The sequence below is a fragment of the Salmo salar genome, chromosome ssa15, assembly GCF_905237065.1.
Source record: "Salmo salar chromosome ssa15, Ssal_v3.1, whole genome shotgun sequence".
Classification (NCBI taxonomy): domain Eukaryota; kingdom Metazoa; phylum Chordata; class Actinopteri; order Salmoniformes; family Salmonidae; genus Salmo; species Salmo salar.
In genome coordinates, this window is record NC_059456.1 from 10106127 (window position 1) to 10178215 (window position 72089).

General features: G+C 45.2%; 1 protein-coding gene across 1 annotated transcript; it reads right to left on the reverse strand.

Moving 5' to 3' along the window:
* Positions 1 to 4574: 4574 nt before the first annotated feature.
* LOC106570952 (mitogen-activated protein kinase 1) lies at positions 4575 to 59164 on the reverse strand. The gene is made up of 7 exons (XM_045695452.1): positions 58848 to 59164; positions 36259 to 36441; positions 32006 to 32195; positions 26563 to 26679; positions 18803 to 18917; positions 7292 to 7533; positions 4575 to 4704 (listed from the first exon to the last, which is right to left on the reverse strand). Exons 1-7 carry the CDS (start codon positions 58982 to 58984, stop codon positions 4588 to 4590), a joined length of 1101 nt encoding a protein of 366 aa, XP_045551408.1. The 5' UTR covers positions 58985 to 59164; the 3' UTR covers positions 4575 to 4587.
* Between the last annotated feature and the right edge of the window lie 12925 nt (positions 59165 to 72089).

Sequence of the window (72089 nt, forward strand, 5' to 3'; positions counted from 1 at the left end):
CAGTGTGGAGGCTATATACAGGGGGTACCGGTACAGAGTCAATGTGGAGGCTATATACAGGAGGTACTGGTACAAAGTCAATGTGGAGGCTATATACAGGAGGTACCGGTACAAAGTCAATGTGGAGGCTATATACAGGGGGTACTGGTACAGAGTCAATGTGGAGGCTATATACAGGGTGTTACAGTACAGAGTCAATGTGGAGGCTATATACAGGGGGTACCGGTACCAAGTCAGTGTGGAGGCTATATACAGGGGGTACCGGTACAGAGTCAGTGTGGAGGCTATATACAGGGGGTACTGGTACAGAGTCAATGTGGAGGCTATATACAGGGGGTACCGGTACAGAGTCAATGTGGAGGCTATATACAGGGTGTTACGGTACAGAGTCAATGTGGAGGCTATATACAGGGTGTTACGGTACAGAGTCAATGTGGAGGCTATATACAGGTTATGACGGTACTGAGTCAATGTGGAGGCTACATACAGGGGGTACCGGTACAGAGTCAGTGTGCGGGGGTCCAGTTAGAGGTAATATGTACATGTAGGTATGGGTGAAGTGACTATGCATAGATAATAAACAGCGAGTAGCAGCAGTGTACAAAACAAATGGAGGGGTCCATGTAAATAGTCCAGGTGGCCATTTGATTAATTGTTCTGCAGTCTTATGTCTTGGCGGTAGAAGCTGTTTAGAAGCCTCTTGGACCTAGACTTGGCGCTCCAGCACCGCTTGCCATGCGGTAGCAGAGAGAACAGTCTATGACTGGAGTCTTTGACAATTATTTGGGCTTTCCTCTGACACCGCCTGGTATAGAGGTCCTGGATAACAGGTAACTCGGCCCCAGTGATGTACTGGGCCGTACGCACTACCCTCTGTAGTGCATTACGGTCGGATGCTGAGCAGTTTCCATACAAGGCGGTGATGCAACCAGTCAGGATGCTCTCGATGGTGCAGCTGTTGAACTTTGAGGATCTGGGGACCCATGTCAATTATTTTCTGATACTCTGGTGCAAAGGCACTCAACTCCATCACTACAAAACCCCTCAAAAGGCACCCTACTCCATCACTACAAAACCCCTCAAAAGGCACCCTACTCCATCACTACAAAACCCCTCAGACGCACTCTGCTACATCATTACAAAACCCCTCAAAAGTCACTTTGCTCCATCACTACAAAACCCCTCAAAAGGCACTCTGCTCCATCACTACAAAACCCCTCAGACGCACTCTGCTCCATCACTACAAAACCCCTCAGACGCACTCTACTCCATCACTACAAAACCCCTCAGACGCACTCTACTCCATCACTACAAAAGGCACTCTACTCCATCACTACAAAACCCCTCAAAAGGCACTCTACTCCATCACTACAAAACCCCTCAAAAGGCACTCTACTCCATCACTACAAAACCCCTCAAAAGGCACTCTACTCCATCACTACAAAACCCCTCAAAAGGCACTCTACTCCATCTCTACAAAACCCCTCAAAAGGCACTCTACTCCATCTCTACAAAACCCCTCAAAAGGCACTCTACTCCATCACTACAAAACCCCTCAAAAGGCACCCTACTCCATCACTACAAAACCCCTCAGACGCACTCTGCTCCATCATTACAAAAACCCTCAAGTCACTTTGCTCCATCACTACAAAACCCCTCAAAAGGCACTCTGCTCCATCACTACAAAACCCCTGAGACGCACTCTACTCCATCACTACAAAACCCCTCAAAAGGCACTCTGCTCCATCACTACAAAACCCCTCAAAAGGCACTCTGCTCCATCACTACAAAACCCCTCAAAAGGCACTCTGCTCCATCACTACAAAACCCCTCAAAAGGCACTCTGCTCCATCACTACAAAACCCCTCAAAAGGCACTCTGCTCCATCACTACAAAACCCCTCAAAAGGCACTCTACTCCATCTCTACAAAACCCCTCAAAAGGCACTCTACTCCATCACTACAAAACCCCTCAAAAGGCACCCTACTCCATCACTACAAAACCCCTCAGACGCACTCTGCTCCATCATTACAAAAACCCTCAAGTCACTTTGCTCCATCACTACAAAACCCCTCAAAAGGCACTCTGCTCCATCACTACAAAACCCCTGAGACGCACTCTACTCCATCACTACAAAACCCCTCAAAAGGCACTCTACTCCATCACTACAAAAGGCACTCTACTCCATCACTACAAAACCCCTCAAAAGGCACTCTACTCCATCACTACAAAACCCCTCAAAAGGCACTCTGCTCCATCACTACAAAACCCCTCAAAAGGCACTCTGCTCCATCACTACAAAACCCCTCAAAAGGCACTCTGCTCCATCACTACAAAACCCCTCAAAAGGCACTCTGCTCCATCACTACAAAACCCCTCAAAAGGCACTCTGCTCCATCACTACAAAACCCCTCAAAAGGCACTCTGCTCCATCACTACAAACCCCTCAAAAGGCACTCTACTCCCTCACTACAAAACCCCTCAAAAGGCACTCTACTCCCTCACTACAAAACCCCTCAAAAGGCACTCTACTCCATCACTACAAAACCCCTCAAAAGGCACTCTACTCCATCTCTACAAAACCCCTCAGACGCACTCTGCTCCATCATTACAAAACCCCTCAAAAGTCACTTTGCTCCATCACTACAAAACCCCTCAAAAGGCACTCTACTCCATCACTACAAAACCCCTCTACTCCATCACTACAAAACCCCTCTACTCCATCACTACAAAACCCCTCTACTCCATCACTACAAAACCCCTCTACTCCATCACTACAAAACCCCTCTACTCCATCACTACAAAACCCCTCTACTCCATCACTACAAAACCACTCAAAAGCAGTAGTTGAATTACACCTCCATCGTATTGATTCCAGTCCTCTCAGATCAGGTGCCTGAGAGACGGGGTCGATTAGGGGATTCCCCTTCTCTCATTACAGGTGATGTACTGCACTTGTCTGGAGGAAGTAGATTGGGCGCGCCTGTTTTTCTTCAAGCGGGATGACCGATTCTTGCCCGTGTGAGCAGAGTTCACACCGTTTCATCAGTCTGCGTCCAGCGGTACACGCTGAAAGATCTGCTCACAAAATGCCAGCCATGAGGGGTGGAGTTGACACTGTCGCATTTGCCCGTTTTTGTTGCTGTCTGCCATTAGTTAGACAAAATATTCTTGTTTTTTCCACCCCCTGATATTCTGTGTTTTAGTTACTAATGAGCCCCTATAGCACTCTATCAAACTCCCCTCATACCCAAATGGACCCCTGGACCCTATGCATTTGGGGCAATCTCAGATGATTTGACAGGTGCTATGAGAACTGTGAAAAAAAAAGTCTACATTCTTGTGTCATGTCTGATCTAGAGTACAGTCCAAGCTGTTGTTCCAGACGCTTCCAGAAGCTTCCAGACGCCCACGCAGACATGCCGTGTGATGTTTAACTGCAAAAGTGGATTGGGATTTGAATAAGCTGTTTGTACCTGTGTGTATGGGTTAGGACCTGCAGACTGTGTTGAAGCTGGTTGTACCTGTGTGTATGGGTTAGGACCTGCAGACTGTTTTGGTACGGGTTAGGGCCTGCAGACTGTGTTGCAGACTGTTTTGGTACGGGTTAGGGCCTGCAGACTGTGTTGAAGCTGGTTGTACGGGTTAGGACCTGCAGACTGTGTTGAAGCTGGTTGTACGGGTTAGGACCTGCAGACTGTGTTGAAGCTGGTTGTACGGGTTAGGACCTGCAGACTGTGTTGAAGCTGGTTGTACGGGTTAGGACCTGCAGACTGTGTTGAAGCTGTTTGTACGGGTTAGGACCTGCAGACTGTGTTGAAGCTGTTTGTACGGGTTAGGACCTGCAGACTGTGTTGAAGCTGTTTGTACGGGTTAGGACCTGCAGACTGTGTTGAAGCTGTTTGTACGGGTTAGGACCTGCAGACTGTGTTGAAGCTGTTTGTACGGGTTAGGACCTGCAGACTGTGTTGAAGCTGTTTGTACGGGTTAGGACCTGCAGACTGTGTTGAAGCTGTTTGTACGGGTTAGGACCTGCAGACTGTGTTGAAGCTGTTTGTACGGGTTAGGACCTGCAGACTGTGTTGAAGCTGTTTGTACGGGTTAGGACCTGCAGACTGTGTTGAAGCTGTTTGTACGGGTTAGGACCTGCAGACTGTGTTGAAGCTGTTTGTACGGGTTAGGACCTGCAGACTGTGTTGAAGCTGTTTGTACGGGTTAGGACCTGCAGACTGTGTTGAAGCTGTTTGTACGGGTTAGGACCTGCAGACTGTGTTGAAGCTGTTTGTACGGGTTAGGACCTGCAGACTGTGTTGAAGCTGTTTGTACGGGTTAGGACCTGCAGACTGTGTTGAAGCTGTTTGTACGGGTTAGGACCTGCAGACTGTGTTGAAGCTGTTTGTACGGGTTAGGACCTGCAGAATGTGTTGAAGCTGTTTGTACGGGTTAGGACCTGCAGACTGTGTTGAAGCTGTTTGTACCTGTGTGTACGGGTTAGGACCTGCAGACTGCGTTGAAGCTGTTTGTACCTGTGTGTATGGGTTAGGACCTGCAGACTGTGTTGAAGCTGTTTGTACCTGTGTGTATGGGTTAGGACCTGCAGATTGTGTTGAAGCGAGCCGTCTCTTCAAAGATCAGCTCCTTCAGGGTCTCTTTGGGAAGATCATCCAGCTCCATGTCAAACTTGAAGGGAGCCTCGGTTACAGGCTAACAGAGAGACAGACAGGAGGTTAGGGTTAGAGTCTCTGTTACAGGTTAGAGCAGGATATAGAGATAACTGAATTAATACAACAGAAGAGACTAGTTAGTTACATATCATCACTGGTCAGGGACATTTAGGACATACCTGAAATCTAATCCACTAACATTTTTCATCGACAACTGATTTCTGACAAATACCTCATCTGTAAGGTCGTAGACTGCTCCAGGTAAGTGTGAGTCAGGGTCAGGGTTCATTACCTCATCTGTAAGGTCGTAGACTGCTCCAGGTAAGGGTGTGTCAGGGTCAGGGTTCATTACCTCATCTGTAAGGTCGTAGACTTCTCCAGGTAAGGGTGAGTCAGGGTCAGGGTTCAATACCTCATCTCTAAGGTCGTAGACTCCTCCAGGTAAGGGTGAGTCAGGGTCAGGGTTCATTACCTCATCTGTAAGGTCGTAGACTGCTCCAGGTAAGGGTGAGTCAGGGTCAGGGTTCATTACCTCACCTGTAGGGCCGTAGTACTGCTCCAGGTAAGGGTGAGTCATGGTCAGGGTTCATTACCTCATCTGTAAGGTCGGAGTACTGCTCCAGGTAAGGGTGAGTCAGCAGGGGCGAAAATCTGATATCCACTTTGGAGGGGACAATTACATGAAATTTTCTCAAGAGCAATTCCTGAGGGGGACACCAAAAGTAGTGCTGTAACACATAGCCTACATTGTAATATGGTAAATGTATATTGAGGAACCAAAGAAATAAGGTGTTTGCCGTACTCCTAACTACCGGTACCCAAAACTACACAACTAATCACAACAGCAATACCATTGCCTTTAACAAATCTTAGTTCAGTCACCAGTTTAAGTTGAGAGTGGGGGTATCCATGGTATTTTCCAATTATGTTCCAATTTTACAAGTCAAAAAAATTGAGAACCTTTCCTAATGTTGTCAAACAAAGACTCAACAAACTTACCTGAGACTCCCTGTCTCTGCCAGTCTGTCCCTGCATATCTGTCCCCAACTCTGCTGTCTGTGTGCCATCTGTTGCCTGCTCTGCCTAATGACATCATTGTGAAACATTTCCATTAGAATTTCATTTCTTTCTTATGAACATTTTATCAACTAATATTTGAGATATTAGGCTACTAGGGTTCTTACTTTGCGTTTTGGTGTACTGAAAAATACTCTGATGTCCGTCTTTTATTTTTCTGCCATTTTTCTACCTGGCTGGCTACACACACACACAGTGTGTAGGTTATTTACAGTAGGAGATGGGCTTCTATCATCTTCAATCATTCTATATGGGCTTCGATCTAAAAGGTAGCTAGCAAATGTGAAACGGATTAAAATGAGAAGAGTTGACAGTTGTATGAGTTCACCATTTACACAACATATGCTGCAACCTTTTGTAATTTTAATAGTTTGTTTCATATTGGCTGGCTTCCAACAATAGCTGAATTTGCAAAGCTAGCGAGCACCAATTCAGTTTCAGTGGTGTTTGCTATAATCTTTGCTACCCGGGTTAAATAAAGGTGAAATAAAATAAATAAATAAACGTTCCCTTGCGACAATTTAGCTTTTGCAACGAGACCATTAAATATATTTAAGACAACGGTAGAAGAGAGTGTAGTTCTGTTCAGTTTGGACTTCAGTTTATCGCTAACCTTATCACAGGGACTTTGAAGCACTAACTTACATCATCTGCATGCTGATTCCATCTTTGACGACGCCACATAAATGGAATAGGTACTAGCTAGCTTAATAGTTCATATTTGCGCGCTAGCTCTGCATATTCAGCTAGTGTGTGTGTGCGCGATTGACTGGATGAACCTCACGGCAGTTACGTAGCAAGCTAAGGAACTGGCAGTGGATCAAACCATTGTGAGGCAAAGGGCGGGGGGGGGTCGCAATCTTTTGAAACTTAAAAACGCGCTATTAAGTGTCTATAATCAGCACAATTGCTTTCATTGCGTATTATTAATATTATTTAAATTACGTAGTTATGTTTCAGTGATATATCGGGGGGGACAAATCATATTTTTCCCAGGATGGGGGGGTCGTGTCCCCCCCGTCCCCCCGGGATTTCCGCCCCTGTGAGTCAGGGTCAGGGTTCATTACCTCATCTGTAAGGTCGTAGTACTGCTCCAGGTAAGGGTGAGTCAGGGTCAGGGTTCATTACCTCATCTGTAAGGTCGTAGACTTCTCCAGGTAAGGGTGAGTCAGGGTCAGGGTTCATTACCTCATCTGTAAGGTCGTAGCACTGCTCCAGGTAAGGGTGAGTCAGGGTCAGGGTTCATTACCTCATCTGTAAGGTCGTAGTACTGCTCCAGGTAAGGGTGAGTCAGGGTCAGGGTTCATTACCTCATCTGTAAGGTCGTAGACTACTCCAGGTAAGGGTGAGTCAGGGTCAGGGTTCATTACCTCATCTGTAAGGTCGTAGACTGCTCCAGGTAAGGTTGAGTCAGGGTCAGGGTTCATTACCTAATCTGTAAGGTCGTAGACTGCTCCAGGTAAGGGTGAGTCAGGGTCAGGGTTCATTACCTCATCTGTAAGGTCGTAGACTGCTCCAGGTAAGGGTGAGTCAGGGTCAGGGTTCATTACCTCATCTGTAGGATCGTAGTACTGCTCCAGGTAAGGGTGAGCCAGAGCCGCCTCCACCTCGATCCTCTTGTGGGGGTTAAAGGTCAACATCTTATCCAGCAGGTCCAGAGCTTTGGGGTCGGCTTTAGGGAAGAGGCTGTTCCAGGGGACCTTGCAGCGCAGCGGAAGAGACAGCAGGTAGTTCCTGGCCTTAATGTTGATGATACAGTTCAGATCCTCCTGGGAAGGAGACCCTAGGATACCTTGAGGGGAGGGAGACAGAAACGTTGTGATAACCAACCATCTCATCGCCATCACTGGTAAACCACAACAGAGGTGGAGAGAGATGGGGAAGATGAGAGAGGAGAAGTTTACATTTTAGTCCATCTTATCCAGAGTGACTTATCAAATCAAATTTATTTATATAGCCCTTCTTACATCAGCTGATATCTCAAAGTGCTGTACAGAAACCCAGCCTAAAACCCCAAACAGCAAGCAATGCAGGTGTAGAAGCACGGTGGCTAGGAAAAACTCCCTAGAAAGGCCAAAACCTAGGAAGAAACCTAGAGAGGAACCAGGCTATGAGGGGTGGCCAGTCCTCTTCTGGCTGTGCCGGGTGGAGATTATAACAGCACATGGCCTAGACTTACAGGAGCAGTTAGGGTTTAGTGCCTTGCTCGATGGCACATCGACTGATTTTCAACTAGTCCGCGCAGGGATTCAAACCAGCGACCTTTCGGTTACTGGCCACTAGGCTAACTGCACCCTGAGGGGAGAGGGGAGAGATGAGAGATGGGGGAGAGATGAGATATGGGGGAGAGATGAGATATGGGGGAGAGATGAGATATGGGGGAGAGATGAGATATGGGGGGTGGCAGGTAGCCTAGTGGTTAGAGTGTTGGACTAGTAACCGAAAGGTTGCTGGATCGAATCCCCGAGCTGACAAGGTAAAAATCTGTCGTTCTGGAGAGGTGGAGGGGGGACTGAGAAAAAGCTCTTTACGCTTATGATTGGCTCAGATTGTGATGTCAATTTCTGCCGTTTCTTAGGTGGATAACATCTGTGCCAGGCCACAATCAGCAGCCTGATCATCTCTATGTGAAGGAGATGTGTCGCACCAGATACCGACTGGTTCTCTCTGTATTTAAGGTCCCTGTGACCAACAGATGCACATCTGTATCCCCAGTCACCTGAAATAGATCAGGGCCTAATGGACTGAAATCAGTCCATTGAAATTAGAAGTTGTTGCATGTTGTGTTTATATTTCTGTCCAGTGTAGATGGTTCAGTGTAAATGGTTCAGTGTAGATGGTTCAGTGTACGCTTCTCTCTCAGATGACCAGGATTATCAAAAACTTCACATTCTTTGGGAACACAGCATCAACTTGGCAATCAACCACAATTTACAGAAAACCACAGTTGCGATTTTCCAGAAGAAGGCCAGGATTCAGAGCTAGAAACACCTCTTCAAATGAGTTAATACCATGATTCAACATGTCCAATAGTACAACTACCTGGGCCTAAACGTCAGCGCCAACTACCTGGGCCTAAACGTCAGCGCCAACTACCTGGGCCTAAACTTTCAGCGCCAACTACCTGGGCCTAAACGTCAGCGCCAACTACCTGGGCCTAAACGTCAGCGCCAACTACCTGGGCCTAAACGTCAGCACCAACTACCTGGGCCTAAACGTCAGCGCCAACTACCTGGGCCTAAACGTCAGTGCCTCTGGTGGATTTGGTGAATGCACTGCAAAGCATTTTACTCCATACAGATCCTAACCAAATACAGGCTCAATGACCACCAATTGGCTATTAAAAAAAGGGAGACAAAAAGACATGGCTACCCAAAGAGGAGCATCTATGTGATCACTGCACGATAGTGGAGGTAGAGACAGAGATGCACTTTTCCCTCTACTGTTGAGAAATGCTCACAAATAAGAGAATATTGTTTCAAGAAAATATCGCAATCAATTCCAAACTTCTCTGCATTTACTAGTGACAATAAACCTGGGAATTATTCTGGGTGAGGGAGAAACCACTAATATTACTGGATTATTCTGGGTGAGGGAGAAACCACTAATATTACTGAATTATTCTGTGTGAGGGACAAACCACTAATATTACTGGATTATTCGGGGTGAGGGAGAAACCACTAATATTACTGGATTATTCTGGGTGAGGGACAAACCACTAATATTACTGGATTATTCTGGGTGAGGGACAAACCACTAATATTACTGGATTATTCTGGGTGAGGGACAAACCACTAATATTACTGGATTATTCTGGGTGAGGGACAAACCACTAATATTACTGGATTATTCTGGGTGAGGGACAAACCACTAATATTACTGAATTATTCTGGGTGAGGGACAAACCACTAATATTACTGTATTATTCTGGGTGAGGGACAAACCACTAATATTACTGTATTATTCTGGGTGAGGGACAAACCACTAACATTACTGGATTATTCTGTGTGAGGGACAAACCACTAACATTACTGGATTACTCTGGGTGAATGAGAAACACTAATATTACTGGATTATTCTGGGTGAGTAAGAAACCACTAAGATTCCTGGATTATTCTGGGTGAGGGAGAAACCACTAATATTCCTGGATTATTCTGGGTGAGGGAGAAACCACTAATATTACTGAATTATTCTGGGTGAGGGACAAACCACTAATATTACTGAATTATTCTGGGTGAGGGACAAACCACTAATATTACTGGATTATTCTGGGTGAGGGACAAACCACTAATATTACTGGATTATTCTGGGTGAGGGAAAAACCACTAATATTACTGGATTATTCTGGGTGAGGGACAAACCACTAATATTACTGAATTATTCTGGGTGAGGGACAAACCACTAATATTACTGGATTATTCTGGGTGAGGGAGAAACCACTAATATTACTGGATTATTCTGGGTGAGGGAGTAACCACTAATATTACTGGGTTATTCTGGGTGAGGGACAAACCACTAATATTACTGGATTATTCTGGGTGAGGGACAAACCACTAATATTACTGAATTATTCTGTGTGAGGGACAAACCACTAATATTACTGGATTATTCTGGGTGAGGGACAAACGGCCATGGCTTGAAGGACATCCCATGATCATTAATTCCATGAAGTATTCCACAATACAACAGCAGTAGTGTTGTACCTGTATCCATGATTATATGAACTTGTATTATTACTACTGAAATGACCTGGATTTCATTATCCCCATTGAACTGGATTGACCTGGATTTCATTATCCCCATTGAACTGGATTGACTGAAATGACCTGGATTTCATTATCCCCATTGAACCGAATTGACTGAAATGCTTTCCCACTACACTGCTTTGGCAAGATCTACAAATTGTATTTCACGGTAATAAAGAAATCTGAATCTGACAGAGACGTTAAAGGGCTTGTCCTTCCAATTTCAGACAAAAAAAACGATTAATTTACATTTATTTCAACAGGGAAGTCATATTGAGACTAAAGTCTCTTTTACAAATGAGCCCTGCACAATACAAAAACACACACAGACACATATAGATAAACAAATACATACACATTAAGATACAAATATATACACATTAAGATACAAAACAGTAAATTCAAACATTCATTTTGACGACAACAAAGCCAAAAGACATGAATAATAACAATACAATTCATGTTTCCTTTTGGGTCTTCGGGACAAACGATTCAATCCCCTCTGCTCATACAGAGATATAGTCAGACTTAACCTTAAAACAGACACGACATGACCAACAGTATGTGGACACCTGCTCGTCCAACATCTCATTCCAAAATCATGGCCATTAATATGGAGTTGGTCCCCCCCCTTTGCTGCTATAACAGCCTCCACTCTTCTGGGAAGGCTTTCCACTAGATGTTGGAACATTGTTTCCATTCAGCTACAAGAGCATTAATGAGGTCGGGTAGTTAGGCCTGGCTCGCAGTCATCGTTCCAATTCATCATAAAGGTGTTCAATGGGGTTGAGGTCAGGGCTCTGTGCAGGCCAGTCAAGTTCTTCCACACTGATCGACAAACCATTTCTGTATGGACCTCGCTTTGTGCACGGGGGCATTGTCATGCTGACCCTAGCCAAAACCCTGAGAAATGGCCCCAGACCATTATTCCTCCTCCACCAAACTTTACAGTTCAAACTGTGCATTAGGGCAAGTAGCAGTCATCTGTAAAAACTAGATACATCCATCGGACTGCCAGATGTTAAAGCATGATTCATCATTCCGGAGAACGCGTTTCCACTGCTCCAGAGTCCGATGGCAGCGAGCTTTACACCACTCCAGCCGACGCTTGGCATTGCGCATTGGTGATCTGTCAATCACCACATTCTTATCGGCAGACTCAACAGCCTTGGTTTCTCAAATGACTGCCTCGCCTGGTTCACCAACTACTTCTCAGACAGAGTTCAGTGTGTCAAATCCGGACAACAGGCCCCTTCCGTGATGCAGAAATGTGTTGGTACCCTTCCCCAGATCTGTGCCTCGACACAATCCTGTCTCGGCGCTCTACGGACAATTCCTTCGACGTCATGGCTTGGTTATTGCTCCGACATGCACTGTCAACTGTGGGACCTTATATAGACAGGTGTGTGCCTTTCCACATCATGTCCAATCAATTGAATTTACCACAGGTGGACTCCAATCAAGTTGTAGAAACATCAAGGATGATCAATGGAAACAGGATGAACCTGAGCTCAATTTCGAGTCTCATTGCAAAGGGTCTGAATACTTATGTAAATAAGGTATCTGTTTTTTTTTTTTAATACATTTGCAAACATTTCTAAAAACCTCTTTTCGCTCTGTCATTATGGGGAATTTTGTGCAGATTGATGAGGGAAAAAACATTTTATACATTTTAAAAAGGCTGTAGCATAACAAAATGTGGAAAATGTCAAGGGGTTTGAATACTTTCCAAATGCGCTGTATGCTGACATGTATTCATATGATGAACAGTAACAATGAAATGGCAGTACCTAGATACAGTAAATTAACATGTAAAGGTACTTAACTCCAGTAGGAAGATACAAAGATGATATTTAGATGACCAGCCATCCAGTCTGGAGGTATAGCTATCAGTCAGCCATCCTGTCTGGGTCCTGACTGGAGGTATAGATATTAGTCAGCCATCCTGTCTGGGTTCTGGCTGGAGGTATTGATATTAGTCAGCCATCCTGTCTGGGTCCTGGCTGGAGGTAAATCTATCAGTCAGCCATCCTGTCTGGTGTAGTGGTCCTGGCTGGAGGTATAGCTATTAGTCAGCCATCCTGACTGGGTCCTGGCTGGAGGTATAGCTATTAGTCAGCCATCCTGACTGGGTCCTGGCTGGAGGTATAGCTATTAGTCAGCCATCCTGTCTGGATCCTGTCTGGAGGTATAGCTATTAGTCAGCCATCCTGTCTGGATCCTGTCTGGAGGTATAGCTATCAGTCAGCCATGCTGTCTGGTGTAGTGGTCCTGGCTGGAGGTATAGCTATTAGTCAGCCATCCTGTCTGGGTCCTGGCTGGAGGTATAGCTATTAGTCAGCCATCCTGTCTGGATCCTGTCTGGAGGTATAGCTATCAGTCAGCCATCCTTTCTGGTGTAGTGGTCCTGGCTTGGGGTAAAGCTATTAGTCAGTCATCCTGACTGGGTCCTGGCTAGAGGTATAGCTATTAGTCAGCCATCCTGACTGGGTCCTGGCTGGAGGTAAAGCTATCAGTCAGCCATCCTGACTGGGTCCTGGCTGGAGATATAGCCATTAGTCAGCCATCCTGACTGGGTCCTGGCTGGAGGTATAGCTATTAGTCAGCCATCCTGTCTGGGTCCTGGCTGGAGGTAAAGCTATCAGTCAGACATCCTGACTGGGTCCTGGCTGGAGATATAGCTATTAGTCAGCCATCCTGACTGGGTCCTGGCTGGAGATATAGCTATTAGTCAGCCATCCTGACTGGGTCCTGGCTGGAGGTATAGCTATCAGTCAGCCATCCTGTCTGGTGTAGTGGTCCGGCTGGAGGTATAGCTATTAGTCAGCCTTCCTGTCTGGGTCCTGGCTGGAGGTATAGCTATTAGTCAGCCATCCTGTCTGGGTCCTGGCTGGAGGTAAAGCTATCAGTCAGCCATCCTGTCTGGGTCCTGGCTGGAGGTATAGCTATTAGTCAGCCATCCTGACTGGGTCCTGGCTGGAGATATAGCTATTAGTCAGCCATCCTGACTGGGTCCTGGCTGGAGATATAGCTATTAGTCAGCCATCCTGACTGGGTCCTGGCTGGAGGTATAGCTATCAGTCAGCCATCCTGTCTGGTGTAGTGGTCCGGCTGGAGGTATAGCTATTAGTCAGCCTTCCTGTCTGGGTCCTGGCTGGAGGTATAGCTATTAGTCAGCCATCCTGTCTGGGTCCTGGCTGGAGGTATAGCTATTAGTCAGGCATCCTGATTGGGTCCTGGCTGGAGGTATAGCTATTAGTCAGCCATCCTGACTGGGTCCTGGCTGGAGGTATAGCTATCAGTCAGCCATCCTGTCTGGTGTAGTGGTCCTTGCTGGAGGTATAGCTATTAGTCAGCCATCCTGTCTGGGTCCTGGCTGTAGGTATAGCTACTAGTCAGCCATCCTGTCTGGTGTAGTGGTCCTGGCTTGAGGTAAAGCTATTAGTCAGTCATCCTGACTGGGTCCTGGCTGGAGGTATAGCTATTAGTCAGCCATCCTGTCTGGTGTAGTGGTCCTGGCTTGAGGTATAGCTATTAGTCAGCCATCCTGTCTGGGTCCTGGCTGGAGGTATAGCTATTCGTCAGCCATCCTGTCTGGCTCCTGGCTGGAGGTATAGCTATTAGTCAGCCATCCTGTCTGGGTCCTGGCTGGTGGTATAGCTATCAGTCAGCCATCCTTTCTGGTGTAGTGGTCCTGGCTTGGGGTAAAGCTATTAGTCAGTCATCCTGACTGGGTCCTGGCTGGAGGTATAGCTATTAGTCAGCCATCCTGTCTGGTGTAGTGGTCCTGGCTGGAGGTATAGCTATCAGTCAGGCATCCTGATTGGGTCCTGGCTGGAGGTATAGCTATTAGTCAGCCATCCTGACTGGGTCCTGGCTGGAGGTATAGCTATCAGTCAGCCATCCTGTCTGGTGTAGTGGTCCTTGCTGGAGGTATAGCTATTAGTCAGCCATCCTGTCTGGGTCCTGGCTGTAGGTATAGCTACTAGTCAGCCATCCTGTCTGGTGTAGTGGTCCTGGCTTGAGGTAAAGCTATTAGTCAGTCATCCTGACTGGGTCCTGGCTGGAGGTATAGCTATTAGTCAGCCATCCTGTCTGGTGTAGTGGTCCTGGCTTGAGGTATAGCTATTAGTCAGCCATCCTGTCTGGGTCCTGGCTGGAGGTATAGCTATTCGTCAGCCATCCTGTCTGGCTCCTGGCTGGAGGTATAGCTATTAGTCAGCCATCCTGTCTGGGTCCTGGCTGGTGGTATAGCTATCAGTCAGCCATCCTTTCTGGTGTAGTGGTCCTGGCTTGGGGTAAAGCTATTAGTCAGTCATCCTGACTGGGTCCTGGCTGGAGGTATAGCTATTAGTCAGCCATCCTGTCTGGTGTAGTGGTCCTGGCTGGAGGTATAGCTATCAGTCAGCCATCCTGTCTGGTGTAGTGGTCCTGGCTGGCGGTATAGCTATTAGTCAGCCATCCTGTCTGGGTCCTGGCTGGAGGTATAGCTATTAGTCAGCCATCCTGTCTGTGTTCTGGCTGGAGGTATAGCTATTAGTCAGCCATCCTTTCTGGGTCCTGGCTGGAGGTAAAGCTATCAGTCAGCCATCCTGACTGGGTCAGCAGCTACTCTTCTTCCTGGGGTTTATTATGGATCCCCATTAGTTCCTGCCAAGGCAGCAGCTACTCTTCCTGGGGTTTATTATGGATCCCCATTAGTTCCTGCCAAGGCAGCAGCTACTCTTCCTGGGGTTTATTATGGATCCTCATTAGTTCCTGCCAAGGCAGCAGCTACTCTTCCTGGGGTTTATTAAGGATCCCCATTAGTTCCTGTCAAGGCAGCTGCTACTCTTCCTGGGGACCTCGTGGCATGTCTTGTGGGGTATGCATGGCTGTCCGAGCTGTGTGCCAGTAGTTCAAACAGACAGCTCGGTGCATTCAACATGTCAATACCTCTCATAAATACAAGTAGTGATGAAGTGTGGCGGATGAATCAGAATTAGTTGGGTAACATAGATAATTAAGATGTCTTATCTGCATAATATGCTTTTGTTATATACTTGTTATTAGAATGTATCCCTTTGGACTCTGGTGTTGGCAGTTGCACGTCTTCCCTCACCTGGGGCCCAGTCACCTGGGGCCCAGTCACCTGGGGCTCTGAGCGGAAACTCTGACTTGTGTGATAAGTTTGTCTCTCCTCATTTGAAAGTAGAGAAATAAACCACCAAAGAAGTAAGTCTCTCCTCCACTTTGAGCCAGGAGAGATTTACATGTATATTATTCACATTAGCTCTCTGTGTACATTTATGGGCCGCTATGATAAAGTGTACTATATTACCTATTAGATCACTAAAAAAATACAACTTTTACATTACCGTGTAGTTTACCAATTAAATGGTCTGATGGTGATGTGGATATACTCGGTATACAGATCCTGAAATAAAAACTTTATTTTAAAATGTATTGGAGTGAGAATGTAATCTATTTTTGCTAAGATCTTGCTACCTGTCTATTTGCGGGGAAATCATCCTGATTAACTCTTTAGTCATATCCCAGTTTACCCTGATTAACTCTTTAGTCATATCCCAGTTTACCCTGATTAACCCTTTAGTCATATCCCAGTGTAGGATAAAAAAAATGTAAAAACAATTAAATAGTATATTCTTCACAAATTATATCATAAATGGACTGGTGGAGTTGTCACACATGCAGCTAACAAACATATGGAAATGTCTGCTCTACCCAAAATTACAACCAACTAAATGCAGCATTACCACAAAAATAGAAGAGGAAAGTGGAAGGGGGAAAATGTAAGGAACTTGTCTGTCAGTCCTGCATTAAAGACCATAACTGGTTAAAGATATTGTGATAAATAAATAAAGTATACCAGTTTCATTTAAGGACCAAAAAAAATTCACAGCCGTGCCATATAGATTGCAAAATAGTTGTAAAGATTTGACGTTACCGATTCCATGGCACATGGTTTATGAATTGACATGCAAAACGAAGCCAGATTCAAAACTTTAAAATTGTTCTATTTAAATTATTAAACAAAATTCTTGCAACCTATAGAATGTTATTTATATATGGAGGAATACAACCTTCCCAGATCTGCAGATTTTGCTGCGAAGAGGCAGAATCACTAGATCATTTGTTTTGGTACTGTCCATACGTAGCTTGTTTATGGTCACAGGTTCAGGAACGGCTGAAGAATTGCAACATTTACCTGGAGCTAACTCTGCAGATAGCACTACTGGGTGATCTGAAAAGTCAGTCAAATTGATCAATTATACTTTTAGAATTTTTATTTATTTTCAATTGACAATCTGAAGAAACAATGAGAATAGAAAGGTTCCTTACTTTTGTGAAACATCACAGCACAGTTAAATATATGGCAAATAAAAATCCAATATGGATTGTGTTAAGAGATAGATGGGAGGGGTTGAATGGAGCTGAAGGGTGGGACTAATAACAACAAGATAACCAATGTAAAACATACTGTGTCCGTAAAACGTATATACGAGTTAAGAACGTTTGTGAAAGAGAACAGTTTGAAAGATACGGGAAACAGAAAGTTGAGATGGACTGCAGAGTGAAGGAAAAGGAGCCAACAAGTGCTCAGCATATGTGGGAACTCCTTCAAGACTGTTGGAAAAGCATTCCAGGTGAAGCTGGTTGAGAGAATGCCAAGAGAGACGCAAAGCTGTCATCAAGGCAAAGGATGGCTACTTAGAAGATTCTCAAATATAAAATATATTTTGTTTTGTTTAACACTTTTTTGGTTACTACATGATTCCATGTGTTATTTCATAGTTTTGACATCTTCACTATTATCCTACAATGTAGAAAATAGTACAAATAAAGAAAAACCCTTGAATGAGTAGGTGTTCGAAAACTTTTGAACGGTAGTGTGGTGTATATAATATATAATTAGGGGTCACTTAGAAATGTCCTTGTTTTTGAAAGAAAAGCTAATTTTTTGTCCATTAAAATAACATCAAATTGATCAGAAATACAGCGTAGACATTGTTAATGTTGTAAATTACTATTGTAGCTGGAAACGTCTGATTTTTTATGGAATTTCTACACAGGTGTACAGAGGCCCATTATCAGCAACCATCACTCCTGTGTTCCAATGGCACGTTGTGTTAGCTAATCCAAGTTTATCATTTTAAAAGGCTAATTGATCATTAGAAAATACTTTTAACACCAATCTCAACGTCAACAGTGAAGAGGTGACACGGGGATGCTTGGCCTTCTAGGCAGAGTTGCAAAGAAAAATCCATATCTCAGACTGGCCAATAAAAAGAAAAGATTAAGACGGGCAAAAGAACACAGACACTGGACAGATATACATGTCATGAATAGAGTGTAACAATGTGTCTTCCTGAACATGAGTGAGTGAGTTTGTACCCAGGATGTGGTTGAGCTGTGTGTGTGTGTGTGTGTGTGTGTGTGTGTGTGTGTGTGTGTGTGTGTGTGTGTGTGTGTGTGTGTGTGTGTGTGTGTGTGTACCCAGGATGTGGTTGAGCTGTGTGTGTGTGTGTGTGTGTGTACCCAGTATGTGGTTGAGCTGTGTGTGTGTGTACCCAGTATGTGGTTGAGCTGTGTGTGTGTGTGTGTATGTGTGTGTATACATGTGTGTATACATGTGTGTGTGTGTACCCAGGATGTGGTTCAGCTGTGTGTGTGTGTGTGTGTGTGTGTGTGTGTGTGTGTGTGGTGTGTGTGTGTATATATACACATGTGTGTGTGTGTACCCAGGATGTGGTTCAGCTGTGTGTGTGTGTGTGTGTGTGTGTGTGTGTGTGTGTGTGTGTGTGTGTGTGTGTACCCAGGATGTGGTTCAGCTGGTCCAGGTAGTGCCTCCCAGGGAAGATGGGTCTATTGGAGTGTGTGTGTGTGTGTGTGTGTGTGTGTGTGTGTGTACCCAGTATGTGGTTGAGCTGTGTGTGTGTGTACCCAGTATGTGGTTGAGCTGTGTGTGTGTGTGTGTATATACATGTGTGTGTGTGTACCCAGGATGTGGTTCAGCTGTGTGTGTGTGTGTACCCAGGATGTGGTTCAGCTGGTCCAGGTAGTGCCTCCCAGGGAAGATGGGTCTATTGGAGTGTGTGTGTGTGTGTGTGTGTGTGTGTGTGTGTGTGTGTGTGTGTGTGTGTGTGTGTATATACCCAGGATGTGGTTCAGCTGGTCCAGGTAGTGCTTCCCAGGGAAGATGGGTCTATTGGAGTGTGTGTGTGTGTGTATATACCCAGGATGTGGTTCAGCTGGTCCAGGTAGTGCTTCCCAAGGAAAATGGGTCTATTGGAGTGTGTGTGTGTGTGTATATACCCAGGATGTGGTTCAGCTGGTCCAGGTAGTGCTTCCCAGGGAAGATGGGTCTATTGGAGAGCATTTCAGCTAGGATGCAGCCCACAGACCAGATATCAATAGACTTGGTGTAACCCTGAAAGAGGAGAGGCTAGTATTAATACAGCAGATACATGTAGTAACCTCTGGCATTAATACAGCAGATACATGTCCCCTGGCTGTAGTAACCTCTAGTATTAATACAGCAGATACATGTAGTAACCTCCAGCATTAATACAGCAGATACATGTAGTAACCTCTAGCATTAATACAGCAGATACATGTAGTAACCTATAGTATTAATACAGCAGATACATGTAGTAACCTCCAGCATTAATACAGCAGATACATGTAGTAACCTCTAGCATTAATACAGCAGATACATGTAGTAGCCTCTAGCATTAATACAGCAGATACATGTAGTAACCACTAGCATTAATACAGCAGATACATGTAGTAACCTCTGGTATTAATACAGCAGATACATGTAGTAACCTCTGGTATTAATACAGCAGATACATGTAGTAACCTCTAGTATTAATACAGCAGATACATGTCCCCTGGCTGTAGTAACCTCTAGCATTAATACAGCAGATACATGTAGTAACCCTCTAGTATTAATACAGCAGATACATGTAGTAACCTCTAGCATTAATAAAGCAGATACATGTAGGAACCTCTAGTATTAATACAGCAGATACATGTAGGAACCCCTAGTATTAATACAGCAGATACATGTGGTAACCCCTAGTATTAATACAGCAGATACATGTAGTAACCCCTAGTATTAATACAGCAGATACAAGTAGTAAACCCTAGCATTAATACAGCAGATACATGTAGTAAACCCTAGCATTAATACAGCAGATACATGTAGTAAACCCTAGTATTAATACAGCAGATACATGTAGTAAACCCTAGCATTAATACAGCAGATACATGTAGTAACCTCTAGTAGTAATACAGCAGATACATGCAGTAACCTCTAGTATTAATACAGCAGATACATGCAGTAACCTCTGGTATTAATACAGCAGATACATGTCCCCTGGCTGTAGTAACCTCTAGCATTAATACAGCAGATGCATGTAGTAACCCTCTAGTATTAATACAGCAGATACATGTAGTAACCTCTAGTATTAATACAGCAGATACATGTAGTAACCTCTAGCATTAATAAAGCAGATACATGTAGGAACCTCTAGTATTAATACAGCAGATACATGTAGGAACCCCTAGTATTAATACAGCAGATACATGTGGTAACCCCTAGTATTAATACAGCAGATACATGTAGTAACCTCCAGCATTAATACAGCAGATACATGTAGTAACCTCTAGCATTAATACAGCAGATACATGTAGTAACCTATAGTATTAATACAGCAGATACATGTAGTAACCTCCAGCATTAATACAGCAGATACATGTAGTAACCTCTAGCATTAATACAGCAGATACATGTAGTAACCTCTAGCATTAATACAGCAGATACATGTAGTAACCACTAGCATTAATACAGCAGATACATGTAGTAACCTCTGGTATTAATACAGCAGACACATGTAGTAACCTCTGGTATTAATACAGCAGGTACATGTAGTAACCTCTAGTATTAATACAGCAGATACATGTCCCCTGGCTGTAGTAACCTCTAGCATTAATACAGCAGATACATGTAGTAACCCTCTAGTATTAATACAGCAGATACATGTAGTAACCTCTAGTATTAATACAGCAGATACATGTAGTAACCTCTAGCATTAATACAGCAGATACATGTAGTAACCTATAGTATTAATACAGCAGATACATGTAGTAACCTCCAGCATTAATACAGCAGATACATGTAGTAACCTCTAGCATTAATACAGCAGATACATGTAGTAACCTCTAGCATTAATACAGCAGATACATGTAGTAACCACTAGCATTAATACAGCAGATACATGTAGTAACCACTAGCATTAATACAGCAGATACATGTAGTAACCTCTGGTATTAATACAGCAGACACATGTAGTAACCTCTGGTATTAATACAGCAGGTACATGTAGTAACCTCTAGTATTAATACAGCAGATACATGTCCCCTGGCTGTAGTAACCTCTAGCATTAATACAGCAGATACATGTAGTAACCCTCTAGTATTAATACAGCAGATACATGTAGTAACCTCTAGTATTAATACAGCAGATACATGTAGTAACCTCTAGCATTAATAAAGCAGATACATGTAGGAACCTCTAGTATTAATACAGCAGATACATGTAGTAACCCCTAGTATTAATACAGCAGATACAAGTAGTAAACCCTAGCATTAATACAGCAGATACATGTAGTAAACCCTAGCATTAATACAGCAGATACATGTAGTAAACCCTAGCATTAATACAGCAGATACATGTAGTAAACCCTAGCATTAATACAGCAGATACATGTAGTAACCTCTAGTAGTAATACAGCAGATACATGCAGTAACCTCTAGTATTAATACAGCAGATACATGCAGTAACCTCTAGTATTAATACAGCAGATACATGTAGCAACCTCTGGCATCAATACAGCAGATACATGTAGTAAACCCTAGCATTAATACAGCAGATACATGTAGTAACCTCTAGTAGTAATACAGCAGATACATGTAGTAACCTCTAGTAGTAATACAGCAGATACATGTAGTAACCTCTAGTATTAATACAGCAGATACATGTAGTAACCTCTCGTATTAATACAGCAGATACATGTAGTAACCTCTCGTATTAATACAGCAGATACATGTAGTAAACCCTAGCATTAATACAGCAGATACATGTAGTAACCTCTAGTAGTAATACAGCAGATACATGTAGTAACCTCTAGTAGTAATACAGCAGATACATGTGGTAACCTCTAGTAGTAATACAGCAGATACATGTAGTAACCTCTCGTATTAATACAGCAGATCCGTGTAGTAACCTCTAGCATTAATACAGCAAATACATGTAGTAACCCCTAGTATTAATAGAGCAGATACATGTAGTAACCTCTAGTATTAATACAGTGGATACATGTAGTAACCTCTAGTATTAATACAGCAGATACATGTCCCCTGGCTGTAGTAACCTCTATTGTAGACTAATACAGGGGTGTAGTGTAGTGTAGACTAATACAGGCGGGTGTAGTGTAGTGTAGACTAATCCAGGGGTTTTCAAACTGGGGTCCCTACTGCAGGGGGTCTGCGTCATTTAAGAAAAAAAAAAGGAAAACAATTATTTATGAACATTGCTTGAGGCAAAACAGAACGCTATCGTGGGTATCATTTAGTACGTCGTGGACTAATCTCTGTCAACCGCTCTCCCAGCCCCTGATCTAACAGCTTGAGGGATCTCTGTCAAATGCTCACGTGTCCTCTGCTCTCAAAGTGGTTGGCCAGGGACCTCGGCGAAGTCTCAGCTCACTCAACCAATAGCTGCAGATGTACCTATGCCTGTTAGCTCTGATGGGAACGAGCGGAATAAACCCTCCGTCTTTGCGGGGCCTTGGGTTAATTAACCTAAATGTGCCAAGTATGATTTTTAAAAAATGCCAGAATTGACATTTGGTATTCTGGTTCTCTAGGAAACATGCTTAGACGGTTCTGTCTGATAAAAGACGAAGTAAATTATGTATTTAGATGTGACAGATTACAGAAAGGGGGAGTGGCCGTATGTAAAATCTAATTTCATGGTGTCTAAATCTTTAAAAATGTCTGTTCCCAAGAACTGATCTTCAGGTTGTAGACGTGTCCATCAACCAGAACACACGCTGCTGGGATTTACCCCCCCTGCTGCCATGGCTGATGCTATATCTTGAGTGTTTACCATCTTGTCTGTCCTCAGAGTTGGTCATTTTAGGAAATTTGAATCTGGATTCGCTATTCCGGGCCTCAGATCAATAGAGTATTGATTTGAATAGGACTCTGTAGATCTAAACCCACACAGCTAAAGGTGGAAAACCCAGCCTTCCCTGTGGCTCAGTTGGTAGAGCATGGTGTTTGCAACGCCAGGGTTGTGGGTTCGATTCCCACGGGGGGCCAGCACAGAAAAAAAAAATGTATGAAATGTATGAAATTGTATGAAATGTATGCATTCACTACTGTAAGAGCGTCTGCTAAATGACTAAAATGTAAATGTAAATGTAACCCTGTTAACTCCTTATTCATTGATTTCATTCTTACTAGTAACCCCCAGAAATATTTGTCTAGTTGGTTATTTGCATATGATCTCAGTGATCATTGTCCCATAGTGTGTATTAGAGACACCAAACAACAAAATACTAATCCTCAATTAATGAAGAGACATTTTAAAAAAGGTTTTCTGCACAAGGGTTTTTACATGACCAGTTCTACTCTGATTTAGTCACCGTCTCCTGTATTCCCGACCAGGCTCTAGAACACGTCTCCTGTATTCCCGACCAGGCTCTAGAACACGTCTCCTGTATTCCCGACCAGGCTCTAGAACACGTCTCCTGTATTCCCGACCAGGCTCTAGAACACGTCTCCTGTATTCCCGACCAGGCTCTAGAACACGTCTCCTGTATTCCCGACCAGGCTCTAGAACACGTCTCCTGTATTCCCGACCAGGCTCTAGAACACGTCTCCTGTATTCCCGACCAGGCTCTAGAACACGTCTCCTGTATTCCCGACCAGGCTCTAGAACACGTCTCCTGTATTCCCGACCAGGCTCTAGAACACGTCTCCTGTATTCCCGACCAGGCTCTAGAACACGTCTCCTGTATTCCCGACCAGGCTCTAGAACACGTCTCCTGTATTCCCGACCAGGCTCTAGAACACGTCTCCTGTATTCCCGACCAGGCTCTAGAACACGTCTCCTGTATTCCCGACCAGGCTCTAGAACACGTCTCCTGTATTCCCGACCAGGCTCTAGAACACGTCTCCTGTATTCCCGACCAGGCTCTAGAACACGTCTCCTGTATTCCCGACCAGGCTCTAGAACACGTCTCCTGTATTCCCGACCAGGCTCTAGAACACGTCTCCTGTATTCCCGACCAGGCTCTAGAACACGTCTCCTGTATTCCCGACCAGGCTCTAGAACACGTCTCCTGTATTCCCGACCAGGCTCTAGAACACGTCTCCTCCATATTTATTTCTCTGGCAGATGAACACAACTCTTTAAAACAATTCCGAGTTTTTCATCCGAACTATCGTAACTCATTCAGATGAAAAATCTGGCATGGGCCAAAGTAAGAAAAACCGACTGTAGTGGAACGGCAATCTTTTGAATAACAGATGTATCATCGTAATTAAGAAAGCTACTTTTTAAACTCTCCATTTTTGCTGCAGCTCTCCTCCCCCTTAATGATGAATGATTAACCTGACGATCACACGTAGCACTATGCCCAAGGTCTGGACAGGGCCCATGTCCTCCCTCTAACCTGACCCCAAGGTGTGGACAGGGACTCCCTCTAACCTGACCCCAAGGTGTGGACAGGGACTCCCTCTAACCTGACCCCAAGGTGTGGACAGGGACTCCCTCTAACCTGACCCCCAGGTGTGGACAGGGACTCCCTCTAACCTGACCCCAAGGTGTGGACAGGGACTCCCTCTAACCTGACCCCAAGGTGTGGACAGGGACTCCCTCTAACCTGACCCCAAGGTGTGGACAGGGACTCCTCTCTAACCTGACCCCAAGGTGAGGACAGGGACTCCCTCTAACCTGACCCCAAGGTGAGGACAGGGACTCCCTCTAACCTGACCCCAAGGTGAGGACAGGGACTCCCTCTAACCTGACCCCAAGGTGAAGACAGGGCCCATGTTCTCCCTCTAACCTAACGATGATATCTGGTGGTTACCCAAATAACTAAAATAGCCCTATTTCTAAACTTTCTTGCCTCGCTAAAATATTAGTATCCTTGATTAATTCTCAGCTAAGATCTTTGTCTTTGAAATGTCAGTCAGGTTTTAGACCAGGTCGTAGCACCATCTCTGCTGCCTCCCTAGTTATAAATGATGTGGTTAACTGTATGGATAAAAGGCAACATTGTGCTGCCCTCTTCACAGACCTGTCAAAGGCTTTCGATACAGTTGGTCACTGACGGCTAATTCAGAGGCTTTCAATACGGTTGGTCACTGACGGCTGATTCAGAGGCTTTCAATACGGTTGGTCACTCACGGCTAATTCAGAGGCTTTCAATACGGTTGGTCCCTGACTGCTAATTCAGAGGCTTTCAATACGGTTGGTCCCTGACGGCTGATTCAGAGGCTTTAAATACGGTTGGTCACTCACGGCTAATTCAGAGGCTTTCCTCCATTGGCCTTGGCCAGGCTGCATGTAACTGGTTTAAAAATGACTTGACAGATTGAACTCAATGTATATCCACTGATGGTGTTAAATCAGGGTTCGTGGGGGGCCTCCCGAGTGGTCTAAGACACTGCATCGCAGTGCTAGACGCGTCACTACAGACCTGGGTTCGATCCTGGGCTGTATCACAACCGCCCGCGATCGGTAGTCCCATAGTGCGGCGCACAAATGGCCCAGCGTCATCCAGATTAGGGGAGGGTTTGGCTTTACTTGGCTCATCGCGCTCTAGCGACTGTGGCGAGCCGGGCGCCTGCAGGCTGACCCCATCGTCAGTTGAACGGTGTTTCCTCTGACACATTGGTGCGGCTGGCTTCCGGGTTAAGCGAAGCGCGGTTTGGCGGGTCATGTTGTTTCAGAGGACACATAACTCGACCTTCACCTCCCGAGCCCGTTGGGGAGTTACTGCGATGAGACAAGATTAAAATTGGAGAGAAAAAGGGGGTAAAAATATAAATGTACAAAAATTCAGGGTTCCTGGTTATTACGAAACATGTCCCTCAGGGGTCGATTCTAAGTCCTGTACTTTTTACTGTTAACAATAACGACTAATATGTAAAATAAAATACATTTAAAAAAGTCCCACTGTACCTAACATCATTACTAAACTCATTACTAAACTCATTACTAGACAAACGAGTTACCAGACCCGATCTCAGGGATGGCTAACTCTGGAAATTCCATTGGTCTCTACTGAGTCAGCTTTTAGTTTTCTTGCACCTTATTTGTGGAACAACCTTCAAAATGTTCTTCAATGTGATGTCTTTAGGGCAATTCAGAAAGCTGAATGAGGACCTTATTACTGATGAATGTGTTAATGACTTTTTCTTTCTGCTTACATTTTGTATTTATATTGATGTGCGTTTTTTTTTCTTTCTGCTTGCATTTTGATGTGTGTAATTTCTGTAATTCGGACTCCCTGATAAAATAAAGGTTAAATAAATAAAAATGTCTCTGTCCAGTATGAAATAAGTTTGCATTGGGTCATGGTAACCACCTAACTAGCATTAGCGCAATGAGTGGAAGTCTACAGGAACAGTTAGCACGCACGCTTTAAAACAACATCATTTTGTCCCGCCGTAGATGAGCCCACGTCAACAAGATAGTCTATTAGCTAGAAAGGTATGTTAGAGTTTACACTTCCTCTTCCAATAAACTGTGGGAAGGTCAACATAATGAAACTGTCCAACAATTCTATTCCTTTTACACGTTGAACACTTCTACTTTCATTAGCGTTCACCTGATAAGACAAGATGTGATCAATATTTTTACTAACATATGATCACAGTCCCTGGGTCACCGGTTTGCCTGGGCAAGGATAAGGTTGAAAACCCCCTGGTCTAGTGTCATGGTGTGGTGCATTGAGATATTGTATTTATCTGTCTGACCACCAGGTGGCGCTAACCTTGGAGTTGAGCATGATCTCAGGCGCCCGGTACCAGCGAGTCGCTACGTACTCCGTCAGGAAGCCCGTGTGGTCATGGTCTGGGTCAGCCACACGCGCCAGACCGAAGTCGCAGATCTAAGGAGAGAGAAGAGCAGGATGTTAGTGAAGAGAGCAGCGGGGGAGGGGGGGAGGGGGCAGCGAGCAGGAGGGTGGGAGAGAGCAGCAGCAGCGAGCAGGAGGGTGGGAGAGAGCAGCAGCAGCGAGCAGGAGGGTGGGAGAGAGCAGCAGCAGCAAGCAGGAGGGTGTGAGAGAGCAGCAGCAGCAGCGAGCGGGAGGGTGGGAGAGAGCAGCAGCAGCGAGCGGGAGGGTGGGAGAGAGCAGCAGCAGCGAGCGGGAGGGTGGGAGAGAGCAGCAGCAGCGAGCGGGAGGGTGGGAGAGAGCAGCAGCAGCGAGCGGGAGGGTGGGAGAGAGCAGCAGCAGCGAGCGGGAGGGTGGGAGAGAGCAGCAGCAGCGAGCGGGAGGGTGGGAGAGAGCAGCAGCAGCGAGCGGGAGGGTGGGAGAGAGCAGCAGCAGCGAGCGGGAGGGTGGGAGAGAGCAGCAGCAGCGAGCAGAAGGGTGGGAGAGAGCAGCAGCAGCGAGCAGGAGGGTGGGAGAGAGCAGGAGGGGGGAGAGAGCAGGAGGGGGGAGAGAGCAGGAGGGGGAGAGAGCAGGAGGGGGGAGAGAGCAGGAGTGGGGAGAGAGCAGGAGTGGGGAGAGAGCAGCAGCGAGCAGGAGGGGGGGGAGAGCAGCAGCGAGCAGGAGGGGGGGAGAGAGCAGCAGCAGCAAGCAGGAGGGTGGGTGGGAGCGAGCAGGAGCGAGCAGGAGGGTGGGAGCGAGCAGGAGCGAGCAGGAGGGTGGGAGAGAGCAGCAGCGAGCAGGAGGGGGGGAGAGAGCAGCAGCGAGCAAGAGGGGGAGAGAGAGCAAGAGGGGGGGAGAGAGCAGGAGTGGGGAGAGAGCAGCAGCAGCGAGCAGGAGGGTGGGAGAGAGCAGCAGCAGCAAGCAGGAGGGGGGAGAGAGCAGCAGCAGCAAGCAGGAGGGAGGAGAGAGCAGCAGCAGCGAGCAGGAGGGTGGGAGAGAGCAGAAGGGGGGGAGAGAGCAGAAGGGGGGGAGAGAGCAGAAGGGGGGGGAGAGAGCAGAAGGGGGGGGAGAGAGCAGAAGGGGGGGAGAGAGCAGAAGGGGGGGAGAGAGCAGAAGGGGGGAGAGAGCAGAACGAGCAGGAGGGGAGGAAAGAGCAGAATGAAAGTAGAGAAAGGGAACATCGGAGGGGACAGCGGAGGACGTTAGTGAGGAGGGGACGGAGGAGGGTTTAGAGAAAATCTCAACATGGAAAATGCCAAAGCACTTAAAGTAGGGGACATGGCATATGTAACAGCACAGCATTTGTAGCTGTCTGCTTGTAGGAGCTGATTTCCCAGACTAAACCTAGTGCTGGAATAAAGATTCTCCATTAAGCAATCGTTTTAGACCCAGACAGTGTCCCGGAAACTGGTCCAAAGTGTAGTATTATTACCGATTACCTTTAGGTTAGGGGCCAAGGTTAGTTACTTTGAGGTCGCAGATGGTATTGAGCAGCAGGTTGAAGAGCTTTAGGTCAAGGTTACGTTAGGGGTTAGGGCGGCTGTTCCCAAACTCAGGGTCGTGACTCCATGTAGTGAAATTGTATTATACACTCAACACAAATATAAACACAACATGTAAAAAATGTTGGTCCCATGTTTCATGAGCTGAAATAAAAGATCCAAGAAATGTTCCATAAACACAGAAAGCTTATTTCTCTCAAATTGTGTACACACATTTGTTTACATCCCTGTTAGTGAGCATTTCTCCTTTGCCAAGATAATCCATCCACTTGACAGGTGTGGCATATCAAGAAGCTGACTAAACAGCATGATCATTACACAGGTGCACCTTGTGCTGGGGGCAATAAAAGGCCACTAAAATGTACAGTTTTGCCACACAATACAATGCCAGAGGTCTCAAGTTTTGAGGAATCGTCATATTGGCATACTGACAGCAGGAACGTCCACCACAGCTGTTGCCAGATCATTTAATGTTAATTTCTCTACCATAAGCCACCTCCGTCATTTTAGAGAATTTGGCGGTAAGTCCAACCGGCCTCACAACCACAGACAACGTGTGGGTGAGCGGTTTGCTGATGTCAACGTTGTGAACAGAGTGCCCCGTGGTGGCGGTGGGATTATGGTATGGGCAGGCATAAGCTACGGACAACCAACACAACTGCATTTTATAGATGGTAATTTGAATGCACAGAGATACTGTGATGAGATCCTGAGGCCCATTGCCCTGCCATTCATCCACCACCATCACCTCATGTTTCAGCATGATAAAGCACAGCCCATGGATGTAGTCTATCACAGTGCCATCCGTTTTGTCACCAAAGCCCCATATACTACCCACCACTGCGATCTGTATGCTCTCGTTGGCTGGCCCTCGCTACATATTCGTCACCAAACCCACTGGCTCCAGGTCATCTATAAGTCTTTGCTAGGTAAAGCCCCGCCTTATCTCAGCTCACTGGTCACCATAGTAACACCCACCCGTAGCACGCGCTCCAACAGGTATATTTCTCTGGTCACCCCCAAAGCCAATTCCTCATTTGGCCGCCTTTCCTTCCAGTTCTCTGCTGCCAATGACTGGAACGAACTGCAGAAATCACTGAAGCTGGAGACTCATATCTCCCTCACTAACTTTAAGCACCAGCTGTCAGAGCAGCTCACAGATCACTGCACCTGTACATAGCCCATCTGTAAACAGCCCATCTATCTACCTACCTCATCCCCATACTGTATTTATTCATTTATCTTGCTCCTTTGCACCCCAGTATTTCTACTTGCACATTCATCTTCTGCACATCTACCATTCCAGTGTTTAATTGCTATATTGTAATTATTTTGCCTCTATGGCCTATTTTTTGCCTTTACCTCCCTTATCTCACCTCATTTGCTCACATTGTATATAGACTTATTTTTCTACTGTATGTTTGTTTATTCCATGTGTAACTCTGTGTTGTTGTTTGTGTCAAACTGCTTTGCTTTATCTTGGCCAAGTCGCAGTTGTAAATGAGAACTTGTTCTCAACTGGCCTACCTGGTTAAATAAAGGTGAATTAAAATAAATAAAAATTAAAAAAGGGGTTCAGTGTGCTGCATGGCTATATTGGGATAGAATGGTGGGTTTTGCACAGACAGGGCTCATCTACGGCGGGACGGCCACTACTCTCTAGATATGGATGAGTCTCTCTCTGCCATACGGACTCATTGTAATGCTAAACCCACTACCAGCTATAACAGATACACCGAGAGCAACTGGAGGCAAAACAGCTGAGCACACAACTCCTTGAGATATACTGCAGCAGGTAAACTACATCCAGCCTGTTTGAAAAACTGAGAGGGGATATGATCAGTGCATGACAATGTTCTGTTTCGCACAGAGGCTCAGTGGTTTGAGGGGGAGAGAGTTGGAAAGAGTTTTTTAATTGAGGAACTGTAAAAATATATATTTTTTTAAATAAAGACTTGATATTCTGTGTGATGAATGTAAAATGTCCTCTTGACTATGTAACTGAATGTAAGCATGCAGAGGAAATATAAAAACATTCTACAGATTGAGAGGAAATAACTCTTACTGGAGAACGTCTTGTCAAAAGCAAACCATGTCCCCTCTTCCCTTGGCTTTAGCAGTATCTAACAGACAACAGCATCGGTGAGTGTCCCACCTCCAACGCTTGGAAGAGCACCATGCTCCTCTTCCCTTGGCTTTACCAGTATCTAACAGACAACAGCGTCGGTGAGTGTCCCACCTCCAACGCTTGGAAGAGCACCATGCTCCTCTTCCCTTGGCTTTACCAGTATCTAACAGACAACAGCGTCGGTGAGTGTCCCACCTCCAACGCTTGGAAGATCACCATGCTCCCCTTCTCTTGGCTGTACCAGTATCTAACAGACAACAGCGTCAGTGAGTGTACAACCTCCAACGCTTGGAAGAGCACCATGCTCCCCTTCCCGTGACTGTAGTTAGCGCTAGTAGAATTAGCACTGCGTTCCAACAATTCTTGCTGAAGTGAATTTAAAAAAAAAGTCAAGCGATGAAATACATAAAGCCATGTTTAACACTAAGACACGATCAATGAAAGTAACTAATCAGAAAGATGAAGTAGATGTAATGTATAATAACAGTTCTGGATTTGATCAAATGAAGTTGGATCTTAGCCATTTGTTTTTAGTTGGACTTAACTTTTAGTGTTTCACAAACACTAATATATGAAGTATATTATACGTAAAAATACATCATGTTGGAAATACTCAAAAGCTGATGCAAATAGTTGCCTATTTTTTTGTTTTTTAAAGTGGAACTACCACAATATTTGTTTTACAGTGTGGTCCCCTTCACCTGATCATATCTGTGTGAAGCTGGATTCCGCGTTCTCGTCGGCATTAAAACCAAATATGGATCCAGGTTGGACGAGAAGAGCACTGTTGACCACGCCCCCTGATTTTGAGAAGCACTGACGCAACATGCACATCCATCTCATTGGTGGAGAGAAAATTATCAGAAATACTGTCAGAATATTTAACAATTGACTGTCAAATAAAAACAAATAAAAACGGTGGCTGTTGATTACATCATTTTTTTTTTACATGTTTGGTGTCACAAGAATTCAGATATTTTCTAAATGGGGTCACGGGCCAAACTAGAATGGGAACCCCTGAGTTATGGTCAGGGGTTAAAGGTTATGCACCTTAAGGTCACAGGTGGTATTGAGCAGCAGATTGGAGGCAATGACTGTGTATATATATAAATGGACAAAGCCATCGATCACGTGAGCATTAATTCCTATGTTGAAATTCAATAACGCATTGAAGCCATATTAAGTTGATTAAGATGGCGTCTCATGGAGACATAACACGCAGCAGTTTGAGCTACTCCAGGAAGTTACGCGCAGGCTTGCTCAGTGCTGCCCCCTCTCCGAGTATCTACTACAGCTGAAGGCCAACCAAGGTACTGCAGGCTGCCATAAGCAACTCAAATGATCCTTATAACTAGTTCTGTGCGCAATTTTAAAATAATCTGTCCCATGATATACATCTGGTGTATTAAAAAGCCATTATTGGTACCACGATTGACTTCTAAAAATGTATTTTTTATTTATATTTTTTTACATGAAAATTGACCAAAGACTGCCATTTTCCCCATCAACTATAACAGGGTATACCGTATTCTGCAAACAATGTCTGCAGTACTGTGATCGGCCTTGAAGTTCCGCGGCTTCAATTAGAGGGGACAGTCTCTGCGAAGGACGTTAGGGGTTAGGGGCCTGTAACTGTAGATCACAGGTGGTATTGAGCAGCAGGTTGGAGGGTTTGAGGCCGCGGTGCAGGACGTTAAGGGTTAGGTTTCTGTACCTTTAGATCACAGGTGGTATTCAGCAGCAGGTTGGAGGGTTTAAGGTCGCGGTGCAGGACGTTGGCAGAATGGATGTACTTCAGGCCTCTCAGGATCTGGTACAGGAAGTAACAGATGTGATCGTTGCTCAGGCGCTGGGTCTTCAGGAGCTTATACAGGTCCGTCTCCATCAGGTCCTGCACGATGTAGCTGGATAACAGAGGGTTAAGGAACAAACTAGACTGGAGTTGTTCAACCCATGTCATAGTGTTAGATTTTAAGGCTCAGCTTGTACAGGTCTGTCTCTATCAGGTCCTGCACGATGTAGCTAGGAGACGAGGGGTTAAGGAATCTGCTAGATAGGGACAACAACTTAACCCCAACACAACCCATGTCATGGTGTTAGATCTAAGGCTCAGCTTATACAGGTCCGTCTCCATAAGGTCCTGAGTAGCTGGGTTACACACTGTTAAAGAACAGTGTATCTTAGTAAACTGATCTATAAAATCTTGCGTAATTTGGTCAGCTGTGTGAATTAAATGTTGATCTATACGTGTTAGAAATTGGGAGTTCCAGAAGTCTCCACCCTCGCAAAAGAAAACTCTCAGTCAAAAGAGACAAAAGACTCACAGCTGTACTCGCTGCCAAAGGTAATTCTAACATGTATTGACTCAGGGGTATGAATACTTATGTAAATTCGATATTTCAAGTTCAATAAAAATTTGTTCGATTTCTAAAAACATGGTTTGTAGATGGGTGAGAAAATACATATTTAATCTAATCTATTTTGAATTTAGGCTGCAACAACATTTTGAGAAAGTCACATGGTGACCTACCACAGCGTGGTGTGACATGGCGACATACTTGTGCGAAGTGCAAATCAATCCCAGAACAACAGCAAAGAACCTTGTGAAGATGCTGGAGGAAACAGGTGCAACAGTATCTATATCCACAGTAAAACGAGTCCTATATCGACATAACCTGAAAGGCCGCTCAGCAAGGAAGAAGCCACTGCTCCAAACTGCCATGGAAAAGCCAGACTACGATTTGCAACTGCACATGGGGACAAAGATCGTATTTTTTGGAGAAATGTCCTCTGGTCTGATGAAACAAAAATGGAACTGTTTGGCCATAATGACCATCATTATGTTTGGAGGAAAAAGGGGGAGGCTTGCAAGCCGAAGAACACCATCCCAACCATGAAGCACGGGGGTGGCAGCATCATGTTGTGGGGGTGCTTTGCTGCAGGAGGGACTGGTGCACTTCACAAAATAGATGGCATCATGAGGTAGGAAAATTATGTGGATATATTGAAACAACATCTCAAGACATGTCAGGAAGTTAGAGCTTGGTCGCAAATGGGTCTTCCAAATGGACAATGACCCCAAGCGTACTTCCAAAGTTGTGGCAAAATGGCTTAAGGACTAAAAGTCAAGGTATTGGAGTGGCCATCACAAAGCCCTGACCTCATTCCTATAGAAAATTTGTGGGCAGAACTGAAAAGGCGTGTGCAAGGAGGCCTACAAACCTGACTCAGTTACACCAGCTCTGCCAGGAGGAATGGGCCAAAATTCACCCAACTTATTGTGGGAACCTTGTGGAAGGCTACCTGAAACGTTTGACCCAAGTTAAACAATTTAAAGGCAATGCTACCAAATACTAATTGAGTGTATGTAAACTTCTGACCCACTTGGAATGTGATGAAAGAAATAAAAGCTGAAATAGATCATTCTCTCTACTATTATTCTGACATTTCACATTCTTAAAATAAAGTGGTGATCCTAACTGACCTAAGAGAGGGAATTTTAACTGGGATTAAATGTCAGGAATTGTGAAAAACTGAGTTTAAAGGTATTTGGCTAAGGTGTATGTAAACTTCGGACTTCAACTGTATAGATAAAAAAAAAAAAAAACGTTTTAAACCCTTGAATGAGTTGGTGTTCTTTCTTGAATTATACAATTTTCTACATTGTAGAATAATACAGCTATGAAAGAACACATATGGAATCATGTAGTAAAAAAAAGTGTTAAAATCAAAATAGAAGTTTACATTTGAGATTCTTCAAAGTAGCCACCCTTTGCCTTAATGACAGCTTTGCACACTTGGCATTCTCTCAACCAGCTTCATGAGGTTGTCACCTGGAATGCATTTCATTTATCAGGTATGCTTTCTTAAAAGTTAATTTGTGGAATTTATTTTCTTCTTAATGCATTTGAGCCAGTCAGTTGTGTTGTGAGAAGGTAGGGGTGGTATACAGAAGATAGCCCTATTTGGTAAAAGACCAGGTGCATATTATGGCAAGAACAGCTCAAATAAGCAAAAGGAAACAACAGTCCATCATTTCTTTAAGACATGAAGGTCAGTCAATCTGGAAAATATCAAGAACTTTGAAAGTTTCTTTAAGGTCAGTCGCAAAAACCATCAAGCGCTATGATGAAACTGGCTCTCATGAGGACCACCACAGGAATGGAAGACCCAGGGTTCTCTGCTGCAGAGGATAAGTTTATTAAAGTTACCAGCCTCAGAAATTGCAGCCCAAATAAATACTTCAGAGTTCAAGTAACAGACATCTCACCATCAAATGTTCAGAGGAAACTGCGTGAGTCAGGCCTTCATGGTCGAATTGCTGCAAAGAAACCCCTACCAAAGGACACCAATAATAAGAAGAGACTTGCTTGGGCCAAGAAACACAAGCAATGGAAATTAGACCAGTGGAATTTTTTTATCAGATCTGAAGTCCAAATTGTAGATTTTTGGTTCCAACCGCTGTGTCTTTGTGAGACGCGGTGTGGGTGAACAGATGATCTCCGCATGTGTGGTTCCCACCGTGAAGCATGGAGGAGGTGGTGTGATGGTGCTTTGCTGGTGACACTGTCTGTGATATATTTAGAATTCAAGGCACACTTAACCAGCATGGCTACCACAGCATTCTGCAGCGATACGCCATCCCATCTGGTTTGCACTTAGTGGGACTATCATTTGTTTTTCAACAGGACAATGACCCAACACACCTACAGGCTGTGTAAGGGCTATTTGACCAAGGAGAGTGATGGAGTGCTGCATCAGATGACCTGGCCTCCACAATCACCTGACCTCAACCCAATTGAAATGGTTTGGGATGAGTCGGACCGCAGAGTGAAGGAAAAGCAGCCAGCAAGTGCTCAGCATATGTGGGAACTCCTTCAAGAATGTTGGAAAAGCATTCCTCATGAACCTGGTTGAGAGAATGCCAAGTGTGCAAAGCTGTCATCAAGGCAAAGGGTGGCTATTTGAATAAAATATATTTTGATTTGTTTTACACTTTTTTAGTTACTAATTGATTCCATATGTGTTATTTCATAGTTTTGATGTCTTCACGATTATTCTACAATCTAGAAAATAGTAAAAAAATAAAATCCCTTGAATAAGTAGGTGTTCTAAAACTTTTGACCGGTAGTGAACTTCAGTATGTTATAGTGTTGTGTTAGACTGATTGCACAAAATATTAGCACGCCCCTTTTGTCCCCAGAACAGCCTCAATTCGTCGGGGACATGGACTCTACAAGGTGTCGAAAGCGTTTCACAGGGATGCTGGCCCATGTTGACTCCAATGCTTCCCACAGTTGTGTCAAGTTGGCTGGATGTCCTTTTGGTGGTGGGCCATTCTTGATACACATGGGAAACTGTTGAGCGTGAAAAGCCCAGCAGCGTTGCAGTTCTTGACACAAACCAGTGCGCCTGGCACCTACTACCATACCCCGTTCAAAGACACTTCAATCTTTTGTCTTTCCCATTCACCCTCTGAATGGCACACATACACAATCCATGTCTCAATTGTCTCAAGGTTTAAAAATCCTTCTTTAACCTGTCTCCTCCCCTTCATCTACAATGATTGAAGTGGATTTAACATGAGACATCAATAAGGGATCATAGCTTTCACCTGGATTCACCTGGTCAGTCTGTCATGGAAAGAGCAGGTGTTCCTAATGTTTTGTACACTCAGTGCATTTGGAATATTTTAAACCAAACTGACCACTGTCCCTCTAACCTTCTCTGATTGCCCGGCAAAGTCCAGCCATCAACGCTAGGACAACGTTCCTGTGGTGAAACGGACTAAGGTCTGACAACATTACTAACAACGTCTGGAAATCATTATGACACTGTCCTGATGAATGTGAGGTACAGCATTACTGTGAGGTGTGAGTGAGAAGAGTATTGTGTGTGTATGTCTCTCTCTCTGTGTGTGTGTGTGTGTGTGTGTGTGTGGCGATGACATCATCATGTAAAGGAAACACGTCCTTCATCTGGTCGATGGAGGGCGTAAGGATGATGTCGTTGATGCTGATGACGTTCTCATGTTTGAAACGCAGTAGGATCTTAATTTCTCTCAGAGTCCTCTGACAGTACGTCTGGTGCTCAAACGGACTGATCTTCTTTATCGCCACGCGGACCTTGTTGTCACGGCAATATGCAGAGCTGGGGAGGGGATAGAGAGAGCAGGTTAGAGTCTGAGTGAGAGAGAATCAGCTGAATGTAATTGAAAAATCCATATAATCTAACCACTTCAGGGGAAAATTGGAACACACTAAACACAAAGACTTATCTATCCAAAACAGAGGTTCTGGATAAACCACTTCTCCAATCTTTTTGTCTCTATAACAAAGAACAAATAGCAAAAACACACATCAAATACAAATCTTAGAATCAACTATTAAAGACTAGCAGAACCCTGGGCCTCTGAGTGACTCAGCGGTCTAAGGCACTGCAGCGGCTGCCTAGCTCGTTGGATGCCTAGCTCGTTGACTGCAGCGGCTGCCTAGCTCGTTGACTGCAGCGGCTGCCTAGCTCGTTGGCTGCCTAGCTCGTTGGCTGCCTAGCTCGTTGGCTGCAGTGGCTAACCTAGCTCGTTGACTGCAGTGGCTAACCTAGCTCGTTGACTGCAGTGGCTAACCTAGCTCGTTGACTGCAGTGGCTAACCTAGCTCGTTGACTGCAGTGGCTAACCTAGCTCGTTGACTGCAGTGGCTAACCTAGTGGCTAACCTAGCTCGTTGACTGCAGTGGCTAACCTAGCTAGTTGACTGCATTGGCTAACCTAGCTAGTTGACTGCAGTGGCTAACCTAGCTAGTTGACTGCTGTGGCTAACCTAGCTAGTTGACTGACAAAAAGGACTCGTTTTGAAAGTTGATCACATTCTTTGAGGCGTTAAGTCCGTGATTTTGATCAGTCAAAGCAACTGGGAAACGTCCACGGCAGCCATTGTTGTCACCTCAGGAAGTACCTCCACCAATCAGCCTACACCACCACACACACACACACACACACACACACACACACACACACACACTTGTTGTTACTATGACAACTAGTGTAGCCTTGACAGCAAGTGACAGCTGAGTGGACACATTCAACTTGCTGTGTGAACAGTCAGTAGTCCAAAACTGATTTAATCATTAAGTGTGGAGCGAGAAAGCTGCCAAAAAGGTTGAACGTACGTATCGTTAGGATCGTAAGAAAATCCATAAGTAAAATGTGTAAAAAAAGACATGCGTGAAACATGAAAACATTAAATTAGATCTGTAAACTTACAGTAAAACTATTAAAAGACAACGATCTTTTGTTATGCGTACACAAACTTTTGTCAGTAATGTGGCATCTGTAAAGGACATGAACAGAAGTTAGCTAGTCAAATCAAACCACTCTAGCCCAGAAGTTAAAGAGTTACTTTGCAGCTTCCGGTTTCATTTCTGGTTTTAGAACTGCATTCAATAACAACATTAAACCAGTAGATGGCGTAGTAAAGGCTCTGGACTTCAGCAAATGACTTGTGTGAGAATGATAAGGACACATTACAGCCTTGCCTACAATAACCACCTGAGCTACAAAATAGACAGTAAATATGATTTAGGCCTATTCTATGTAAATATGCCATGCTGTTACCATATAATTGCATAATTTATTTTTATAGCCACGTGGGGCTACTGTGGTGATCATGTCACCAAATGAATCCCACTTGTTCCAGTATTTGGGAGCATGGACTGTAGGCCTTATAGTCATCATTTTGACTGTTGTATTAGTGAATTCCACTCTGTATGGAGGCTTGTTAAAGCCATTTGCGTTGCACAACCCCACCAAGCAGAGGCTATATCCATATCAATAAATGAGACAAAACGAAATATTGATTGAAGTCTTGGCTATAACCTGTCCTGAGTTAAATAGCTAAGGGGTCCCAAATGGTCAAGACCATCTACAGCCTATTTTTACTGCCAGATCTGTTTTCCCCATCCGCCACTGCATGTGCTTCATCAACTGTTTTGTTTATGTGACGACCCTCCCACTCTGTCTGCCGTATTCTCTCTCTTTGTTCTTGTTTCCTTGTTGGGATGACGGTGGGTGGAGTTGGGAGGGTCGTCAGCTACATGGGAAACACCTGGGTCCGGGTGTGTCCCAGGATAAAGGCACCTCTTCCACAGTCATTGGAAAGACTCTTTCCACGCAGACACCTTGTTTTTGGTTGTTTGGTGGCTTTTTGGTTGGTTGCTTTGGAACCTTTCAACACTCTGCATTATTACATTCAGGTATGCAAAACACTCACTTACACACACCATTGTTAATTACTTAGTTACTTTATTTAATAAATATATATTTTGATACTCCTTGTCTCCACGTTGTCTCCCTTTTGTTGCGAACTCTGAGCCGGTTCGTAACAGTTTAACATTTAGTTAGAGGCTATATATAGAGGCCATATATAGAGGCCTGTGAGATAGGGTCTCTTCTTAAGGAGAGCCCTGTAATAAAAACAGTTACAGCACACGAGTTCTAAAATGATTCCACAAGACACCAGTACCCAAACTTAGAGCCTAAATTGTGAACGCCTACAAGTTGAAGGCCTATTTTGTATTTGGAAAGCCTAAAATTAAAACAATTAAAATGATAGGCTAAAGAACACACACGTATGGATTTCAATAAACAAATGGATAAGCGTATTCTATTCTCTGCTTTAATTCCTATTGCAACGCAGACAAATGACTGAATGAAACTACATTGTTGGTTAAGGGCTCGTAAGTAAGCATTTCACTGTGAGGTCTACTACACCTGTTGTATTCAGCATTTCACTGTAAGGTCTACTACACCTGTTGTATTCAGCATTTCACTGTGAGGTCTACTTCACCTGTTGTATTCAGCATTTCACTGTAAGGTCTACTACACCTGTTGTATTCAGCATTTCACTGTGAGGTCTACTTCACCTGTTGTATTCAGCATTTCACTGTGAGGTCTACTACACCTGTTGTATTCAGCATTTCACTGTGAGGTCTACTACACCTGTTGTATTCAGCATTTCACTGTGAGGTCTACTACACCTGTTGTATTCAGCATTTCACTGTGAGGTCTACTTCACCTGTTGTATTCAGCATTTCACTGTAAGGTCTACTACACCTGTTGTATTCAGCATTTCACTGTAAGGTCTACCTACACCTGTTATATTCAGCATTTCACTGTAAGGTCTACCTACACCTGTTGTATTCAGCATTTCACTGTGAGGTCTACCTACACCTGTTGTATTCAGCATTTCAGTGAGGTCTACTACACCTGTAGTATTCAGCATTTCACTGTGAGGTCTACTACACCTGTAGTATTCAGCATTTCACTGTGAGGTCTACTACACCTGTAGTATTCAGCATTTCACTGTAAGGTCTACTACACCTGTTGTATTCAGCATTTCACTGTGAGGTCTACACCTGTTGTATTCGGCGCATGTGACTAATAAAATTTGGTAACATACTGAACTGAATGAAGGATGAATTAAGATGTTGGAATGATGAGTTGCACGCATCATGCATGCTCTGCACTTCACTTCACTTGGCTAGAAGGCATATAGTCCTACATTAGGGTATAATGACTGTCTGGCTGCAGGCCTCCAGAAGGACATCTGAGGCTGAGGGGGGCTGGTTACGATTCCCGGTAGACACGACTGGTTACGATTCCCGGTAGACACGACTGGTTACGATTCATGATTCCTGGTATATACTGCTGGTTATGATTGCAGACAGAGCCCAGAGACAGAGCCCAGATAATGGGATGGTGTAATATTGGATGAGTCATATTTTGATAAGTTGCATGCATGGGGATGTCCCCGTCAGCCAGAGAGATATGTCCCCGTCAGCCAGAGAGATATGTCCCCGTCAGCCAGAGAGATATGTCCATGCTGTAGAGAGACACCTAGTGGACTGAAACTTCCCTGTTGTAGACATAATACAGCTAGTGCTATCTAGACTTACGCTGGTAAACAAATCCATTCCATTAGCTACCTAAACAGGAAGTAAACTCAACTGAGGAGTCATAGAGACTTAACTTGAAAACGTGCAGGATCCTTTCAGGTATCCCCAACTTCCGGGTGTTATGATTGTTCAGGTAGAACTCCTCACGGGCCGTTTGGTGTACGTTTTTTTGATGGTGAGATGAAACTGCCAAAACTCTGAAAGGTACATCAGAATTGCAACACAAGATTTGTTCGAGCCTAAAATAGTCTGTCATCGTAACATGGTGTTTGTATGTTCTGAGATTAAGTTTCACGCATGGCTTTTCTTACGATCCAGACAATTTCCATATGGCTTTTCTAACGATCCAAACAATTTACATATGGCTTTTCTTACAATCCTAACAATTTACATATGGCTTTTCTTACAATCCTAACAATTTACATATGGCTTTTCTTACGATGCTAACGATAAGTACGTTCAACCTTTTTTCAGGGATCTCACTCCATAATTAAGGCCTGCAGTGTGAACAAGGCTGAAGAGCTTTCCACACCTGGACTATACAATATTTGCCCATTATTCTTTTCAAAATTCTTCAAGCTCTGTCATATTGATTGTTGATCATTGCTAGATAACCATTTTTCCAACTCTTGCCACAGATTTTCCAAGTACATTTAAGTCAAAACTAACTGGGCCACTCAGGAACATTCACTGTGAGTAACTTCCAGTGTAGATTTGGTGCTGGTGTTTTAGGTTATTGTCCTGCTGAAAGGTGAATTCACTGCTCGACTGAGGGACCTTACAGATAATTGTATGTTGCGGGCTAGAGAGGAGGTCGGCATTTAAAAACAATGTTAAACACTGTTACTGCACACAGAGTGAGTCCATGCACCTTGTGACTTGATAAGCACATTTCATTACATATTTCTCTTTTGTTGTTGTCGCTAACTGTTAATTTGTGTGATTGCCAAAGCAAGAGAAAATAAATAAAAATAAAAAAACACAAGTATGTTTCCCTTGACAATAAAGCCTTTTGAATTGAGAGAGTGGCAGAGTTTCCATGGAAACACAGTACAAGGCCTTAGATATTGCAGCCAGTGTGGAAGGTTATGCAACATGCTGTTACCAAGGCGATGTAGTGGAGGAGGAGGAGGAAGGGAGGAGGCAGACCAGTAGATGTCGAGTTGCAGTATCCTCCATACACAGTTAAAACCATCTGTTACAAAATCACCATTTTTATTTCTCACATTTGCTTGAACACAACAGGTGTAGACTTTACAGTGAAATGCTTACTTTCGAAAGCTTTCCAACAATGCAGAGTTAAAAAGTGAGAAACATTTGCAAAAAAAGGAAATAGTAACAATAAAATAACAATAAGACAATATACACAAGTGGTACCAAGTCAATGTGCAGGGGTACCAGGTAGTTGGGGTAATAATGAGACTATATACAAGGAGCACTGGTACCAAGTCAATGTGCAGGGGTACGAGGTAGTTGAGGTAATAATGAGACTATACAAGGAGCACTGGTACCAAGTAGGGCTGTGGTGGTCATGAAATTTCGTCAGCCGGTGATTGTCAAGCAAATAACGGTCTCACGGTAATTGACTGTTAATTAACAAATCACATTCAGCATCTTCAGGCTTCCACACCCAGCCGACAAGCCACTGATGCAGACCTTTGGAACATCTACATTTTAAAATGTCTATTAAATCCATGTAATATATCCTACACCATCACAAATCCATGTAATATAGCCTACACCTTCACAATAAATCCATGTAATATAGTCTACACCTTCACAATAAATCCATGTAATATAGCCTACACCTTCACAATAAATCCATGTAATATAGCCTACACCTTCACAATAAATCCATGTAATATAGTCTACACCTTCACAATGAATCCATTATTTATTTTAGACAGGTCTAAAGTAACATGATATGAAGAAAATGTAGTCTATTTCAGAAGAACAGAACAGCATACTCTGAATTGTCCTGATGTGGCTGTGGGCGACACTAGTTCATTTAGCAGGTCCTGATGTGGCTGTGGGGCTACACTAGTTCATTTAGCAGGTCCTGATCTGGCTGTGCCAAATGGCTGTGGGGCTACACTAGTTCATTTAGCAGGTCCTGATGTGGCTGTGCCATATGGCTGTGGCTGACACTAGTTCATTTAGCAGGTCCTGATGTGGCTGTGCCATATGGCTGTGGGCGACACTAGTTCATTTAGCAGGTCCTGATGTGGCTGTGCCATATGGCTGTGGGCTACACTAGTTCATTTAGCAGGTCCTGATGTGGCTGTGGGGCTACACTAGTTCATTTAGCAGGTCCTGATGTGGCTGTGGGGCTACACTAGTTCATTTAGCAGGTCCTGATGTGGCTGTGGGGCTACACTAGTTCATTTAGCAGGTCCTGATGTGGCTGTGGGGCTACACTAGTTCATTTAGCAGGTCCTGATGTGGCTGTGGGGCTACACTAGTTCATTTAGCAGGTCCTGATGTGGCTGTGGGCTACACAAGTTCATTTAGCAGGTCCTGATGTGGCTGTGGGGCTACACTAGTTCATTTAGCAGGTCCTGATGTGGCTGTGGGGCTACACTAGTTCATTTAGCAGGTCCTGATGTGGCTGTGGGGCTACACTAGTTCATTTAGCAGGTCCTGATGTGGCTGTGGGCTACACTAGTTCATTTAGCAGGTCCTGATGTGGTTGTGGGGCTACACTAGTTCATTTAGCAGGTCCTGATGTGGCTGTGGGCTACACTAGTTCATTTAGCAGGTCCTGATGTGGCTGTGGGCTACACTAGTTCATTTAGCAGGTCCTGATGTGGCTGTGGGGCTACACTAGTTCATTTAGCAGGTCCTGATGTGGCTGTGCCATGTGGCTGTGGGCCACACTAGTTCATTTAGCAGGTCCTGATGTGGCTGTGGGCTACACTAGTTCATTTAGCAGGTCCTGATGTGGCTGTGGGGCTACACTAGTTCATTTAGCAGGTCCTGATGTGGCTGTGGGCCACACTAGTTCATTTAGCAGGTCCTGATGTGGCTGTGGGCTACACTAGTTCATTTAGCAGGTCCTGATGTGGCTGTGGGGCTACACTAGTTCATTTAGCAGGTCCTGATGTGGCTGTGGGCTACACTAGTTCATTTAGCAGGTCCTGATGTGGCTGTGGGGCTACACTAGTTCATTTAGCAGGTCCTGATGTGGCTGTGGGCCACACTAGTTCATTTAGCAGGTCCTGATGTGGCTGTGGGCCACACTAGTTCATTTAGCAGGTCCTGATGTGGCTGTGGGGCTACACTAGTTCATTTAGCAGGTCCTGATGTGGCTGTGGGCCACACTAGTTCATTTAGCAGGTCCTGATGTGGCTGTGGGCTACACTAGTTCATTTAGCAGGTCCTGATGTGGCTGTGGGCTACACTAGTTCATTTAGCAGGTCCTGATGTGGCTGTGGGCTACACTAGTTCATTTAGCAGACTAGATTTGCTCAGTATTCCGTGGCATTATTTTATAGTATGAAGAATACAATTGAACAAAGCTGAATAAAATAGAGGATATTTTCTCCAAACGATTTGAGGGAGGGCGCCCTTGTGACTATTCTGTGTTGGGCAGTTAAAGAAATAGGTCCTCCTATATGCTTCATTTACAGTTATTAATGTAACTGCAGTTGTTCTACAAACGTTGGGATAAATGTTTTGATGTTTAATACATTGTAAGGCTGCATGATGAGACTAATGATGATTTTGAAAAATATGGCTTGACGCTGCTTTTTGTTTTTTTGTGCAGGCTGTAGACACTACAGTCTCTCACTCACAATGTGAAAAACACTTGATAATGACTCGAATTTCACAGCGGCATCCCCTTTGTGTGGCCGTAATGCACCCTAAAAAAAAAAAATCCATGCCTTTTGCGGCCCCGAGTGCTGCGTTGCGCCTTTATCACTGTGTGCAATCCGAAGGGTCACTCTCACGGTTCTCAGTCACGTGATCTGGTCTTTCTCACAGGCTATAAGTTAAGACAAATCGGGGACGCAAATGTGCGCATCCTTATCCAATTCCGAGGAGCATATTGAAGATATTTGAAGAACTGTCCACATTTACTTTTTCGTCAGCCAAAAGTGCGATTTTGCATGTAATGCTTTTATTATAATTATTTTGTTATAAAAAAGTGCATTTTTAGAGCGAAAATTATCTTTCCCAAACTTGTAACTCACGTGCAGCTTATATATACACCAGTTAGGCTCTACACCTGTTGTAAAGAGGATTAACGTTATTTGGCCACTTTAGTTGTGATACATCCTTATCAAAACATATAGGCCTATGGGCTAGGCTACATGTGTGCGATTACGAATCGAACAAGTCGGGAAAAAAAAAAGGCATCGTTTCTCATGCTGGGCATCATTCACAAGTGATAGTTGTCACCCATCAGACTCTTCCTGATTTAAATCTCGTCTCTTCATATACTAAATAATGTACTTGTGAAATTTGTTTTTGACTAAGAATGGACCATTATCATGCACCTGTATTGAAACAGGGGCAGAAGGGGAAAATACGTGTCATCTATGCACTTAAATATGGTGAACGGAAAACGCTTTTCCTGTGGTTTATTTTCATGCAAATATAAGAAATATGCTTAATATTAGGAAAGCTGAGAAATAAATAAATAAATACAGTAGCCTATAGAGAGCTGATCCACTTTTAAATAGAGGCCATCACTCAAGTTTCTCGGCATACACATCACGGACAAACTCAGATGGTCCACCCACACAGACAGCGTGGTGAAGCAGGAGCAACAGCTCCTCTTCAACATCAGGAGGCTGAAGAAATTTGGCTTGTCACCTAAAACCCACAAACTTTTACAGATGCACAATCGAGAGCATCCTGTCGGGCTGTATCACCGCCTGGTACAGCAACTGCTCCGCCCATAAACGGAAGGCTCTCCAGAGGGTAGTGAGGTCTGCAAAACGCATCACCGGGGGCAAACTACCTGCCCTCCAGGACACCTACACCACCCGATGTCATAGGAAGGTCAAAAAGATCATCAAGGACATCAACCACTCGAGCCACTGCCTGTTCACCCCGCTATCATCCAGAAGGCGAGGTCAGTACAGGTGCATCAAAGCTGGAACCGAGAGACTGAAAAACAGCTTCTATCTCAAGGCCATCAGACTGTTAAACAGTCATCACTAAATACAGAGAGGCTGCTGCCTACATGCAGACTTGATATCATTGACCACCTTAATAAATGGATCACTTCTTAAAAATTAAGAACATTAATCCTCTTTAGAAGTGATGTAGAGCCTAACTTTAATGTTTACTTATCTTACATTACTCATCTCATATGTATATACTGTATTTTATATAATCTATTGCGCTCTGTCATTGCTCATCCATATATTTATGTACAGTTACATCTGAAGTTTTCATACACCTCAGTTTCACAATTCCTGACATTTAATCCTAGTAAAAAATTCCCTGTTTTAGGTCAGTTAGGATCACCACTTTATTTTAAGAATGTGAAATGTCAGAATAATAGTAGAGAGAAGGATATATTTCAGCTTTTATTTCTTTCATCACATTCCCAGCAGGTGAGAAGTTTACATACACTCAATTAGTATTTGGTAGCACAGCCTTTAAATTGTTTAACTTGGGTCAAATTTTCAGGTAGCCTTCCACAAGCTTCCCACAATAAATTGGGTGAATTTTGGCCCATTCCTCCTGACAGAGCTGGTGTAACTGAGTCAGGTTTGTAGGCCTCCTTGCTCGCACACGCTTTTTCAGTTCTGCCCACAAATTTCCTATAGGATTGAGGTCAGGGCTTTGTGATGGCCACTCCAATACCTTGACTTTGTTGTCCTTAAGCCATTTTGCCACAACTTTGGAAGTATCCTTGGGGTCATTGTCCATTTGGAAGACCCATTTGCGACCAAGCTTTAACTTCCTGACTGATGTCTTGAAATGTTGCTTCAATATATCCACATAATTTTGCTGCCTCATGATGCCATCTATTTTGTGAAGTGCACCAGTTCCTCCTGCAGCAAAGCACCCCCACAATATGATGCTGCCACCCCAGTGCTTCACGGTTGGGATGGTGTTCTTCGGCTTGCAAGCATCCCCCTTTTTCCTCCAAACATAACGGTGATCATTATGGCCAAACAGTTCCATTTTTGTTTCATCAGACCAGAGGACATTTCTCCAAAAGTTATGATCTTTGTTCCCATGTGCAGTTGCAAACCATAGTCTGGCTTTTTTATGGCGGTTTTGGAGCAGTGGCTTCTTCCTTGCTGAGCTGCTTTTCAGGTTATGTCGATATAGGACTCGTTTTACTGTGAATACAGATACTTTTGTACCCGTTTACTCCAGTATCTTCACAAGGTCCTTTGCTGTTGTTCTGGGATTGATTTGCACTTTTTACACCAAAGTACATTAATCTCTAGGAGACAGAACACGTCTTCTTCCGGAAAGGTATGCTGGCTGCGCGGTCCCATGGTGTTTATACTTGCGTATTATTGTTTGTACAGATGAACGTGGTACCTTCAGGCGTTTGGAAATTGCTCCCAAGGATGAACCAGACTTGTGGAGGTCTACAATTGTTTTTCCTGAGGTCTTGGCTGATTTCTTTTGATTTTTTCATGATGTCAAGCAAAGAGGCACCGAGTTTGAAGGTATGCCTTGAAATACATCCACAGGTACACCTCCAATTGACTCAAATGATGTCAATTAGCCTATCAGAGGCTTTTAAAGCCATGACATAATTTTATGGAATTTTCCAAGCTGTTTAAAGGCACAGTCCACTTAGTGTATGTAAACTTCTGACCCACTGGAATTGTGATACAGTGAATTATAAGTGAAATAATCTGTCTGTAAACAATTGTTGGAAAAATGACTTAGGACATCTACTTTGTGCATGACACAGACTTGCCAAATCTATAGTTTTTTAACGTGACATTTGTGGAATGGTTGAAAAATGTGTTTTAATGACTCCAACCTAAGTGTATGTAAACTTCCGACTTCAACTGTATACAGTTGTGGCCAAAAGTTGATCATGAAAATGTATATTTGTGTCACAAAGTCTGCTGCCTCAGTTTGTATGATGGCAATTTGCAAATACTCCAGAATGTTATGAAGAGTGATCAGATGAATTGAAATTCATTGCAAAGTCCCTCTTTGCCATGCAAATGAACTGAATCCCCCAAAAACATTTCCACTGCATTTCAGCCCTGCCACAAAAGGACCAGCTGACATGTCGGTGATTCTCTCATTAACACAGGTGTGACTGTTGACGAGGACAAGGCTGGAGATCACTCCGTCATGCTGATTGAGTTCGAATAACAGACTGGAAGCTTCAAAAGGAGGGTGGTGCTTGGAATCATTGTTCTTTCTCTATCAATCATGGTTACCTGCAAGGAAACACGTGCCGTCATCATTGCTTTGCACAAAAAGGGCTTCACAGGCAAGGATATTGCTGACAGTAAGATTGCACCTAAATCAACCATTTATCGGATCATCATGAACTTCAAGGAGAGCGGTTCAATTGTTGTGAAGAAGGCTTCAGGGCACCCAAGCAAGTCCAGCAAGCGCCAGGACTGTCTCCTAAAGTTGATTCAGCTGCGGGATCGGGGCACCACCAGTACAGAGCTTGCTCAGGAATGGCAGCAGGCAGGTGTGAGTGCATCTGCACGCACAGTGAGGCGAAGACTTTTGGAGGATGGCCTGGTGTCCTGAAGGGCAGCAAAGAAGCCACTTATCTCCAGGAAAAACATCAGGGACAGACTGATATTCTGCAAAAGGTACAGGGTTTGGACTGCTGAGGACTGGGGTAAAGTAATTTTCTCTGATGAATCCCCTTTCCGATTGTTTGGGGCATCCAGAAAAAAGCTTGTCCGGAGAAGACAAGGTGAGCGCTACCATCAGTCCTGTGTCATGCCAACAGTAAAGCATCCTGAGACCATTCATGTGTGGGGTTGCTTCTCAGCCAAGGGAGTGGGCTCACTCACAATTTTGCCTAAGAACACAGCCATGAATAAAGAATGGTACCAACACATCCTCCGAGAGCAACTTCTCCCAACCATCCAGGAACAGTTTGGTGACGAACAATGCCTTTTCCAGCATGATGGAGCACCTTGCCATAAGGCAAAAGTTATAACTAAGGGGCTCGGGGAACAAAACAGCTACAGCCTCGGCGCCATGGGTAAAGACAGCTACAGCCTCGGGTGTCAGCGCTGTGGGTAAAGACAGCTACAGCATCGGGTGACAGCACTGTGGGTAAAGACAGCTACAGCCTCGGGTGTCAGCACTGTGGGTAAAGACAGCTACAGCCACGGGTGTCAGCGCTGTGAGTAAAGACAGCTACAGTTCCAGCCTTCAAACAGAGACATGGACCTTAACACCAGGGTGAGGCTGGGTTGGTGTCAGAGCGATAGGGAGGTGTGTGAAATATGTCCTTGGACTGCTATAACATAGAGGGGCTGACTGTTGAGCACTGTAATCAACCACAGACAGCCCGAGGCCTTCCTGAATATAGACCCCACCGCAGACAGCCCGAGGCCTTCCTGAATATAGACCCCACCGCAGACAGCCCGAGGCCTTCCTGAATATAGACCCCACCGCAGACAGCCCGAGGCCTTCCTGAATATAGACCCCACCGCAGACAGCCCGAGGCCTTCCTGAATATAGACCCCACCGCAGACAGCCCGAGGCCTTCCTGAATATAGACACCACCACAGACAGCCCGAGGCCTTCCTGAATATAGACCCCACCGCAGACAGCCCGAGGCCTTCCTGAATATAGACCCCACCGCAGACAGCCCGAGGCCTTCCTGAATATAGACCCCACCGCAGACAGCCCGAGGCCTTCCTGAATATAGACCCCACCGCAGACAGCCCGAGGCCTTCCTGAATATAGACACCACCACAGACAGCCCGAGGCCTTCCTGAATATAGACCCCACCGCAGACAGCCCGAGGCCTTCCTGAATATAGACACCACCACAGACAGCCCGAGGCCTTCCTGAATATAGACCCCACCGCAGACAGCCCGAGGCCTTCCTGAATATAGACACCACCACAGACAGCCCGAGGCCTTCCTGAATATAGACACCACCACAGACAGCCCGAGGCCTTCCTGAATATAGACCCCACCGCAGACAGCCCAAGGCCTTCCTGAATATAGACCCCACCGCAGACAGCCCGAGGTCTTCCTGAATATAGACACCACCACAGACAGCCCGAGGTCTTCCTGAATATAGACACCACCACAGACAGCCTGAGGCCTTCCTGAACATAGAGAATATAGAGTATTACTTTAGTTGGTTAGTCACTGAACACCATAGAGATATTCAATGTGTTGTTCTATTTAATTGTGGTGACTACCATCAGGCTGGCTGAGACAAAAATACAACAACAAAACACTTCCCTTACTGTTTCATTTCTTCAGTTCTGGCTTTATAATGACCCATCCTGACCCTAAACCTGACCCAAACCCATATTAACCCTGACCCATACCGACCCAAACCCATATTAACCCTGACCCATACCGACTCACACCCATATTAACCCTGACCTATCCTGACCCATACCGACCCAAACCCATATTAACCCTGACCCATACCGACCCAAACCCATATTAACCCTGACCAATACCGACCCAAACCCATATTAACCCTGACCCATACCGACCCAAACCCATATTAACCCTGACCTATCCTGACCCATACCGACCCAAACCCATATTAACCCTGACCCATACCGACCCAAACCCATATTAGCCCTGACCCATACCGACCCAAACCCATATTAGCCCTGACCCATACCGACCCATACCCATATTATCCCTGACCCATACCGACCCAAACCCATATTAACCCTGACCCATACCGACTCAAACCCATATTAACCCTGACCCATACCGACCCAAACCCATATTAACCCTGACCCATACCGACCCAAACCCATATTAACCCTGACCCATACCGACCCAAACCCATATTAACCCTGACCCATCCTGATCCATACCGACCCATACCCATATTAACCCTGACCCAATCCAACCGAAACCCATATTAACTCTGACCCATACCAACCCATACCGACCAAAACCCATATTAACGCTGACCCATACCGACCCAAACCCATATTAACCCATCCTGACCCATACCAACTCAAATCCATATTAACCCTGACCCATCCTGAGCAATAGCCGAGCGGAATAGGCAAGATGCAATACATGGTATAGAGTACAGTATATACATGTAATATGAGTAATGTAAGATATTTAAACATTATTAAAGTGGTATTTTTTTAAAGAGGCCAATGAGTTGAGTCAGTATGTTGGCAGCAGCCACTCAATGTTAGTGATGGCTGTTTAACAGTCTGATGGCCTTGAGATAGAAGCTGTTTTTCAGTCTCTCGGTCCCAGCTTTGATGCACCTGTACTGACCTCGCCTTCTGGATGGTAGCGGGGTAAACAGGCAGTGGTTCGGGTGGTTGTTGTCCTTGATGATCTTTTTGGCCTTCCTGTGACATCGGGTGGTGTAGGTGTCCTGGAGGGCAGGTAGTTTGCCCCCGGTGAGGAGTTGTGCAGACCTCACTACCCTCTGGAGAGCCTTACGGTTATGGGCGGAACAGCTGCCGTACCAGGCGGTGATACAGCCCGACAGGATTCTCTCGATTGTGCATCTGTAAAAGTTTGCGAGTGTTTTCGGTGACAAGCCAAATTTCTTCAGCCTCCTGATGTTGAAGAGGCGCTGTTGCGCCTTCACCACACTGTCTTTGTGGGTGGACCATTTCAGTTTGTCCGTGATGTGTACAGAGAGGAACTTGAAGCGTTCCACTTTCTCCACTGCAGTCCCGTCAATGTGTTGGTAATCAAGCCCACTACTGTTCTGTCGTCTGCAAACTTGATGATTGAATTGGAGGCGTGCATGGCCACGCAGTCATGGGTGAACAGGGAGTATAGGAGGGGGCTGAGCACGCACCCTTGTGGGGCCCCAGTGTTGAGGATCAGCGAAGAGGAGATGTTGTTTCACCACCCGGGGGCGGCCAGTCAAGAGAGTCCAGGACCCAATTGCACAGGGTGGGGTTGAGACCCAGGGCCTCAAGCTTAATGATGAGCTTGGAGGGTACTATGGTGTTGAATGCTGAGCTATAGTCAATGAACAGCATTCTTACATAGGTATTCCTCTTGTCCAGATGGGATAGGGCAGTGTGATGGCAATTGCATCGTCTCTGGACCTGTGGGGGCGGTATGCAAATTGAAGTGGGTCTAGGGTGACAGGTAAGGTGGAGGTAATATGATCCTTGAATAGTCTCAAAGCACTTCATGATGACAGAAGTGAGTGCTACGGAGCGGTAGTCATTTAGTTCAGTTATCTTTGCCTTCTTGGGTACAGGAACAATGGTGGCCATCTTGAAGCATGTGGGAACAGACTGGGATAGGGAGCGATTGAATATGTCCGTAAATAACTACACTGTTTATTTTCGGCCATATTCCTAGTCATCTTTCCATGGTTAAATGTGGTGGTTCGCACTTTCAGTTTTGCGTGAATGCCGCCATCTATCCACGGTTTCTGGTTAGGGTAGGTTTTAATAGGCACAGTGGGTACATCATCTCCAATACGCTTCCTTATCAACTCACTCACTCATATATATAAGTTATTCTCGGAGGCTTCCCGGAACATTTCCCAGTTCTCGTTGTTGTGTCTCTAGTATGATTAAATGAGATGACAGGCCGTGATTTAATTAAACCAATAAACTCGTTAATAACCTGGGGCACCACGGAAGAGTATTTATAAAGCTGCTGTCTTCCGAATAAACTTAAAGATCTTTTATATCAATAGCAGTCAATTATTAATAGTCACCTTATTCAGTCTCATCTGAACATTGTAAAATTCTTGGTTATCTGCACGAATCGTGGCTAACAAGTTGAATCAGCAATACAAAAACTGGCTTAAATATTTATTTACTAAATAAATCACACAGAATTACATATACACAGGATAGATGATACATCGATTACTAATCATGTCATAAAAGAAAAAGTCCCTAGCGGACGAAACCAATATGACGGCTGGTTACACAAAGAAAGAGGGTTGGGTTTGAATGAAAGAGCGGCAAGACTGAGGGACAAAGGGGATTGGGTCTCTATCGGACCTTGAGAAGCTATGCTACCGTAAATACAGAATCTAATGCATTCTAATAACTGCCCATTCGGAAAAGGAAAATGGAAGATATATATTTACTCAGCTCGTGCTGTATTCTGGCTGGTCTAGTCAAAATTCATCCTTCCAGCGTGGTGATCATCACCTCCACTTTGAAATTAGCCCTTTTAAACGTATGGACATCGGGAACTAAATGTAAACGTCGTTAGTGTTGCAAAAGAACGGAGATTTTCCGGGAAATTTCCAGAAATTTTCTATGTGAATTTAAGCCTGGGAATTTCGCTTAAATTCATCAAAATCTAGCTTATAACAGTGAACCCTTTTTTGTGGGATACACATGGCAATTCTATGTCTTATATTTTGGTTAAACTATCCCCAATTTAATGGAATTGCAACCCTCTGCATGCACAGTGCATTCTTCCATCACATGTACAGCTGATTCTCAAGATCTTGCACACTAATGAGATGCTATTGAGCCCACACTACTACACTGTCTGAGCCAAGGACTACATGCTTTCTGGTAAGTTTTCATTACAATACTGGGTGGGGTGAATATGTTTTATATGACAACTAGTAAATAGTAGCCTACAACAAAGTGGGTTTAAATCATTTATAACTTGTTAATTTCTGCTAGTTAGTTTTTTCTACCATGTGGGTTTTAGATTAGGAAAGGCACACACCTGTCTAGATAAGGTCCCACAGTTGACAGTGTATGTCAGAGTAAAAACCAAGCCATGAGGTCGAAGGAATTGTCCGTAGAGCTCCGAGACAGGATTGTGTCGAGGCACAGATCTGGGGAAGGGCACCAAAACATTTCTGCAGCATTGAAGGTCCCCAAGGTGTGTGTAGGTGTGTAGTTGTAGGTGTAGGGGTGTGTGTGTGTGTGTGCATAGGTGTAGGGGGGCGTGCGTAGGTGTAGGGGGGGTGTGTAGGTGTAGGGGGGGGTGTAGGTGTAGGGGGGGGTGTAGGTGTAGGGGGGGTGTAGATGTAGGGGGGTAGTAGGTGTAGGGGGGTATAGGTGTATACACTACCACTACTACCTACTCTTCTTTATGTGTAGGTACGTAGGTGTAGGTGTATAAGTGTAGGTGTGTGTGTGTGTGTGTGTGTTGACAAAGGGAAAGGAGAGTGATTGAGTGAGTAGGAAGGATGGATGTGTGTTTGCTCGGTGCATGAGAGAGGCTGGGAGGGGCAGGCTGGAAAAACAGAGAGTATTCCAAGTAGAGTCATGTTGCTGCCTGCCTGCCTGGCTCCACTGAGAGGCAGCCTGCTCCCTACCTGGCTCCACTGAGAGGCAGCCTGCTCCCTACCTGGCTCCACTGAGAGGCAGCCTGCTCCCTACCTGGCTCCACTGAGAGGCAGCCTGCTCCCTACCTGGCTCCACTGAGAGGCAGCCTGCTCCCTACCTGGCTCCACTGAGAGGCAGCCTGCTCCCTACCTGGCTCCACTGAGAGGCAGCCTGCTCCCTACCTGGCTCCACTGAGAGGCAGCCTGCTCCCTACCTGGCTCCACTGAGAGGTAGCCTGCTCCCTACCTGGCTCCACTGAGGGGTAGCCTGCTCCCTGCCTGGCTCCACTGAGGGGTAGCCTGCTCCCTGCCTGGCTCCACTGAGGGGTAGCCTGCTCCCCGCCTGCCTACCTGGCTCCACTGAGAGGTAGACTGCTCCCTGCCTGCCTACCTGGCTCCACTGAGAGGTAGACTGCTCCCTGCCTGCCTACCTGGCTCCACTGAGAGGTAGTCTGCTCCTTGCCTGGCTCCACTGAGAGGTATTCTGCTCCCTGCCTGGCTCCACTGAGAGGTAGTCTGCTCCCTGCCTGGCTCCACTGAGAGGTAGCCTGCTCCCCGCCTGCCTACCTGGCTCCACTGAGAGGTAGCCTGCTCCCCGCCTGCCTACCTGGCTCCACTGAGAGGTAGCCTGCTCCCCGCCTGCCTACCTGGCTCCACTGAGAGGTAGCCTGCTCCCCGCCTGCCTACCTGGCTCTACTGAGAGGTAGCCTGCTCCCCGCCTGCCTACCTGGCTCTACTGAGAGGTAGCCTGCTCCCCGCCTGCCTACCTGGCTCTACTGAGAGGTAGCCTGCTCCCCGCCTGCCTACCTGGCTCTACTGAGAGGTAGCCTGCTCCCCGCCTGCCTACCTGGCTCTACTGAGAGGTAGCCTGCTCCCCGCCTGCCTACCTGGCTCTACTGAGAGGTAGCCTGCTCCCCGCCTGCCTACCTGGCTCTACTGAGAGGTAGCCTGCTCCCCGCCTGCCTACCTTGCTCTACTGAGAGGTAGCCTGCTCCCCGCCTGCCTACCTGGCTCTACTGAGAGGTAGCCTGCTCCCCGCCTGCCTACCTGGCTCTACTGAGAGGTAGCCTGCTCCCCGCCTGCCTACCTGGCTCTACTGAGAGGTAGCCTGCTCCCCGCCTGCCTACCTGGCTCTACTGAGAGGTAGCCTGCTCCCCGCCTGCCTACCTGGCTCCACTGAGAGGTAGCCTGCTCCCCGCCTGCCTACCTGGCTCTACTGAGAGGTAGTCTGCTCCCCGCCTGCCTACCTGGCTCTACTGAGAGGTAGTCTGCTCCCCGCCTGCCTACCTGGCTCTATTGAGAGGTAGCCTGCTCCCCGCCTGCCTACCTGTCTCCACTGAGAGGTAGTCAACGTCTCAAATGGCACCCTATTCCTTATGCAGGGCTCTACTTTTGACCAGGGCCCATAGAGCTTTATGTAGGGAATAGGGTGCCATTTGGGATTCAACCCCTTTCCACCCCTCGTTTCACTCTCAACTGAGCCTAGGGATAAAGATAGGTCTCACAGCTCCTGGGATCCAATTCACCGACGCCTTCCATTATTTAAATCACTGAGCTAAATGCACACAACCAAAGTGTATACATCTGAGTGCCTGCCTGCGTGAGAGCTGGAGACTTAGCGACTAGGCAACCTGAACAATCTTTGTGGGTTGCTATCGAGAGAGAAAGACTCTCTGTATGGGATGATGTAACAGCAACGCTGTAATACTGGACTAGTTGAGTGTCGCTCCTGCTTTCTGAAACGTTATTCAACAACTTTATGATCGTCTCTCTGCAGACTGGATACCCAGGAAGCCTAGTCTCAGAACTAGAGGAACAAATTGTATGACTGTCAAGATCAAATAGACCTACTTTACTTTTACATGAAGCCTTTTAAACTCCTTTGGCTTATTCAGCTCAGTAGTGTGATGCTTCATGATGCAGCTTGCAGTGTTCTGTTGAAGCTTGCCCCAGTAATGGACTAATGGAGTCTAACGTGACTCCTTAGTCTAAGGACCTGTTTAAAGGGTGAATTTGTTCTGGAAGACAAAACAGCCAAATACTCCATCGAAACGTGAATCAATTCTCAGTTGTTCAGTTCTAGAAACATAAATCCTCTACTTTCATATCGCATCAAATGGTCGTAATTTCACAGATGCAAAATACACTTACTGTACACCATGTTAACCGGTGTTTATTTAACCTTTATTTAACTAGTCAGTTAAGAACACATTTTTATTTTACAATGACGGCCTAAGAACAGTGGGTTAACTGCCTTGTTCAGGGGGAGAACGACAGATTTTTACCTTGTCAGCTCAGGGATTCAATCTTGCAGCCTTCCGGTTACTAGTCCAACGCTCTAACCACTAGGCTACCTGCTGGTTACTAGTCCAACGCTCTAACCACTAGGCTACCTGCTGGTTACTAGTCCAACGCTCTAACCACTAGGCTACCTGCTTCTAACCACTAGGCTACCTGCTGGTTACTAGTCCAACCCTCTAACCACTAGGCTACCTGCTTGTTACTAGTCCAACGCTCTAACCACTAGGCTACCTGCTGGTTACTAGTCCAACGCTCTAACCACTAGGCTACCTGCTGGTTACTAGTCCAACGCTCTAACCACTAGGCTACCTGCTGGTTACTAGTCCAACGCTCTAACCACTAGGCTACCTGCTGGTTACTAGTCCAACGCTCTAACCACTAGGCTACCTGCTGGTTACTAGTCCAACGCTCTAACCACTAGGCTACGTGCAGGTTACTAGTACACCGCTCTAACCACTAGGCTACCTGCTGGTTACTAGTCCAACGCTCTAACCACTAGGCTACCTGCTGGTTACTTGTCCATCCCCCTAATCACTAGGCTACCTGCTGGTTACTTGTCCATCGCTCTAAGCACTAGGCTACCTGCTGGTTACTAGTCAAACACTCTAACCACTAGGCTACCTGCCTCTAACCACTAGGCTACCTGCTGGTTACTAGTCCAACGCTCTAACCACTAGGCTACCTGCTGGTTACTAGTCCAACGCTCTAACCACTAGGCTACCTGCTGGTTACTAGTCCAACGCTCTAACCACTAGGCTACCTGCTGGTTACTAGTCCAACGCTCTAACCACTAGGCTACCTGCTTCTAACCACTAGGCTACCTGCTGGTTACTAGTCCAACCCTCTAACCACTAGGCTACCTGCTTGTTACTAGTCCAACGCTCTAACCACTAGGCTACCTGCTGGTTACTAGTCCAACGCTCTAACCACTAGGCTACCTGCTGGTTACTAGTCCAACGCTCTAACCACTAGGCTACCTGCCTCTAACCACTAGGCTACCTGCTGGTTACTAGTCCAACGCTCTAACCACTAGGCTACCTGCTGGTTACTAGTCCAACGCTCTAACCACTAGGATACCTGCTGGTTACTAGTCCAACGCTCTAACCACTAGGCTACCTGCTGGTTACTAGTCCAACGCTCTAACCACTAGGCTACCTGCTGGTTACTAGTCCAACGCTCTAACCACTAGGCTACCTGCTGGTTACTAGTCCAACCCTCTAACCACTAGGCTACCTGCTGGTTACTAGTCCAACGCTCTAACCACTAGGCTACCTACTGGTTACTAGTCCAACGCTCTAACCACTAGGCTACCTGCTGGTTACTAGCCCAACGCTCTAACCACTAGGCTACCTGCTGGTTACTAGCCCAACGCTCTAACCACTAGGCTACCTGCTGGTTACTAGTCCAACCCTCTAACCACTAGGCTACCTGCTGGTTACTAGTCCAACTCTCTAACCACTAGGCTACCTGCTGGTTACTAGTCCAACGCTCTAACCACTAGGCTACCTGCTGGTTACTAGTCCAACTCTCTAACCACTAGGCTACCTGCTGGTTACTAGTCCAACGCTCTAACCACTAGGCTACCTGCTGGTTACTAGTCCAACTCTCTAACCACTAGGCTACCTGCTGGTTACTAGTCCAACGCTCTAACCACTAGGCTACCTGCTGCCCCACAACAGTTGCACCCAACATTTTTCTGTGACAACACGTTCGTGGCATCTGGCCATGTGGGAACACTAACCCTACGATATGGAAGAGAATGTCCTTACGCTTCCAAAACCGAACCAAAACCGAAGCGATGCATGTTAATACTCTGACTGCGCGTTGCGGCTCTTAAAGCTGCAAAATGCAACAAAATAAAAAATAATTAAAAAAAAAAAACTAAATTTCCTTGTTGCTAAAATTCTACTATTTCACCTAATTTCAGTTTGCGACAAAACAATCATATGTTGTAGAGAATCATTTGTTCAATCTAAACCAGTGAGACAGATTTTCCAAGAGCCAAAATGTTTGTATTTTTTTAGCTGGTGTACAAAACAAACTCAAATTAGCAAAAACTAAAACTTAACGGGGAAGCATATAAATAGTGCGCATAGAACACATCTACCGAATGACAGATCTATAACTAATGTGTATTTGGTTGGGTCGACTAAAAAGTGACATATTGCCGCTTTAACCCCCCTCTTCCCCTCTACAGAAGAGGCCATGATCAAGGGCTAACCTTCCCCCTAAACAAGTTGTCTCGCGTCAGTAATCGGGCCCATTTATCCTGGTCACTAGTACTACAAGTGATGTCAACGCAACATGCACACAGTGAATACTGCAGTTTTATGGGTTACCGAAACCAGCCTACCCGTAAATCTGAATTTGATTCAGAGTTTTCAGGCGTATTTTAAAATGACAAATTGACGACTAAAAACACGACTCGAATTTGACATTCAGGCGTTTTGCGTCGGTGGTTTTTCGGATAAATTATTCTGCTGAGTATGCAGATAAGAACGAAATATGTTGGCCTAATAAAAAAAGTTGGTAGAGGAAGATTTTGTCGAAATTAATACAATAGTCTGTTAAATGGAATAAAAATAATTTGACAAACACTGAGTTATGTGTTTATGTAATAAGAAATCGACCCGAGTTACCAAATCCTACAGTCGATCCAAGATCAACAAGTCGCCACTGTAACACATGCCTTCACTCACTGCAAACTGCCATATCAACAGCAACAAATCTATTAAAAAATAAAATACTTACTTTCCATATTATCACGTGGCAGTAAAGAAGTGAAAACGGAGGGTAATTCTACTCATTGAAGTCTACAAAGTATCCAAACTTGTTTGACTACCGTCAGTAGTGAGTGTGTGGCTCTGCCAGTGTATCTTACCACACGGTTCCGTAGGCGCCCTCACCGATATACGACAGATTGTGGTAGCGAGGCCCGACATCGAAGGCTTGTCCCCGGACCAACTCAGCGCCGGATCCGGGGTTGGGACCACTGGCACATACCGCAGCTGTCGCCATAGTGAAAACCAGCTGCCTCTTTACACGTTCTCCACTGCCACAAAGAAAGGAGAAAAATCACCGCAGTAAACAACGTTATTACAGGGAGCCTTTCTGAAGTCCTCAGTATGATAAAGTGATTTATCGGCGCTACTGACTGCGGTACGCTCGCTACACAGAGAGACTATGGACACGCCTGGTGCCCAAACTGATGACGTGTATCGCGCACCTGGGAGTCGCCTGTGGAGAGGAATGGATTCGTCTAAGTCAGTCATCTCTTTTAAGTCAGTCATCTCTAATCAGTCATCTTTTTTAAGTCAGTCATCTCTGTCAGTCATCTTTAAGTCAGTCATCTTTTTGTCAGTCATCTCTAAGTCGGTCATCTCTTTTAAGTCAGTCATCTCTTTTAAGTCAGTCATCTTTTTTAAGTCAGTCATCTCTAAGTCAGTCATCTTTTTTGTCAGTCATCTTTAAGTCAGTCATCTTTTTTGTCAGTCATCTTTTTTGTCAGTCATCTTTTTTTGTCAGTCATCTTTTTTGTCAGTCATCTTTAAGTCAGTCATCTTTAAGTCAGTCATCTTTTTTGTCAGTCATCTTTTTGTCAGTCATCTCTAAGTCAGCCATCTCTAAGTCATTCATCTTGATGACCAGCTAGCTAGTTAGGCGCAGAAGGCAATACCCAGATATATTTCTCTCAGAGTGTTATTACTGGGGCTTGCAGGAGTCCTCACCTTAAAATCTTCTACGTACTTTTAGTGTGATTGGGAAGCAACACACTACTGTTATTTATCATACTTTAACTGTTAATAATTAACTAGCTATTAGTTAACAATTATGTTGTTCTCTAGAGCGCATAAAAATAAGTCTGATGATTTAAGCATACCTACTTTGGATGGTGTTCATATTGATGAGTTAGTTAGGAAGCTGAGAATAAAAATGGACTTCTTCTATAGGAATAGGTCCTGCCTCTCGCTAAACTAGTACGTTCCTATCCGTCATCTATATGAACGCAGCTGCCACTTCATTAAAACCGTTATATTCAGTTTTATCATAGCGCTCTGCGGTTATTTACCAGTAACAATTTTGGTACTCATCAATGCATTCTCTAGCAGAAGGTTGGTTGGCCCTCTGTGATGTCATTAATGCATTCTCTAGCAGAAGGTTGGTTGGCCCTCTGTGATGTCATCAATGCATTCTCTAGCAGAAGGTTGGTTGGCCCTCTGTGATGTCATCAATGCATTCTCTAGCAGAAGTTTGGTTGGCCCTCTGTGATGTCATTAATGCATTCTCTAGCAGAAGGTTGGTTGGCCCTCTGTGATGTCATCAATGCATTCTCTAGCAGAAGGTTGGTTGGCCCTCTGTGATGTCATCAATGCATTCTCTAGCAGAAGGTTGGTTGGCCCTCTGTGATGTCATCAATGCATTCTCTAGCAGAAGGTTGGTTGGCCCTCTGTGATGTCATCACCGCATTCTCTAGCAGAAGGTTGGTTGGCCCTCTGTGATATCATCAATGCATTCTCTAGCAGAAGGTTGGTTGGCCCTCTGTGATGTCATCAATGCATTCTCTAGCAGAAGGTTGGTTGGCTCTCTGTGATGTCATCAATGCATTCTCTAGCAGAAGGTTGGTTGGCCCTCTGTGATGTCATCACCGCATTCTCTAGCAGAAGGTTGGTTGGCCCTCTGTGATATCATCAATGCATTCTCTAGCAGAAGGTTGGTTGGCCCTCTGTGATGTCATCAATGCATTCTCTAGCAGAAGGTTGGTTGGCCCTCTGTGATGTCATCAATGCATTCTCTAGCAGAAGGTTGGTTGGCCCTCTGTGATGTCATCAATGCATTCTCTAGCAGAAGGTTGGTTGGCCCTCTGTGATGTCATCAATGCATTCTCTAGCAGAAGGTTGGTTGGTCCTCTGTGATGTCATCACCGCATTCTCTAGCAGAAGGTTAGTTGGCCCTCTGTGATGTCATCAATGCATTCTCTAGCAGAAGGTTGGTTGGCCCTCTGTGATGTCATCACCGCATTCTCTAGCAGAAGGTTAGTTGGCCCTCTGTGATGTCATCAATGCATTCTCTAGCAGAAGGTTGGTTGGCCCTCTGTGATGTCATTAATTCATTCTCTAGCAGAAGGTTGGTTGGCCCTCTGTGATGTCATCAATGCATTCTCTAGCAGAAGGTTGGTTGGCCCTCTGTGATGTCATCAATGCATTCTCTAGTAGAAGGTTGGTTGGCCCTCTGTGATGTCATCACCGCATTCTCTAGCAGAAGGTTGGTTGGTCCTCTGTGATGTCATCAATGCATTCTCTAGCAGAAGGTTGGTTGGTCCTCTGTGATGTCATCAATGCATTCTCTAGCAGAAATTATAAAAAACTATCGGCCTATATCGAATCTTCCATTCCTCTCAAAAATTTTAGAAAAAGCTGTTGCACAGCAACTCACTGCCTTCCTGAAGACATACAATGTATACGAAACGCTTCAGTCTGGTTTTAGACCCCATCATAGCACTGAGACTGCACTTGTGAAGGTGGTAAATGACCTTTTAATGACGTCAGACCGAGGCTCTGCATCTGTCCTCGTGCTTCTAAATCTTAGTGCCGCTTTTGATACCATCGATCACCACATTCTTTTGGAGAGATTGGAAACCCAAATTGGTCTACATGGACAAGTTCTGGCCTGGTTTAGATCTTATCTGTCGGAAAGATATCAGTTTGTCTCTGTGAATGGTTTGTCCTCTGACAAATCAATTGTAAATTTCGGTGTTCCTCAAGGTTCCGTTTTAGGACCACTATTGTTTTCGCTATATATTTTACCTCTTGGGGATGTCATTCAAAAACATAATGTTAAATTTCACTGCTATGCGGACAACACACAGCTGTACATTTCAATGAAACATGGTGAAGCCCCAAAATTGCCCTCGCTAGAAGCCTGTGTTTCAGACATAAAGAAGTGGATGGCTGCAAACTTTCTACTTTTAAACTCGGACAAAACAGAGATGCTTGTTCTAGGTCCCAAGAAACAAAGAGATCTTCTGTTGAATCTGACAATTAATCTGGATGGTTGTACAGTCGTCTCAAATAAAACTGTGAAGGACCTCGGCGTTACTCTGGACCCTGATCTCTCTTTTGAAGAACATATCAAGACTGTTTCAAGGACAGCTTTTTTCCATCTGCGTAACATTGCAAAAATCAGAAACTTTCTGTCCAAAAATGACGCAGAAAAATGAATCCATGCTTTTGTTACTTCTAGGCTGGACTACTGCAATGCTCTACTTTCCGGCTACCCGGATAAAGCACTAAATAAACTTCAGTTAGTGCTAAATACGGCTGCTAGAATCCTGACTAGAACCAAAAAATGTGATCATATTACTCCAGTGCTAGCCTCCCTACACTGGCTTCCTGTTAAGGCAAGGGCTGATTTCAAGGTTTTACTGCTAACCTACAAAGCATTACATGGGCTTGCTCCTACCTATCTTTCCGATTTGGTCCTGCCGTACATACCTACACGTACGCTAGGGTCACAAGACGCAGGCCTCCTAATTGTCCCTAGAATTTCTAAGCAAACGGCTGGAGGTAGGGCTTTCTCCTATAGAGCTCCATTTTTATGGAATGGTCTGCCTACCCATGTGAGAGACGCAGACTCAGTCTCAACCTTTAAGTCTTTACTGAAGGCTTATCTCTTCAGTAGGTCCTATGATTAAGTATAGTCTGGCCCAGGAGTGTGAAGGTGAACGGAAAGGCTGGAGCAACGAACCGCCCTTGCTGTCTCTGCCTTGCCGGTTCCCCTCTCTCCACTGGGATTCTCTGCCTCTAACCCTATTACAGGGGCTGAGTCACTGGCGTACTGGTGTTCTTCCATGCCGTCCATGGGAGGGGTGCGTCACTTGAGTGGAATGAGTCACTGACGTGGTCTTCCTGTCTGGGTTGGCGCCCCCCCCCCCTTGGGTTGTGCCGTGGCGGAGATCTTTGTGGGCTATACTCGGCCTTCGTCTTAGGACGGTAAGTTGGTGGTTGGAGACATCCCTCTAGTGGTGTGGGGGCTGTGCTTTGGCAAAGTGGGTGGGGTTATATCCTGCCTGTTTGGCCCTGTCCGGGGGTTTCATCGGATGGGGCTACAGTGTCTCCTGATCCCTCCTGTCTCAGCCTCCAGTATTTATGCTGCAGTAGTTTATGTGTCGGGGGGCTAGGGTCAGTCTGTTACATCTGGAGTATTTCTCTTGTCTTATCCGGTGTCCTGTGTGAATTTAAATATGCTCTCTCTAATTCTCTCTTTCTCTCTTTCTTTCTCTCGGAGGACCTGAGCCCTAGCACCATGCCTCAGGACTACCTGGCATGATGACTCCTTGCTGTCCCCAGTCCACCTGGCCGTGCTGCTGCTCCAGTTTCAACTGTTCTGCCTGCGGCTTCGGAACCCTGACCTGTTCACCGGACGTGCTTGTTGCACCCTCGACAACTACTATGATTATTATTATTTGACCATGCTGGTCATTTATGAACATTTTAACATCTTGACCATGTTCTGTTATAATATCCACCCGGCACAGCCAGAAGAGGACTGGCCACCCCTCATAAGCCTGGTTCCTCTCTAGGTTTCTTCCTAGGTTTTTGGCCTTTCTAGGGAGTTTTTCCTAGGGAGTTTTTCCTAGCCACCGTGCTTCTTTCACATGCATTGCTTGCTGTTTGGGGTCTTAGGCTGGGTTTCTGTACAGCACTTTGAGATATCAGCTGATGTACGAAGGGCTATATAAATACATTTGATTTGATTTGATTTGAAGGTTGGTTGGCCCTCTGTGATGTCATCAATGCATTCTCTAGCAGAAGGTTGGTTGGTCCTCTGTGATGTCATCAATGCATTCTCTAGCAGAAGGTTGGTTGGCCCTCTGTGATGTCATCAATGCATTCTCTAGCAGAAGGTTGGTTGGCCCTCTGTGATGCCATCAATGCATTCTCTAGCAGAAGGTTGGTTGGCCCTCTGTGATGTCATCAATGCATTCTCTAGCAGAAGGTTGGTTGGCCCTCTGTGATGTCATCAATGCATTCTCTAGCAGAAGGTTGGTTGGCCCTCTGTGATGTCACGTAGGTTGATACATTGCTATGTTTTCATTTATAAAAGCCCTTTTACAATGTTATTTTACGTTTCAATCATTTTTTCCCCCTTCCTTCGCCCCCCAACAAAACGCCTATGCAAAGACCTAACTCTGTCACTCAGAAACTTATTACAGTGTTTGCCTGCAAGTTGAAAATCTTCACCTGTGCGTGTTTATGCTTCCTGCCCCTCCCCACTCCGAAGCATAGGCTTCTGTGCTGACATTACAAGCTTGTTTCAGAAGATAGGGAGTGAGTTTAAATTTGTTTTTGCTATAGAATAATGAATGAACTGTTTCAATGCTAGTTAAGGATACTATAGGCCTAGTTATCTTGTTTCACTTTGGATTTACTGTCACGTCCTGACCATAGAAAGCTTTTATTTTCTATAGTAGAGTAGGTCAGAGCGTGACTGGGGATTTTGTCTAGTTTATTTATGTCTATGTTGGTTCTAGTTTCTTTTTTCTATGTTGGGGGTTTTGTCTAGTTTCTGTATTTCTATGTGGGGTTCTAGTTCCTGTATTTCTATGTTGTTGTTTTTTGGGATGATCTCCAATTAGAGGCAGCTGGTCATCGTTGTCTCTAATTGGGGATCATATTTAAGTGGTTGTTTTTCCCCACTAGGTTTTGTGGGAGATTGTTTTGAGTTAGTGTATGTTGCACCGCTTCGTCACGGTTTGTTGTTTTGTTTATTTGTATGTCTTGTATAGTTTCACAGTTAAAATAAAATGTGGAACGATACACACGCTGCGCCTTGCTCCCATTCTTCAGACAGCCGTGACATTTATTAACTACAAAAACGTGTGGTTTTTATTTCCAGTGCACGCACAGTGCACGCACAAGCATGTTAGCTATTTCAAATGACATTCAAAAAGGTTTCTCCATAAAACCCGCTCCTCCCAGGTATAATTCTGTGGACCTAATTCATATAATGCATGTCACAACAAGATACCCAATAAGCCTCCTCTCACCTGCTCGCCACCTGCAGAATTTCAGCTGCGTCTTGGCAAATGCTACACTTGTCTATCCATTGTCTATCCATGGTCACTGTAGCTCAGTTGGTAGAGCATGGTGTTTGCAACGCCAGGGTTGTGGGTTCGATTCCCACGGGGGACCAGTACGGGGGAAAAAATGTATGAAATGTATGCATTCACTACTGTAAGTCGCTCTGGATAAGAGCGTCTGCTAAATGACTAAAATGTAAACGTAAATCACACACACATCAGCAACCACAGATAAGTCACTGAAACCCTTAAAGAGTTGCAGTCTATCGGAATGGGTGGCCAGTAATAAACTGGTATTGAACATCCCTAAAACTAAGAGCATTGTTTTTCAAATCAAATGTTATGTCACATGCGACAAATACAACAGGTGCTTACTGACAAGTCCTTAACCAACAATGCTTTTAAGTTAAGAAAAAAAAAAGTGTTAAGTAGAAAATAGAAAATAAGAACAAATAATTAAAGAGCAGCAGTAAAATAACAAGCAAGGCAATATACAGGGGGTACCGGTACAGAGTCAATGTGGAGGCTATATACAGGATATTACGGTACTGAGTCAATGTGGAGGCTATACACAGGGGGTACCGGTACAGAGTCAATGTGGAGGCTATATACAGGGGGTACCGGTACAAAGTCAATGTGGAGGCTATATACAGGGGGTACTGGTACAGAGTCAATGTGGAGGCAATATACAGGGGGTACCGGTACAGAGTCAATGTGGAGGCTATATACAGGGGGTACCAGTACCGAGTCAATGTGGAGACTATATACAGGGGGTACTGGTACAGAGTCAATGTGGAGGCTATATACAGGGGGTACTGGTACAGAGTCAATGTGGAAGCTATATACAGGGGGTACCGGTACAGAGTCAATGTGGAGGCTATATACAGGCAGGGGCGAAAATCTGATATCAACTTTGGGGGGGACAATTACATGAAATTTTCTCAAGAGCAATTCCTGAGGGGGACACCAAAAGTAGTGCTGTAACACATAGCCTACATTGTAATATGGTAAATGTATATTGAGGAACCAAAGAAATAAGGTGTTTGCCGTTCTCCTAACTACCGGTACCCAAAACTACACAACTACTCACAACAGCAATACCATTGCCTTTAACAAATCTTAGTTCAGTCACCAGTTTAAGTTGAGAGTGGGGGTATCCATGGCATTTTCCAATTATGTTCCTATTTTACAAGTAAAAAAAATTGAGAACCTTTCATAATGTTGCCAAACAAAGACTCAACAAACTTACCTGAGACTCCCTGTCTCTGCCAGTCTGTCCCTGCATATCTGTCCCCAACTCTGCTGTCTGTGTGCCATCTGTTGCCTGCTCTGCCTAATGACATCATTGTGAAACATTTCCATTAGAATTTCATTTCTTTCTTATGAACATTTTATCAACTAATATTTGAGATATTAGGCTACTAGGGTTCTTACTTTGCGTTTTGGTGTACTGAAAAATACTCTGATGTCCGTCTTTTATTTTTCTGCCATTTTTCTACCTGGCTGGCTGGCTACACACACACACACAGTGTGTAGGTTATTTACAGTAGGAGATGGGCTTCTATCATCTTATCTTTTATCATTCTATTTTGGCTTCGATCTAAAAGGTAGCTAGCAAATGTGAAACGGATTAAAATGACAAGAGTTGACAGCTGTATGAGTTCACCATTTACACAACATATGCTGCAACCTTTTGTAATTTTAATAGTTTGTTTCATATTGGCTGGCTTCCAACAATAGCTGAATTTGCAAAGCTAGCGAGCACCAATTCAGTTTCAGTGGTGTTTGCTATAATCTTTGCTACCCGGGTTAAATAAAATAAATAAATAAAAGTTCCCTTGCGACAATTTAGCTTTTGCAACGAGACCATTAAATATATTTAAGACAATGGTAGAAGAGAGTGTAGTTCTGTTCAGTTTGGACTTCAGTTTATCGCTAACCTTATCACAGGGACTTTGAAGCACTAACTTACATCATCTGCATGCTGATCTCGGAATAAATTGACGATAGCAAAGATTCCATCTTTGACGAGGCCACATAAATGGAATAGGTACTAGCTAGCTTAATAGTTAATATTTGCGCGCTAGCTCTGCATATTCAGCTAGTGTGTGTGCGCGATTGACTGGATTAACCTCACGTCAGTTACGTTCATTGAGTGCCTTTCAGACAGTGGCTACGACCCCTCTGTTTCCTTGCCAGTGGATCAAACCATTGTGAGGAAAAGGGTGGGGGGGTCGCAATCTTTTGAAACTTAAAAATGCGCTATTAAGTGTCTATAATCAGCACAATTGCTTTCATTGCGTATTATTAATATTATTTAAATTACATAGTTATGTTTCAGTGATATATTGGGGGGGACAAATCATATTTTTCCCAGGATGGGGGGGTCGTGTCCCCCCCGTCCCCCCCGGGATTTCCGCCCCTGTATACAGGGTATTACGGTACAGAGTCAAAGTGGAAGCTATATACAGGGGGTACCAGTACAGAGTCAATGTGGAGGCTATATACAGGGGGTACCGGTACAGAGTCAGTGTGGAGGCTATATACAGGGGGTACCGGTACAGAGTCAATGTGGAGGCTATATACAGGGGGTACCAGTACAGAGTCAATGTGGAGGCTATATACAGGGTGGTACGGTACAGAGTCAGTGTGGAGGCTATATACAGGGTGTACCGGTACAGAGTCATTGTGTGGAGGCTATATACAGGGTGTTACGGTGCAGATTCAATGTGGAGGCTATATACAGGGGGTACCAGTACAGAGTCAATGTAGAGGCTATATACAGGGGGTACCGGTACAGAGTCAATGTGGAGGCTATATACAGGGGGTACTGGTACTGAGTCAATGTGGAGGCTATATACAGGGAGTACCGGTACAGAGTCAATGTGGAGGCTATATACAGGGGGTACCGGTACAGAGTCAATGTGGAGGCTATATACAGGGGGTTACGGTACAGAGTCAATGTGGAGGCTATATACAGGGGGTACCGGTACAGAGTCAATGTGGAGGCTATATACAGGGTGTTACGGTACAGAGTCAATGTGGAGGCTATATACAGGGGGTATCGGTACAGAGTCAATGTGGAGGCTATATACAGGGGGTACCGGTACAGAGTCAATGTGGAGGCTATATACAGGGGGTACCGGTACAGAGTCAATGTGGAGGCTATATACAGGATATTACGGTACTGAGTCAATGTGGAGGCTATACACAGGGGGTACCGGTACAGAGTCAATGTGGAGGCTATATACAGGGGGTACCGGTACAAAGTCAATGTGGAGGCTATATACAGGGGGTACTGGTACAGAGTCAATGTGGAGGCAATATACAGGGGGTACCGGTACAGAGTCAATGTGGAGGCTATATACAGGGGGTACCAGTACCGAGTCAATGTGGAGACTGTATACAGGGGGTACTGGTACAGAGTCAATGTGGAAGCTATATACAGGGGGTACCGGTACAGAGTCAATGTGGAGGCTATATACAGGGTATTACGGTACAGAGTCAAAGTGGAAGCTATATACAGGGGGTACCAGTACAGAGTCAATGTGGAGGCTATATACAGGGGGTACCGGTACAGAGTCAATGTGGAGGCTATATACAGGGGGTACCGGTACAGAGTCAATGTGGAGGCTATATACAGGGGGTACCGGTACTGAGTCAATGTGGAGGCTATATACAGGGGGTACCGGTACAGAGTCAATGTGGAGGCTATATACAGGGGGTACCAGTACAGAGTCAATGTGGAGGCTATATACAGGGTGGTACGGTACAGAGTCAGTGTGGAGGCTATATACAGGGGGGTACCGTTACAGAGTCATTGTGTGGAGGCTATATACAGGGTGTTACGGTGCAGATTCAATGTGGAGGCTATATACAAGGGGTACCAGTACAGAGTCAATGTAGAGGCTATATACAGGAGGTACCGGTACAGAGTCAATGTGGAGGCTATATACAGGGGGTACCGGTACAGAGTCAATGTGGAGGCTATATACAGGGGGTACCGGTACAGAGTCAATGTGGAGGCTATATACAGGGGGTTACGGTACAGAGTCAATGTGGAGGCTATATACAGGGGGTACCGGTACAGAGTCAGTGTGGAGGCTATATACAGGGGGTTACGGTACAGAGTCAATGTGGAGGCTATATACAGGGTGGTACGGTACAGAGTCAGTGTGGAGGCTATATACAGGGGGTACCGGTACAGAGTCATTGTGTGGAGGCTATATACAGGGTGTTACGGTGCAGATTCAATGTGGAGGCTATATACAGGGGGTACCAGTACAGAGTCAATGTAGAGGCTATATACAGGAGGTACCGGTACAGAGTCAATGTGGAGGCTATATACAGGGGGTACCGGTACAGAGTCAATGTGGAGGCTATATACAGGGGGTACCGGTACAGAGTCAATGTGGAGGCTATATACAGGGGGTTACGGTACAGAGTCAATGTGGAGGCTATATACAGGGTGTACCGGTACAGAGTCATTGTGTGGAGGCTATATACAGGGTGTTACGGTGCAGATTCAATGTGGAGGCTATATACAGGGGGTACCAGTACAGAGTCAATGTAGAGGCTATATACAGGGGGTACCGGTACAGAGTCAATGTGGAGGCTATATACAGGGGGTACTGGTACTGAGTCAATGTGGAGGCTATATACAGGGAGTACCGGTACAGAGTCAATGTGGAGGCTATATACAGGGGGTACCGGTACAGAGTCAATGTGGAGGCTATATACAGGGGGTTACGGTACAGAGTCAATGTGGAGGCTATATACAGGGGGTACCGGTACAGAGTCAATGTGGAGGCTATATACAGGGTGTTACGGTACAGAGTCAATGTGGAGGCTATATACAGGGGGTATCGGTACAGAGTCAATGTGGAGGCTATATACAGGGGGTACCGGTACAGAGTCAATGTGGAGGCTATATACAGGGGGTACCGGTACAGAGTCAATGTGGAGGCTATATACAGGATATTACGGTACTGAGTCAATGTGGAGGCTATACACAGGGGGTACCGGTACAGAGTCAATGTGGAGGCTATATACAGGGGGTACCGGTACAAAGTCAATGTGGAGGCTATATACAGGGGGTACTGGTACAGAGTCAATGTGGAGGCAATATACAGGGGGTACCGGTACAGAGTCAATGTGGAGGCTATATACAGGGGGTACCAGTACCGAGTCAATGTGGAGACTGTATACAGGGGGTACTGGTACAGAGTCAATGTGGAAGCTATATACAGGGGGTACCGGTACAGAGTCAATGTGGAGGCTATATACAGGGTATTACGGTACAGAGTCAAAGTGGAAGCTATATACAGGGGGTACCAGTACAGAGTCAATGTGGAGGCTATATACAGGGGGTACCGGTACAGAGTCAATGTGGAGGCTATATACAGGGGGTACCGGTACAGAGTCAATGTGGAGGCTATATACAGGGGGTACCGGTACTGAGTCAATGTGGAGGCTATATACAGGGGGTACCGGTACAGAGTCAATGTGGAGGCTATATACAGGGGGTACCAGTACAGAGTCAATGTGGAGGCTATATACAGGGTGGTACGGTACAGAGTCAGTGTGGAGGCTATATACAGGGGGTACCGTTACAGAGTCATTGTGTGGAGGCTATATACAGGGTGTTACGGTGCAGATTCAATGTGGAGGCTATATACAAGGGGTACCAGTACAGAGTCAATGTAGAGGCTATATACAGGAGGTACCGGTACAGAGTCAATGTGGAGGCTATATACAGGGGGTACCGGTACAGAGTCAATGTGGAGGCTATATACAGGGGGTACCGGTACAGAGTCAATGTGGAGGCTATATACAGGGGGTTACGGTACAGAGTCAATGTGGAGGCTATATACAGGGGGTACCGGTACAGAGTCAGTGTGGAGGCTATATACAGGGGGTTACGGTACAGAGTCAATGTGGAGGCTATATACAGGGTGGTACGGTACAGAGTCAGTGTGGAGGCTATATACAGGGGGTACCGGTACAGAGTCATTGTGTGGAGGCTATATACAGGGTGTTACGGTGCAGATTCAATGTGGAGGCTATATACAGGGGGTACCAGTACAGAGTCAATGTAGAGGCTATATACAGGAGGTACCGGTACAGAGTCAATGTGGAGGCTATATACAGGGGGTACCGGTACAGAGTCAATGTGGAGGCTATATACAGGGGGTACCGGTACAGAGTCAATGTGGAGGCTATATACAGGGGGTTACGGTACAGAGTCAATGTGGAGGCTATATACAGGGGGTACCGGTACAGAGTCAATGTGGAGGCTATATACAGGGTGTTACGGTACAGAGTCAATGTGGAGGCTATATACAGGGGGTATCGGTACAGAGTCAATGTGGAGGCTATATACAGGGGGTACCGGTACAGAGTCAATGTAGAGGCTATATACAGGGGGTACCGGTACAGAGTCAATGTGGAGGCTATATACAGGGGGTACCGGTACAGAGTCAATGTGGAGGCTATATACAGGGGGTACCGGTACAGCATCAATGTGGAGGCTATATACAGGGGGTATCGGTACAGAGTCAATGTGGAGGCTATATACAGGGGGTATCGGTACAGAGTCAATGTGGAGGCTATATACAGGGGGTACCGGTACAGAGTTAATGTGCAGGGGCACCAATTAGTCGAGGTAATATGTATATGTAGGTAGAGTTAAAGTGACTATGCATAGATAATAAACAGAGAGTAGCAGCAGTGTTAGAGAGGAGTCTGGGTAGCTGTTCAGGAGTATTATGGGTAGAAGCTGCTAAGAAGCCTCTTGGACCTAGACTTGGCGTTCCGGTATCGCTTGCCGTGGGGTAGCAGAGAAAACAGTCTATGACTTGGGTGGCTGGAGTCTTTGACAATTTTCATGGCCTTCCTCTGACACCGCCTGGTATAGAGGTCCGGGACGGCAGGAAGCTTGACCCCAGCGATGTACTGGGCCGTACACACTACCCTCTGCAGTGCCTTGCGGTCGGAGGCCGAGCAATTGCCATACTAGGCAGTGATGCAGCCCGTCAGGATGCT

Bases quoted from the DNA above. Each gene is read 5' to 3' on its own strand.
- LOC106570952 (XM_045695452.1), bottom strand. From the start codon at position 58,984: ATGGCGACAGCTGCGGTATGTGCCAGTGGTCCCAACCCCGGATCCGGC. The intron at 18,918-26,562 runs GTTAGCGCCACC...CTCCTCTTTCAG, and splicing joins AGATCATGCTCAACTCCAAG to GGTTACACCAAGTCTATTGA. The intron at 4,705-7,291 runs GTAATGAACCCT...TCTCTCTGTTAG, and splicing joins ACTACGATCCTACAGATGAG to CCTGTAACCGAGGCTCCCTT.